Source organism: Patella vulgata, chromosome 3, assembly GCF_932274485.2.
Source record: "Patella vulgata chromosome 3, xgPatVulg1.2, whole genome shotgun sequence".
NCBI classification, from domain to species: domain Eukaryota; kingdom Metazoa; phylum Mollusca; class Gastropoda; family Patellidae; genus Patella; species Patella vulgata.
The window spans coordinates 81,431,613-81,503,701 of record NC_065881.2 but is presented as its reverse complement, the minus strand read 5'-3'; the positions used below and the strand labels follow the sequence as shown (position 1 = coordinate 81,503,701).

The following is a 72,089-nucleotide window of genomic DNA, read 5'->3' as shown; positions in this document are numbered from 1 at the left end:
TGTTGTATCAACGTCTTCTAATTCTATCGTAACACCTCACTGTTATGCCCCTAAACGCTGTCACATGTGTAAAAATGAAATAGATATTGTCGAATGAGTATGACAACAATCATATATAATATATAAAAGACAGTGTATGAAATTGTATATGTATGTATAACATCAAAGATAAATATATGGTTGGTGTAATTCATTATTTATACATTAAGAAGGTTGTTTCATCGGCGTCCTATTACCAAGATATATCTAGAGATATCACATAAATTTATACACGAAATGATCCCCTGATGCATAGATAGGCGTATGGGCTCGATGAAGGTTGGAGGTTGGGTGACAGAATCTGAAATGAGTTGCATTAAAAATTTCGGTTACAGGGCCCCCCCCCCCCGCCACAAAAAAAAATGAAAAATCGAGATATTGAACGGCCGCAATCGCGTTTTCCTGCTATTTCAGCCCGTGATTACAGCAACCTCAAAGTGGTTTAATAAATAGCCTTACTGCCCGACAAATTGGCCACTACCCTTAAAAGCATGTAATATCCAGGTTGTGGGCCAGAGGTTCGAATTTTCATTCAATTTTGATAAATCCTAAAGGCCACAAAAAAAAAAAAATGAAAAATCGAGATATTGAACGGCCGCAATCGCGTTTTCCTGCTATTTGAGCCCGTGATTACAGCAACCTCAAAGTGGTTTAATAATTATCTTTACGGCCCGACAAAATGGCCACTACCCTTAAATGCATGTAATATCCAGGTTGTGGGCCAGAGGTTCGAATTTTCATTCAATTTTGATAAATCCTAAAGGCCTGGGTTCCGTTCGATATTGGCACGTATCGGACCATAGCCTTCTGGATTATGGCCCCTAATTTACGAAATATCACTTGTGGACTCTCTAGTTTAGTTTAAACAATATTTTATTCAATAAACTGAATTGGATTGGACAACAGGCAAAGGCCTATATAAGTTCTCTCCAAACATATAAAATAGTTATATCTTATGTTTACAATACAATGGTGACATATGTATAGATAGTGAGTTACACACATATATACATTTTTGGAGTGTAATTTTAAGTTTTAAATGTTAAAATCTCTTGATGTCTCTTATGTATTTTTGGACTATTTCAAATATGTCGGAATTGGTATTATCTGAATGAGAGGGGTTGCCATATAGGCTCAGGTCAATTGTAACATTTTGATTAAGGTGGTGTAGATTATTTTTTAGAATTGTTCTTTGGGCAGAGTAGACTGGACATATGAAAAAATAATGGTAATTATCTTCGTCTGCAAAATTACACCTAGGGCACACTTTTGTTTCACTAATAAAATGGTAGAATAAGTGATTATTTAGGTTACTAGCTTTATTTCTTAACCGGCAATGGATAATATTCTCTTTCCTATTTCCAGTATTATAATATAGTAGTGGTCTAATTAAAGGATACACACGTGAAAGGCCCAATTTGAAGGTACTTAACGTTTGTGAGGTTTTTAAATTTTTTAAGTAAGTTGTTCCAAAGTTTAATTGTGCAGGAAAAGAAACTATTAGAATACGATTTGGTTTTACAAAATGGTAGATTGAGGTTCAGATTTTCATTTTGAAGGTTATAATTTGATACTGACGGTACAATTTTTTTTAAGGCTTCGGATAGATAAGTGGGACTTAGTTTATTCTTCATAAATAAATTAATTTGTATTTTATTCTGCGATTAGACAATGATTCCCAACCAAGCTCTTTGTATAAATTGTTTTTAGATGAATTTTTTCTAAGGCCAGTTATTATTCTACCTGCTTCAGTTTGAACACTTTCTAGAAGATCAGAATCCTTCTTTGAACAGTTATCCCATACAATATCGGCATTGTCTAAAATCGGGCGAATAAAAGCAAGATATATTTTGTTACGTGAAATTCTGTTAATTTTGTATTTCAGTATACGCAAAATATTTTGTCGACCACAAGCTTTCTGGTATATATACTCAGCCAAATTAAAAACTTGACACTCGGGATTTTTGGGACTAGAATTTTGGTTTAAGGCAACTATTTTAGTGTTATGTTGTGCACAGACGACCTTGACACCAACATCAACATAAAGCAAGAATACGTCTCGCCGAAAGTCCTTGACATTGATAACGTTCGTGATGTCACAGACTTGGAGAACAATCGGAATAAAGTGTTTAGTAACGGTTGTGGCCTCCTCTAGCGTCTCGTACTGCCACACAACGTCTTCTCATGGATCTCAGAACATTAGTAAACACTACCCGAGGAAGACGTCGCCAATGCTCAGCAAGAGCATGTTGAAGGTCCTGCAACGTCAGTGGTGGATTCACTTGCTGACGAACACGTCGACCCAGTTCGTCCCAGATGTGTTCAATAGGATTAAGGTCGGGGCTAAGCGACGGCCAATCCAGGACTTGGACACTGGCATTTCTTAAAAAATTCTGCTGTATGGGGTCGAGCATTGTCTTGTTGAAACATTAGTCCAGGCCCATGTCTCTGCATAAACGGAAGAACAGGTTGCAAAATCTGATCCCTGTACTGGACAGCATTTAAGTTCCCTTGGACAAGAAGAGGAGAACGTCCATGTGCACAAAAAAAACCCCAAACCATACTTGAGCGTAACGTTCACCTCGTCTGCGGTACACTCGGGCCCTGCCATCGGAAAATCTCAAAGTGAATCGAGATTCGTCACTAAAGACAACCGAATTACACTGTCTTTGAGTAAATCTTATGTGTCTTGTGGCCCACACAAGTCGGTTACGGCGATGAAGATGTGTCAATATTGGTCCATTATAGGGCCTCCGAGCTCGAAGACCAGCAGCCTGCAAGCGATTTCGAACAGTTTGTGCAGTTACCCTTCCACGCAACATCTCTCTACTTGTGGAGGTTACAGTGACAAATCTGTTTCTAAGATGACGTAATCGTATTGTTTGATCTTCCTGGAGTGACGTCACACGTGGCGCTCCCGCCCTTGGGCGGTCGGCAATAGTTCCAGTTTGAAGCACTCTCATTCTAAGATTAATTATTGTCTGACGTGAAAAATTAAAGGCTCTTGCAACAGTGACCACAGACTGACCAGCATAGAGCCTACCTATAGCACGTAGACGTTCTACATTTGAAAGGCGCGGCATTTTCTAACAAAGATGAAAATAACAATTTTAATTTGTTTTTCCAGTTCAAGTTACGTGTGCGTGTTCTGTTTAAGCAAACATGCATCGATTGACCTCACGAGTTTGTGTTTGCACGTGATTTTCAGGTTTTTCATCTTTATATGCTCAAAAGTCACGTGACTTTACAATTTTATGAAATTAAAGGCTTCTTACTACTTACTATCGTTAGAAACACTTTAAAATTTATTTGACTTACCAGAAAAAAAACTTGTTGAAATTCATCAGTGTCAAGTTTTTAATTTAGCTGAGTATATTTGAAATGTGTTTTAACCATAATGCATTAGACTGAAATGTTATTCCCAAATCACAATGAGTAGTTACGTTTTCAACTTTTGTATTTTCAAAAATAACGTCTGGATGGATTGTGTTTTTCCTAGTAAAAATAATATTTTTAGTTTAATTGGGGTTAAAAGTTACACACCATTGTTTAGCCAATTATGATTAATGGTAAAAAGTGAAGTATCATCGGCGAATAGTCATAATGTTGTTAGATCGGAGATATCATTAAAATAAATTAAAAATAGGAAAGGACCCACCACACTTCCTTGGGGGACTCTAGAATCAGTATGCAAATAGTTTGATTTGAAACCTTCTAAAACTACGCATTGTTGTCTATTACTTAAATAGCGTTCAATCCATTTACATAATATTTTATTAACGCCATATTGTTTTAATTTAGACAATAAGCCCATATGCCAAAGTTTGTCAAACGCTTTTGATACATCACAAAATATAAATCGAATTTGCTTTCCTTTATCAAGATTACTTATTATAACATCATAAATTTCTAAAATTTGATTTATTGTAGAATCGTTAAGTTGAAAACCAGACTGATACTTATATATAACAGGTTATTTTCTGCTATAAAATTATAAAGATTTTTGAATAAGATTTTCTCTAGTATCTTACAAAATGAGAATGTTAATGAAATTGGTCTATAGTTGTCAGGGAACTGCGGACCACCCCTTCCTTTATACGCTGCAATGATATGTGAAGTCTTCCAGATATCAGGTAATAATTGGAGTTCTAATGAAAGATTAAAAAGTTTATTGAGAGGGCTTGTTATTGGTGCAGTTATCTTTTCCAATACATCTGGACTGATATTATCGGGACCAGAAGGCTTTGAACAGTTAAGAATTAGTAACTGGTCTTTCACTTCTTGCTCACTTACAATAAAATTCTGTAGTTCGTTGTTACTGCGAGAAGCAAAGTATGGAAGGTCAGGTACATCATTTAATTTTGAAATCGAAGCAAAATATGAGTTTAGGGTATTTGCCTTATCAAGTGGGTGTGTGTAAACGCAGTTTTCAAATAATAATGGGGGGGGGGGGGGGTAATATCTTTACATTATCATAATTCGTAATAGATTTAGCTATTTTCCACCATTTATTTGGAGGCAAGGTTTTATTGTTTATTTGTTGTTCTAATTTCTCTTTAAAACTATTTTTAGATTCCCTAATTAATGTTATTACTTCATTTCTTATTTTTCTAAATAATAGCCAATGATTAGGACTATTTGTTTTTTTGGCGGGTTTGTGTGGTCTATTTCGTTTTCGAATTTTTATACGTATGGCGTTATACATAAACGGCTTATCATTTGGTCTTATAGTTACTACTTTTGTTGGGATATACTGTACTAATGCTTTATTTAAAACATCTAAAATAAACTTTGATAAATTTTATTAATATCATCGTTTTTAAAAACATTTTTTGACCAATCGACATTTAATAATTCATTATTTAAACCTTCATAATCAGCAAGTTTATAATTTCTAATAGTTCTTTTGTATGTTAATTGTTTGTATGTTTTTATATTTAAAGATAAGAGTATTGATGAATGTGTACTGCATATAGGGGCATTATCATTAGTATCTGATATTAGTGATTTCCTATTAGTAATAAAAAGATCAATGCATGAACCTGGTAGCGTTGTGAAATTCGTCGGTTCTTTTATCAGATTTTCAAAATTTAATCTTTGTAATAGTTTTTTAAATTTAGCACAATTACTTGAATTACTTAAAATGTTGATATTAAAAACCCCTGTTAGGATAAAAGAGGAACCACTATCTAATGCATTAGATAACGTATCGTAAAAAATGTCCCAAAAGGCAACCTTTGTATTTGGGGGTCTATATATTACCCCGAGAAGGAATTTGGAGTAATCAGTAAATATGTCTATAACAATTTATGCAATATCAGAGTTTATGAGATCATGCCTAATCTGAAAGTGTAGATTATCTTTTATATATAACCCTACCCCCATGCCTGTTTCTATCTAATCTAACAGGACTTCTATAACCGGGCAGTAAAATCAATGAATCTTTAATAGTGTTGACTAAATGAGATTCAGTAATACATATTATATCATAGTTGGAGAATTCAGCTTCAATTATGGCAATAAACTACATACATTATTGTGGACAATGGAAATGTTCCCTGTATTTAATGCATTAAACGGACCAGGGTTTTGTTCTATGCAACCGACAATTAACAAAGTTTTAATTACCAGCAATAGATGCATATTTATACCATAAAACGAGATATGATGTAAGATCACATATAAGGGATGTTGGTCGTTCCGTTTGAGAGGCCAAATAGTATTAGTTATATTTTACGTTCACATGTAAAACCGGAACAATCAGACATATATTTATATATATTTAGGTACCTGTGTATAATGAGATATGGCTTCATATTAGAGATTTCTTTAAATATTTATTAAATGCATTTTACACTCCTAGAAGTTAGATACATGGAATAACGGAAATGAGACAAACAAATATACAATATATTACATGACAGTAAAGAAAACATCAGAACAGTATTTACAATCACAATTACAAACCAATTCATACTTATATCGAGGTAAGAGTTTACATCTCCAACAGTTAAATTACTTACTTTTTTTTAAATTTTTATTTCAAGTTTTGGAGTCGAGTAATATTAAGTGTGTGTGTGTGTGTGGGGGGGGGGGGCTAATCATATATGCAAAGTTCGTTGATAGTAATCTAAATGATCTTTAATATTACATCTACAGTAACAAGGACTCTTGGATGAAAGTTTGCTATTCGATCAATATCTGAAATATTTTCAATGTCAGAGTACTTTTCTATGTAGAATACGGTTGAGTACAATATTTCTGTAAAATGTTAACTTGTGGACTCTAGATGTCACCATTTCGAAGATGAGCAATTCTGTATCGGGTAAGCAGAGATAAACAATTTGATTAGTGACAGTGATGAAACTTGGAGTATAGTTGCATTACATCAATACCTTGACTAAGTTTGATAATAAGTATTATCTGCTAAATGTAAGCAGAGCGATAAGCAAGTTGATTGGTCGAGACTTTTGAACACAATACCTCTCTTTCTAATTGAGGTAGAATGTTCAAACTTGGTGTAGTCGTTCATTTGGTGAGTCCCTTGATGGCGTTCGAAGATGAGGATTTTTTGCTTAGGGTAAGCAGAGATAAGCAATTTGATTGGCTGATACTTTCGGACCGATAAATTTGGTTCTAATTAAGTGAGAGCGAAGAGTCTAAGTGTATAGTTTTGTCACATCAATACCATGACTAAGTGCGATAATGAGCATTTTCGGCTCAGGGTAAGCAGAGTGATAAGCAATTTGATTGGTCGAGACTTTGGAGCTTGACAACTTTGATTCTAATTCTAATTTAATTAAACATTTATATAATTACACTGGTTAGAAAGGTACGAACAATTAAGGTATTTAAAGAAATGATTACGAAAGAACGTAACACTATAGACTTCTATGCTAAGACATAGAATACATGTTTAATGTATATATAAATGACAATGTCCTCCGCTAACAAATAATGAAATCTGATAGTATTAGTAAATATGTAAAAAAAACAAGTAGTCGAGAACATCCTGGCTTTTGGCTGCTTCTTTAAACACGGAGCTAGCTGAATACACGTCTTGCTTATACACCAACTGAACACCTGACTTTTACTGTTAACTGTTGGCCGTAGTAAATTAGGTAAAATAAGTCAAGCTTTAATTGTATGGAAGACAATTTGAGGCAAGGCCTTAACCACGGTGCACTACGGTGGTTGCTGAGCTTCAAGAACGAGGGGGGGGGGCAACTCGCCAGATGGCTCGGGATGCTATCTGCTTACAATTTTAATATTGTTCATAGAGCCGAAGAGTCCTTGAAAACGCCGACGCACTATCTGGTTGTATTGATTTTGTTATTAATTTTTGTGAACCTTAGGGGCAGTGGCTGAAGGGGAGAAAACTTGGGTCAATATCCTGGCTTTTGTGATCATTGCTGGGAGCAAATTCTTGTGAACGAGAAATTGGACAAGAACGAGAAATTCGATCAGAAATTGGACACCTGTTTTGTGAGAGTTGACAGAACATGTGTACATTCTGTCGCCCCACTCGCTAGTGGTACTACTAACTAGGGAATTCTCTATAACCGTAAATAAAGTATAAGATTGCAGAGGAGTGGAAGAATGAAGCAATTATGGGATCGAACGCTACAGGCGTTAAAATAAAATCAGAGATAGTACAAGACCATAGAGGAGTGGAGGAAGGATGACATTGTGGAATCCAGCGCCGCAGGCGTTAAAAAAATCTCAGATAACTATATGATTGTATACTACCATAGAGGGATGGAAGAATGGAATCGAGTGCCCTTGGCGCGAAAAACTTTCGGATAGCGACGTATAATAACTGAGATTTTAATATTTTTGGACTTGGCCTGAGGGGACTTTGTCTCACGGTGGGGCTTACTTGGTCTCATGGGACATCCGCGCCCCCTCCAGCCCTTAAAGATACATTAGTTAAGAGTTTTATAAAGAGTTGGCCATTTTTGCTATAATAATTCAAAAATAAATGATATAAAAAAAAAATGTTGAAAATTTCAGTCAAATTACTTTGTTCTGAACGCAATTGTCACTGTTGGAAGTTTGGACTAGAAATAGACATCAGTTGTGTTTGACAGACGATAACTCTACCCACATATTCACGAGTATCAATGGCTATGGTAGCCTCGCTTGACAGGCCTTTCATCACCAGTTTCCGGTAGTGACATCAGCGAACAAAGGTTAAAGGTTAGCTTGGTCCGCCATTTATTGATTTAATTTTAAATGGACGACTGTTTAAATCCAAACTGTATCCAAGCCAATCGTGGGTCTACAGAGTTGATTTTGAGCTTGTGTAAATAAAGATCTAATTAATAATTTCTATAACATCTGAAGCCTAAATAAAGACTTGCAATAGCAACTTTTAGCTCTTGCATAATGTATGTTAAAATCTGTGCTGGGTAAGGCCAAAGTTCAATAACTGATGCTGCACAGGCAATTTGAAATAAGGATGTGGCCTCTTCATTTCTATTCTAAAGTTCAATAATTGATGCTGCACAGGCAATTTTCATTTCTATTCTACTGTATGGGACCCTCAATGTGTAATAATTCTTGGAAGTTTACATGCCTAATCGCATTCCATTTATGACTTAATTTGTATGGCACATAGTAAAGCCAGCAGTTTACAATTTGAGATAGTATTGTTCTATAATGTTAATGGGTTTTTTTATGTATCATATTGTACAACTTTAGCAATTATGAATCTTAAGTTTACCATCACTATTGCGGGTGATTTGAGGTACCAAAATAAAAATAATTGTCCTCTTGCATGGTGATATCAATACCATTGTTGATACATTATGAAATATTGACCCAAAATACCTTACTTCAGATACCAAAATACGGAGAGAATAATAAAGAGTCAATAGTAGGGAACCCTCAACAGAACTATCGGATAGAGCCGGACCCACTCTACTAACATGGTGATTAGATACTAATGTGGTATATAGTACTAACGGTGGGTGTGGTCTAACATGGTGATTAGATACTAATGTGGTATATAGTAATGCTGGTGGGTTTTGTCTAACATGGTTAGATACTAATGGGGTATATTGTACTAACGGTGGGTGTGGTCTAACATGGTGATTAGATACTAATGAGGTATATAGTAATACTGGTGGGTGTGGTCTACATGGTGCTCGAGTGGGAGCTTTAAATCATGAGATATGTCGTTGAGTAAAATGTTGCGCTTCCAATCCTAGGCTTGTACTACACAAGAATTATATTCCCATGATTAACCTAAAATGTTTTCGCTGTGTTCGTTCAGTATGGAAACGACATAACTTCGTGTAAGGTGTTCATTCGTCCACTGATGGATGGTCGTAAAAATCTCCATTTATTTACAGTTTCAATAAATTTCGTTCTCTTTAAAAGCATTTGGCTCTTACGTGAACATATTTTATTACTGCGTGTCTCAGTTTCCTGGGCGACCTTCGGACGTAGACTATGGTTCGGACTAGGGGCAAAATAAACATTTTACCATTGGTACACGAATCGTGTACCATAATGCGCTTCAGCCCTATTTGTATCTAAGAGACTCGAGGGACGAGGCTAGACACATTGCACCAAATCAAACGGCGTATGTAAACTGGAATAACCAGACGCTAGAAATTTGCACTCGCTTGAGACTGCTGGCTTATTTCGCCGAACATAACGGATTTGAAATTGGAGTAAAAACGGAAACCATTGAATGTAAATCAGTTTATATACATTCATATTACAGTATTATATGCATTGCGACCCACTTTTGTCAATTTCTAGGTCCCAAATGTTAGCGATTTAGCTCCTTTAATGTTAACTTTATAGTCCACAAGAATGTTAGATCACCTCTGGCTCTAAGCAATTTTAGGCCCTCTGGGTGCCAGCAGTGTCACTGTAATCTGTAGGTAACTTGGACTACACGTGAAACACACGCCCCCCTCGTCATGTTAGCAGAGACAATTTTTTTTCTGATCGGTGTCCGTGGTGGCAGCCATCTTACCAAATCGTAATCATCAAATTTCACATTTGTGGACCATAGCTAATCAAATCGAAATCATACCAAATCGTACTAGCAAATCAAAACCTAATCTAATCGACTCACAAAAACGCCTCTAATATCTGTTGAAATTCAGGCATATGTTAATTCTACTCACCGCATCAGTCATCGTGATGTTGTTAAAACACACAACTTTCTTCCACGCTGATCAAAAAAAATGGCGAGACAAGCGGGAAGGAAATATTTAACAAAATATCCAACAGGTAAATCCCCGTCTATTTCCGGCTATCATATAAGCGTTATAGGTTAGATTATAGGGGTCTTGTGTTTAATAGTTGCAAGATAATAACCTGATAGTCTAGTCTACTGTTACGTTAGCATATTATTAAATAATGGGAATATCCGTAATGTAATTAGGTTCGACCAGTCAATAACAAAGTATCTTTTCAATGCAAAAACATTACACAAGTAAAGAGAGAACAGATCTTGAAGGTTAACTGGGCCGGGATTTTGGACTGCAATGAAAACCAAAGTTAATCATTTAAAATACGAATTGGAAACTACCAATATAAGCTGTTTTTGTTTTTAGAACGGGGGTAATATGATCACCAATATTTGTGTAAGTCATAAGTATGGTGGCTGATAGTGGCCATGTTAAATCTCGCCCTTTTCATAATGCGACAACACAACATCGAGACAGTATTGACGCAATCACACGACACTTTACTCTGTCATATCATCGTGTTATTTTTGTCGTAACGTCGAGATGTCGACTTGCCGGCTTAGTCTCTTTCTACAAGTCACAAAAATACAGCTGTACCCATTACATCATTTAAGTAGCAGATTAGATAAATATAAATATAGAAAAACGTTGATTAATTATTTGTTTTCTCAAAATAATGAAACATTCTGCGCCCAAAAGTGAATTATATTTGGTATTATATTAAAAAAATCTAGAATTACAATAGCAGGACCAAAGTGAGTTAGCTATGTTAATTCCTTGAATTAGAAGTGGTGTCAGAGGTTTTGAACAAGTAAGCATACATTACCGCGTGTACGACACCCACCAATACGTATAGATGACTGGAGCGATAGTTTAGAAGGGATTTCAGAAGATTTCACATTTGTTTTATTACAGGGAGAATAGAAAACAAGAGAGGTAATTGTGTTATTATTTCCGGCGTAAACGAGTTTTAAGTGTGAGAATGACACCTATGATTGTATAATTGTGAGTTGATAACCTATTGGGCTTATTGAATAGTTGATATCAATTCGACAGCCTCTACTATCACTGGGGGGGGGGGGGGGTATATTAACTGTTTTTCTTCTGCAACTGAAATTCTAAAATTAATTTTAAAAAAAGCAAACAAAGGTTGGAAGAATATCTGGATTAAAATATTTCCTATTTATTGTAAATGGGTACATAATTAAAATAATACGCGAAGGCGTAAAATGAGTGAAAGGCGCCAATTCTGTCCGAACCAATTTGTGTTACTCTGTCCGATGTACAGAGTTAAAAAAAGGCTTTCGCATTACATCTATGATTGCGTTTTGTCTTCTCGCACATGAAATAGTTACAAAGTCTCCAGCTACAGCTGGTTTTATTTAAGCCGAGATTCAAACCTGGGCATTCTACCACAAGTGGAAATGTCCGAGATTTGTCTAGGCTCGTGCCGGAATTCATTGAAGTGGACAGTTTCTATCATATCCCCGGGGATTGGGGGGGGGGGCATTCGGCTATCATGGGCTATTCCTCTATATCCTCTACCATTCAGGCCAATACAAAATGATTTGTGGGTGCCTTGGCGGCCCATTGAGTTAGACGCGAGCTCATTAACCATTAGATAACGGGTCATTGGCCGAGAAAGTTCCTTGGGGTTCTCCGGAGCTGTTCCCAGTTGTCATTGAGGCAAGGCGGGGGGGGGGCAAGGATACAAGGACGACGTCTCGTTGTGTAGATGGGACGAAACCCATATGTACACACATTGACAGTTGGAATTCGAAATAAGACTGTATAGATATAGGTAGTAGTGCCGCTGCCGGCCAAAATTTCGCTCATGACACACAGTATTGCGCAACAACGGGGCGTTAAACTCCCATGTCATTTCTAAGAAAGTGCTAGGTGACCGAGGGTAATTCCGCATTCGTTCGTGAATGAAATCAGCAGACCATGACCGTAGCTTGATAAAGTTCACAGGAAACCATCACCGTAACATAGGAATGTTAAATACTTAACAATAATGCCAACATCAGACGTTATCGCCATCATGTTTGTCTTAATATGATAATAGTAGATGTTTGTTGTTATTGATGGAGATGAACTGAGTGTTACACTATATCTACTACCAATATACATACCATGCTTCATCAAGCCTCATCCACTGTCATTTTTATTAAAACCGGAATATGGACGTATGACCTGCCGCTAGGGTGGCTATTGTTTAAATACAGTCAAGACCCGATCAAGTGGGAGATACGGGGGGGGGGGGGGGGTACCTGGCAGCAGCCAGAAGACCAATAATTAAGGGCAAGGTAAAGTGACACCATTTTGTCACAACACCTGAAATTATTTCAAAAACCAGAACAATGGGCCTTGGATACAAAAGTCTAAAATAAAATACATTACTCACAGACAATTTTTTTACAACCACTCGCCCTTTAAACTCATCTTGTGATCACTGAGGCGTAAATTTATGATGAAAATATCACAAAATGTCCAACAAACGCGGTTACACCTACAAGAATTATTTGAACTTTCTGACGTTACTTATCACACTTAACTACTGTCCCATGGTGTGTACAACAACCGTCAAGACTCGCTTTTTCAATTAACCCCTCTCCAGTAATGTAATGCCAATTGCATTACGTCTGGTATACACTCGCATTTAGCCATTTTGTTTTTTCATGACAGCCTTCGTCTCTAGTGACCCTCTGTTGACATATCACACAAGCACGCAAAATCAACAGGATGATTGAACCTCCCGAGGGATAAGAAATCGAGGGAAATCAATTATTTACATACCTATATAATTTTTAAAGCCCAAACCATTGCATTTCATTCCCGATCACCTATCAAATACATTCCATACATTCGAAGATAGTGTAAATGACCTTCACCTACTATGAGAATTACTCCGCGTTAAAGTATTTTTTAGCTCAGTTTTATAATTTACCTTAATATGTGTCATATTATGTGTCATACTCTTTGACACATATCAGTAAGAGTATCTTGCATATATAATAAATTGTTGCTGAAGTGTAACTTATTGAATTTAAATTGGTCGATCTGTACTATTGCGATTCGCTGTAGAACTCCCGGAAAATGTGATTCGGCCACCAAATGTCAACAATTGACAAAATTGACAAAAACTTTATTTTGTGAATATTTCTTGGGGAATACTTTGTTACGATAAAATTTGAAATGTATTACAGCATCAGATAGCATCGATGTCATTCGTGATCGGGATATCGATCTCTGGAGATGTGGATTTTTGTAGAAAGATGAGACGAACTGTCAAAAAAGTTGGTACATGAGGTTTCGTCGTCAAGTGGTTTAAAATATTTTGAAGAATTTTGTTTTATATATTGATAAGTACAGACTGCATTATTGTATTGAAACTTATATTGTGGTGGTATCCATCGCGAAAAAATAATTGTTAAATGGGTTATTTCGTATTTTATTTGCGACTACGGAACGCCGAAGGTAGCACGTGCTGAACACGCCAGTAAGCTTATTCATTTATTTGCTTAATCTCTTCCTGAATGGTTTGAAATTAAAGCTATCAATTGATTATACCAATTTTGTTCAGTGCTATATTTTATTGGAATTTTCTAAGCTAAATTTATTAAGCTTAGTCTTGCTATATTATATTATTTAATAAATTATTTTGTGTCTTATTTTATTTAATTTAAGGCCTGGTTTGTTGTGATTCTTATTGTATTTGAAAACATTATTATTATTATAATAATTATATCATTTTTCTTATTATAATATCAAATTTCGCCTGCCATTTATTTCAGGAAAACTTTTCATTGATATATATAGTCTACCAATTACATTTTCTTTTTAAATTATAATTGTAACCAATGAGTTTAAATTCCTTGAAAAAATATATAAAAAAGGATACATCACCTCCAGATGGACAGAGGAAATTAACTCCTGTCATTCTTTCGGACAGCAAAGGTCGGTATTTGCAGGACCAAATTTTCCACCCCCTTTCAACACGAAATTATTTGGAGACACCGAGGGGGGAGAACAACTAAGCAGGGTGTTGATTGGCTTAGGCAAAATATAAGTTGTGAGGTAAGAGACCTGGGAGACATTTGGCTGTACGTCTGGCTCGGTACCTGTGACCTAACATCAAAAACAAAGTCTGGTTGTATCAGTTTAACGTCCACGGACGACAGTATTCTTGAGGATATTTTTCAACTACACAAACAACTTACAGATATCCTCAACGAATATCCTGGATGTAAACTGACCTTTTTGGAGACACCAGCATATTCCATCAAATCCTGGAATTCGAAGAAAAAACACAAAGAACCATCACAGTTCGATGCCCAAGACCTACAATTACAAACTCAGGTCTTGGCATTAAATTAACATATTCGAGCTCTGAACGATTCTAACACACATCGTTCACCTCAATTTTCTTTGAATCTCTACAGGACTTCTAAATACAAATCGAAACGTGGGGTAGTGGCCAAAACAAGAGCCTACTACAACTTTTCACTGTACAAAGATGGCACTCATCCTTGTCCTCTACTTGCTGAGGCTTGGTTGAAAGCAATCAGTGAGCAAATAAAGAAGGATTGCTGGTAGTACATTGTACCAACCACAAACGGTACCACCGAGAAGAAACAGCTTTTCTTGCTAGGGCTTGATTTATGCATCTCCGGGCCGACCGAGTCTTAGAAATAATCGTTTGTTAAAGTCAGTTGAGGAATGACCTCGCTATACTACTAAACATTGTTTCTTGGATTTTGTCTTGCTCGTCATTGATCAAGTCTCTGGTACCTGCCATTTCAAGATGGGTGTCTCCAGAAAGAGAGCCAGACGCACTTTCGACAAAGGTTTTGGCAAGTATGCCTTCAAAAATCGTAAACTTCCAATTAAGATAAAAGTCAAATTATCACCTCTGCTCAACCAAACACAAAGGGAAACATCATACACTGTCTTCACAAAAGGAGATGCCTTGCGGTTAAAGTTCAAAAAAAATATGTCAACCTACCCTAGATGGTTACAGAATTATAAATCTTGACCAACTGCAAAATCATGTCTCTGAGATAACAACACACTCTGCATTATGCTACCAGGCACAATATGTGCCCTCAACGGCAGACCTGTTGTTAAACTTGCCACAGAGAGCAAACGCCAAGGTTTAGCACCAGTAATAGAAGTTCAGTGCCAGACCCCTACGCGCAAGCGAATTATTGAAATAAAATTGAACCATGTGTTAGTCCCGAAATGACCTAGTTTGTGTCGACTGAACTTTAAACCCCATCTCTCTCTCTCTCTCTCTCTCTCTCTCTCTCGCTAACTCGCTTGCGCGTAGGGGTCAGCAGTGGGAGGAAACCGGAGGACCCGGAGAAAACCTAGTGATACAAAAGGCATGCGCTAACCTTTCGGTCATTCAACCCCCTTACTGATTTATAGACTGGTCTAACCGGGTTATATTGTGGGTATTCCCATTATTTAATAATATGCTGACGTAACGGTAGCCTTGACTATCATGTTATTAATTTGTAAACACAAGACCAGTATAATCTTGTCTACAACGCATAGATCATAGACGGGGATTTCCCTCTTGGACATTTAATATTTCCTTCCCGTTTGTCTCGCCATTTCTGTTGATCCGAGTAGAAGAAAGTTGTGTGTATTAAATCTGTTACTATAACAACGGTGAGTATAATTAACATTGAGTAGAATTAACATATGTCCGTGAAATTCAACAGATTGAAAGAATACAGTAAACTTAGCTTCAATATTGCACAGGTACATGGGGACAGGCACGCCCTAATATGGTGCACCTATCTGATATTTTCAAAATATTTTGATGAATTTCTGTGTTTTCTTTTTAATATTTTTCAAATTTTTTAATCTGCTTTATTTTTCTTCCTATTTGGTGCTAAATAATATAATATTTACTATCAAACATGTTCGTATTAAAATCATACCTTCTGCCTATATAATAAAAGAGAAATGAAATGAAATGGGGTTTAACGTCCTACTGTTCTGCTCCTATACTGGGCTAATGAAGACGGGCATACGCCATACCGTGCGTTATGAGGGAAATTTTGCCAGGGCAGCGGCACTATCGAATATCGAATTCCAACTGCCAAGGGATCTTTTACGTGCATTCCAATGTATACACGGGACCTCGGTTTTTGGTCTCATCCGAAGGACTAGACAGCTGTCCTTGTCAGGCCCTCCGTTCTGCACCACTGACAAGGGGAAACCAAGTCGGAAAATCGGGATGAACTTTCTCGGCCAATGCAGGATATCGTGTTAGGATATCCTATATATATCAATTACAAAAAAACACTTATTACAACATTTTATCTGTATATAATTAAGAAACAAGAAATGAAAATCACAAATATACAATTAAAACTTTCTATAAAAATTTGCCCCTTTTAAAAAGTCTAGTACTTTACCATACAGAGTAATAGAAAAGGCGTCAATTTGAAATAATCGATAAACTTTAATCATGGTTAATGTAATTATTCAGTTTCGGATGATGAATATTTTATATGCTGTGTATAACACAAACAACTAAACACAGTCTTTACAAACTGTATTTTCAATTCTTATTACTCAAACTATTTCAATGGTCACAAGAGATTGGTATATATTTAAAATAAACAAAAGTCAAACGACAAAGAGGCATTCAAAATGTCTGGTTGCCATGGTAACAGTAACAGTCACAAAGTCCTTAAAAATTACAAGTGTCAACTTCACCCGTTCGGGTAATAAAACAAATTCACACGTGCGGTTGTTGCTTCAAAATATAACAACGTATAACATTGTAAGCGGTGAACAGGTGCGCGGACAGGTGAAATAGTTAATGCATTACAGTGATTAATAATGGCGTACATATTTGTGTATCGTAAGACGTAATGCACTACATTAGTCATCTTCAATAGAAGGCTTGATCTCTCTTTAATACCGAACATGTTGTAAAACTCACAGTGGTTGCTTCAGGAACATATACAGTAGCTGGATATCCACTTGACTATCAATGTGCGCCTAATAAAATAATTTAGTTGTCTATTAAGCCCCAAATAACACCCAAGACAGTCTATGTACATAGATATAAAGTTGGTCTAATTTGGTCGGTAGGTTTTTAGAGGAACAAACTGTAAAGTAGAATGTCAATTCGTTTATGAATTATCTATTTACTTCTACACACCTCTTCCTCACCTCCAAATTTTCCAGAATTGTTTTTTTCTAGTATGTGAAATATATATAGATCTTAGTTACGCAAATTTCACAATGTCCGATCAGTGCATCTGCAGCCATACAAGTAACGGATAACATTCTATATGTTGAACCTTTTATATTTACATCAGTTGCCATGTACTCCAACCAGTAGCCGTTACAATGGTACTATCTTCACTTTCATCAACAACTAAACATTCTTTAGTTAACTTGTTATAACTATATTCCACACAACCACATGGTAAATCTTCAGTTGGGGTCATACATTTAGCACCACACTCTAGTTGGCTTCTAGCATGATAACTCTTAACGGTTTGTCCATCAAGCTTTTTGTTTCCTGTTAGCTTCTTCCAACCGGAAGTCAATACAGTGCCTAAAGGCGTATCTAAAACATAAGAATAAATACTGTTCTATTTACTGCGACAAATACTATATCAATAAAAATTAACATATATTCAACAAAAGTAACACGGGACTGGAATCAATGAACACTATATCTGCTTTCGGTAGATAATGGAGTTGATTAAGTTTTTATGTTACTTGTGTTGTGCAACCTTCCCGAATTGTCTATGACAAACATTTTCTGTGCAATAATTCTGTCATTCAATTGAATGAGGCAGTTGTAGAGGGAGATGTAACTAATCAAAGGATATTCCTGTCAACGTTCAAAAATATCTACATTTATTTCTCTGTTTTTGACAGGGATATTCAACTCCCAAATTGAAAGCTTTATTCCAAAGATTTGCTGGTAGGCAACAAAAATATATTTTTGTAAGAATCGTCACCAGCACTTTATATATTTTTGTGGGAATCGGAGAATTCAGATTCATTCTCGATCCAAGTAATTTCAAGATGATTTTAATAATCCTGTCAATATATAAGCTGTAAATATCCTACTGCTATCGTCTATAATCATGTCAATATACTAGCTGTGAATATCCTACTGGTATCGTCTATAATCACGGAAATGCATATGTTTTAACAACATTTTAATCATTTTCCGTGTCGGCGAAAGAAACATCCATGACGATATATTTCACTAAAACAGATATATCGGGTGTAGTATAGGAGGAAGAGTATGCTTCCGGTCACGTACTATATTGCACAATTTTTTATAGTCTTTTGCATTAGGATTTTTTAAATTTGTTTGCCCCTCCAGGTCGATGATATAATATTTTACGTATATCTTACCTATATCCCAGCAGGCAGTACTTCCCCATCCACTCCGTAGGTTAGCATAGTGGAATTCCACAGGACTGATTTTATGAAAAGATATCCTATCAATACCAAATTCACTCCCTTTTCCCAGCTCTAACAATCCTCCTTTCCAACGGATCCAAAAAGGCCGAAACTCGTTACAGTCTAAGAGAGATTCCAGATGCTCGCTATATCTAGCAATTTCTGATGACACAATCTCACATTTTTGGTTCCCGGAGGATCCGATTATAAAACCCCAGCCCACATCACTACGTACTTTCGGCATTTCGTCTTCCCAGAGGAATATATTACCATCGTTACAGGCTTTTAGTTTAAATCTTAATTGTGTGATATTTGTAAAGGTAAGTCCCTTTCTTGCTAGTGGAACAGCGTAGTCAATGTTATCTGGAGTGAACGCTCGTAAACTACAGCAAACTGAAAATAATAATTCAACAATGTTAAGTTCGTATAATGCCATGTCTCATATAGTGCTCTCTTTCAATGACACCATTCGCTAGACAAGGGATCTCAAAGGGATATTTACCTAAAACCCTCAAAAGATTTCATGGTGTTTGTTTATTGGCGACAAGTTCAGAAGATATTTTAATTCATTTTCAATCTTAAACATACATTATGCAAGAGCTAAATCTGTAAATTGCAAGTCTTTATTTAGGCTTTTATGTTATAGAAATTATTAAGTATACCTTTATTTACACGACACGCTCAAAATCAACTCAATAGACCCACGGATGGCGTGGATACAGTTTGGATTTATACTGTCGTCCATTTAAAATTAAATCAATAAATGGCGAACCAAGCTAACGTTTGCCGTTAGTCGCTGGAGTCACTACCGGAAACTGGTGCCATACCCATTGAGCGTGTTACTTGATAATCGAGAATATGTGGGTGAAGTTATCGTCTATCAATCAAACAATCGCCAATTCTCATAGACGGTGCAGTCACAATTGATGCATATTTCTAGTTCAAACTTCCAACAGTGACAATTCCGTTCAGAACAAAGTAATTTGACTGGAATTTTCAACATTTATCATCTATTTTTTTAATATTATCATCTATTTTTGAATTATTTGAGCAAGAATGGCCAACTCTTTATAAACTCTTAACTAATGTATCTTTAATAATTTAACTGACATTCTGAAATATATTAGAATTTAATGTTTTTGTTTTAATAGTTATATGTAGTCAAGAATCCAACTGAGATTATGAAATATACGGATTCAATACTATCTTCTTCTATTTGTCTTTAACGTCTGCTTCCACCGAGGGTGGGTTTGTGGGTTGGGTGAACGAATGGTTAACGCGTGCGCGTTCGATCAGAAGGTCTCTCATTGAGGCAAGTGGCGTGGTTTAGATTCCCAGATTATACGTGACAAAGTGGGGTCGCCTGTCCAACCTCGTGGGTTTCCTCCTGCATAAGGATTATTGAACTAAAACTAAACCATATGACCTAATTTGTGTCGAGTGGACGTTAAACTCCGTTTCTCTTTCCACCGAGAGTGATATCGCAGCCAATACTACTATTCAAAATGTATATTTTATATTGTTGACTGGGACAGCTAATCGAGAATGACATTGATTCTTTGGACTGGTTAGGTAAAGGAATCTCAAAGAATAAAGCTAAATCAGTGGTACTCAACCCTTTTTTCCCAACGGCACACCTTGGAACTGATGAAAAATAGCGGCACACCTGGCTAAATATATATGAAAAATATTTGAATTTTGCAAAATAAAAACACGGCAAATCAGACGGCATACAATCGTAGACACAGACTAGTCATAGAAGTATAGAATGACTCAAACTAAATAAAGAAAAAATCAACTATGAACTTATCAGTAGACACCAGTGAATGTCGTTCAAAATTCCGCTGAGCTAGATCAACCAGAAACACTCCTGGTACCGATTTGAAGACAGTTAATATAAAGAGAAATGAAATGGGCTTTAACGTCCTACTGTGCAGCTCCGACTGGGCTAATGAAGACAGACATATGCCATACAGTGTGCTATGAGGGAAATTTTTGCCCGGACAACGGCGCTACGGCCTACTCTTATATCGAATATCAAATTCCATGGGATCTTTTACGTACACGCCAATTATGTACACAGGGATTCGAATTTTCGTAACATCCGAAAGATTAGACAGTAGTCCGCGGCGCCCAAAGCAAAACAGAAATTAACGCCCACCCGACACAGACCAATATATAGTATATATTTATATGAATAATTCGACAAAATAAAATATTTTTTATTCTTTCGATTGTAATTTTACTGTTTAAATCGAGTGACTAGTCAAAATGAAAATTTGATTAAAGCGGGCCGCCATTTTATAAGATATCGTTATATTTTTGCTTGCGCTTATGAGTCAGACAAAATTATTACTTTCCGAGAAATTGCTTGCTACAGACCTCCCAGTCATTGTTGTAAAATATAGAGGCATTAATAATTGCTTACAAGTTGCCAAAAGCTAGTGTCGCCAAATATCAATCTTGTCGGTGACGATATCAATCTTGTCGGTGACGATATCAATCTTGTCGGTGACGATAACGTCGATACGTAAACGCGAGTGATTTTTGAAGCAGTATGGAGGCAATTAAAAGTCGCCGCTTACAAGTTGCCTAAAGATATATAGTAACTGGGGCTCGACAGCTTGTAACTAGGTGGAGACACAAAATTGCGAGAAAATATGTGAATTAGTGCCAATTTTTAGTTGGTGGCACAGATTTCGCACGAATATTGCGCCTGGAGTTCGAATACACGTCGCGCGGCAAAAGTGAGAATTTGATTTTTGAACATGCTCAAAATTCCAGCGATACGAGATCGATGCCTTGCTACTCACGTGGGAAAATTGAGAACCCCCTCGAACATTTCGAGACATTTTGGAAACTTTATCGCGAATGCCGTGCGCAATTTGTCGCCAACAGTCGCTGTCCAGTGAGTTACCAACTTTAGAAATTTGTAAAATCAGTGAGGCAAGCATAAGTTATAGTATAAAATGGCAGCTTTGAAAACTGTATGAATTACGCATATTCAATCAGATAAAATGGACTGTGTTATTTATAATAGTGATTAAACTATACCCGGATGTTTAATATTTACCTTGGAACAAAAGCGCGCCAATTTCCCATCATGATTTTTCTAAAGTTAAAGTATAATATATTGCTAGAAAGCAATCTACGTTTTTAAACATTTACCTTTGAACAAAAGAAGAGCGATAATAATTATTAATGAGTTGAAGACTATATATGGTTTGAAAAAAGTCTATAATTTTAAATATTTACCTTTGAACATTAGAGAAGCGACAATTCCCATCAAGAATTTCTCCATTTTCCTACTTATTCTTAGAGTCTCTGACTAATGAATACTAGACATAGCTAGGCGCATGCTAAAGCAACAAGTGTTCGAATAATATGCTTAACTGTGTTTATAAGATGCTAGACTGTTGATGCGAGTACGAATATGATAAATCCATAAAGAAACGCCTGAATAACATTTTGTAATAGGATAATAACCCACTGGGAACAGTAAAACAATATTTGTAGAGAGGTTCATTAAATATGCAGTTCGATGAAATACAAGATGTATGAAAATATCTCAGCTTAGTGAAACTGTTGTCTTGAACTGAAATCAACCACATTAAAATCCCAAATTCGCTAAAATATCAAATTTTGCACGGTATAAACCACGTTAATATATATTCAGATCAGGGCTGGGGCCATTGCATTGCCAATGTAATTAATTACATTACCATTACTTTTAAATGTAATCATTCCACACTTTTTCATTTTTAGAATGTAATTCATTACTATTACCCATAACATTGAAAGTAATTAATTACCATTACCCACTACTTTATGAGTATATAAATAAAAAACATTTTTTATAGAAATTGAAAAGATAACCTTATTTTTCTGTATTTCTGTTAAAGTAATTTAATAAAATTCTTAATCAATCCAAATAGTTTGTCTATAATTACTGATGAATTTTTCAGCATGACTCTAAAACAAAATATATATTTGTTTTATATTAAATAACCATAAAATGATGAGATACTTGATGGCCATTGTTTGGTTTGTCACTTGTTACCTTGAGATGAAGATTAAAGCGTAGCAAGACTATTGTCTTTTAATCTAATTGATTGATTGATTGACTGACTAAGTGATTGCCTGCAAATTAGCACTAATCTTTTATTACAATATTCATCTTTTCAGGGATAACCTCACTTTCCCCACATTTGATTGTTTCGACAAAGGATAAGGAGGTTACTAGACTGTGGGTGTAGGACTATAGTCTGTTTTAATTAATTAGTATCACTGATGTAAACTTCTCACTCTAGTTATTGTTACTGGTGAACACTTCCCACTATCAGTAGATTGGGCAAATTAGTGAAATCGGTTTACTAATAAATTTACATTGTGAGCTGTTTTGATGTAATCATTAATTTGAAATAAAAACAAAAAAACTACTGATATTTAATCACAGCTTATCAGTTGATATATATAGCTCCTCTGAATCGCAAATGGTCATTCCAAAAACGCGAACGCTCCGGTTAACTTTAAATACATTGCTAATACTTGAACAGGAAGATGTAGAACTAACGATCAGACAAATAGAATCTGGGCGCAGACTTGCTCCCAAAAGAAGAAAGTACCGCCGCCTTGATGAGAGAATCGTAGAAGAGAAGAATTTATTAATAACTGGTGCCAAGACCCCCATTGAATACCTCAAGACTGTTACGAATTTTGTTTGACTGTGAATTGTCATGTTTATCAAACTGTTTATAAATATTTATACTATAAAAATGTATTTATTTATTTATTTATTTAGTTAATAATATGTGACGTCATAATATTAGCAGTGCAGGTTACACGTGGCGTATTCATATGCTTGTCACAGACTTTAACAGAATACAAAACACTACAACATAATGTGATAGTCACGGACTTTTTAATTATATACACAACACATACAATAGAATTAATCTGTTACTTAACCCATCACTAGGCCAGTAACACCGCCATAATATGTTAATGGTAAATGTTTATTATAATTATATACACAACACATACAATATAATTAATTTGTTACTTAACCCATCACTAGGCCTGTAACACCATCATGTTCAAGTTGAATGTTTTATTGTTTTATAGTAAGTATGCTTGATTTTAATACCATTATAACACAGTACAATCAAGCAGATAACACCCACCAGTTAACTATATCACCATTATTCGCACCGTAATCTAATAATGGTAGATCTTTGTTGTCAATGTCGTACTCGTAGATGTCTTTCTTCTGTTTTAAACTGTAGATAGTAGTAATTTTAACATCATCTACACCATACATCCGTATATACTCCTCCAGTAGTATCTCTTCTACTTCACTAACGGATTTATATCTGCTTATACCTATAGTGATATCACCATACTCACTGTAAATATAGATAAATATATAGTATACGATAATCAGGGGCGCCAGAACGGCGCGAGGGCCAGAGTACCAAAAGATAGGGGGGGGGGCGGCCTCTAGAAAATTTTGAAATTTGTCAATTCCGAGAACGCTGTTTAGAGCGCCTCTAGCATTCCAAATTCCAACATAAAACCCTTTAAAATACATAATGAAAGAGACAAAGAACTGATTATTCACAAGTAAAAAGGTTGAAAACATTCATCATTAGGGCATGGGTATACATATATACCACAGAAAAGGGCAGGGTACCATTTGTATACCCTGGTACCCAGGTTCCGGCGCCCCTGACGATAATAGTAGCTCTATATGTTGAAGACTTTCATCATTAGGGCATGGGTATACATATATACCCCAGAAAAGGGCAAGGTACCATTTGTATACCCTGGTACCGGCGCCCCTGGCGATAATAATAGCTCTATATCTACTATAATACCTACATGTACCTCTGTAGATACAGGTAAATATATTATAATTATATTTCTTTTTAACCGTATGAAAGATGGAATTATGGAAGATTGGATAAAGACCTGACAGTTCTTACTATAATAGTTATAAACTACATAATGTAAAGGGAATATGCTGAAAGTTTCAGTCAAATTGATCCACTCTGAACCGAGATTTTAGCGATTGAATTTTAGGCCTAGTCGCGATCATCATTACTCAAGCCTGTAAGATATATACAATAGTCTCAATTATCCATTTTTTGATCTAATCATCAGCAGCAAATCGGATCCTAATCCAATAAATATCGCTGGCTAGCGTTGACATCGAGAGTTGACTATGGTCTGGATAGGTTAATTAATTTCTAATTAATAATTTAGATAACATTTCAGGCCTAAGAAAGACCTGTAATTGGCAGATTTAGCTCTTGCATAATGTATGTTGAAGTAGTTAAAAATAATATAGAGTATAAAGTAAGTTTAACAACATCAATGTGATTTACAATCTTCAACACACATCATGAAATATAAAAGACAAGACTAGAAATATTTTCATTTTCAGTTTGATTAAGGATACATTATGGTAGATTCGATAACGAATTGGCAATTCTCACTATAATAGTTAAAAACTAGATACTGTTAAGGCAATTTGCTGAAAATTTCATTCAAATTGATCCACTATGAACCGAGAACTAAGCGATTGAAATTTTTGCCTAGCCTCGATCATCATTACTAAAGTCAGTATGCTAAACAGCATAGTCTCGATTATCCATTTAATCGTGAAGGAAAGTTATGCAGTAAATCGGCTCATAATCCATTAAAGATAGCAGGCTAGCGATGCCATCTAGGGTTGATTATGGTCGGGATAAGTTAATTAATGTTAATTAATAATTTAGACAACATTTCAGGCCCAAAGAAAGACCTGCAATAGACAGATTTAGCTGTTGCATAATGTATGTTTAATGTATTAGAAAGATTTAGCTCTTTCATAATTTATGTTTAAATGATAGGACAAAATGGTCAGGTATCTACTTACAGACCAGGGACAAAAAGAGTTATCATTTCATCCTCTGCTTTATTTATATTTTTATCTGTTGTCTTGGCTGCCATTTTACTCTCCACAACTCCAACCCTTGACTTGAGTAGCTTTATGTCTTCAGCTTGCCTCTGTATCTTGTCAGCTTGATGCTGTTTATCTGATTGGAGCTGTTGTATCTCGTCAGCTTGACGTTGTTTATCTGATTGTAGTTGCTGTATCACGTCAGCATGGCTCTGTATCTTGTCAGCTTGACCCTGTTTGTCTGATTGTAGTTGAAGATTGTCCAACCTGAGTTGTTGCATTTCATTCTTAATTTTGTCGACATCTTCTTTTAGTTGGTTGGTCAGTTGATTTTGTATGTTGTGTTCACCTATTTGTACATTACAAGGGTTGTTGAAATTAAGACTCTGATGATTGACAATCTGTTGAAGTGACTGTAAATATAAAATAGATTTTATTTAGTCAGTGGAAGTCAACACATAAATCATACCAATTTAAATGTATAGGAATTATATTAATATCGCAAACTGCTAACTATAGCTCAATCAATCAGTTCAATTATTAGCGTAAGACTTGTGGGTGAGGTTCAACATTGAGCAGATACTACTAGTAGGCCAATAATGGTGGGCGTGGTCTAATATGGTAATTAGATACTACTACTAGTGTATATATATAAAGACTTTTCTTTTTTTGTCTGCGATTGTCTGCGATATCACCTCGGTGGAAGCGGACATAAAATACAACTAACAAACAACAACAACTATCGCTTGTCTGCGATATCACCTCGGTGGAAGCGGACGTAAAATACAACTAACTAACAACATTTTTTATCGTAACAATGGTGCACAGGCACTTGAATGGGTTAAAGCTCCTTACAGTATCTTGTCTAGCATACTAGAACGGAGACAAAGTATATCACGCGCCATTTTGTTTTGACTCGGTGAAGACATTTTGTCCTCGACCATTTCACAATAGTCGATCACTACCAGCGACACCTTCTGCTCCTTTTATTGTCAAAGAATCTTTATCTAATCCTTGTGCAGCCTCCAATATAACTAAATCAGTCGCTTTACAGCGTTATTAATTACAGATCAAACTTGAAGCGCTGTCGCTTTGTAAGTATCAATTTTGTTGGACCGGATGTGACCCGAATGCTGGGTCAAGGGAATTCCCTTTTGTCCGATTACTCGGTCCCTGGCTATATATGGTACAACTGATAGTTGATATTAAATCCAAACTGTGCTAATGTATTATATAAAGAGAGACTTTTAAAGTTGTTGTATATTGTATTGTATATATCGGTTATTGTTTTAGAATATTAATAAGTCTAGCCGAGACATAAAATCGTTAGATGTTGTCACACATTTTTGGCAGATAAAATATTCCAGTTGGCGGAAAAAAAATATGAACATTTTTTTTATATAAAAATTATCATAAATTTTGGCGGATAAAAATTGAAAGCCAGTGTGAGCCCTGTTTACTGTAGAAATGGTTTCACTACCGCTGTCCCCCGTTTTGCCTCCAGACACAGTAAAGAGTATCCTATACACAGGTATTGTGATCATTTGATTACCAAAAAAAGGTACCGGTCTGTGACTCCCTTTTAATTCAAAATCAAATTTCCTACCAGTAATTGTAGCGTCGGACAAGACAGGGGTCGCTATAATATATCAGCTAGGTTTACTATATTCCTTCTCCAACCTCGTGGGTTTTCTCCGGTTTCCTCCCACTGATAAAGACCCCTACGCGCAAGCGAATTATTGAAATAAAATTGAACCATGTGTTAGTCCCGAAATGACCTAGTTTGTGTCGAGTGGACGTTAACTCTCTCTCTCTCTCTCTCTCTCACATCTGAAGAATTTCACATACATATGTTTAATTCTACTCACCGTATCAGACTTAATGATGTTGTTATAGCAACAGATTTAATACACACTTCTACTCACCGTATCAGCTATCATGATGTTGTTATAGTAAGATACACACAACTTTTCTTCTTCGACTCTGATCAACAGAGGGCAATCTCCGTCTATTTGCGACTTGTAGACAATATTACACTGTCCTTGTGTTTTGTGGTTACTAGACAATAACATAACAGTCTAGTCTACTATATTCAGTCAACATATTATTTAGTAAATCGAATACCCACAATATAAACCGGTTCGGCCAGTCAATAGCACTTTATTACGCCTTCATATGAATATAACTTATAAATGTATTGGACGTCAAAATTGTAATGAACAACGTCAATTGCAAAGTATCTGCCAATCAATTTATTTCTACAACTAAAGTTAGCGAGAGAGAGAGAGATGGGGTTTAAAGTCCAGTCGACACAAACTAGGTCATCTCGGGACTAACACATGATTCAATTTTATTTCAATAACTCGCTTGCGCGTAGGGGTCAGCAGTGGGAGGAAACCGGAGGACCCGGAGAAAACCTTGTGATACAACAAGCATGCGCTAACCTTTCGGTCATTCAACCCCCTTACTAATTTATAGACTGGTCTAACCGGGTTATATTGTGGGTATTCCCATTATTTAATAATATGCTGACGTAACGGTAGCCTTGACTATCATGTTATTAATTTGTAAACACAAGACCAGTATAATCTTGTCTACAACGCATAGATCATAGACGGGGATTTCCCTCTTGGACATTTAATATTTCCTTCCCGTTTGTCTCGCCATTTCTGTTGATCCGAGTAGAAGAAAGTTGTGTGTATTAAATCTGTTACTATAACAACGGTGAGTATAATTAACATTGAGTAGAATTAACATATGTCCGTGAAATTCAACAGATTGAAAGAATACAGTAAACTTAGCTTCAATATTGCACAGGTACATGGGGACAGGCACGCCCTAATATGGTGCACCTATCTGATATTTTCAAAATATTTTGATGATTTTCTGTGTTTTCTTTTTAATATTTTTCAAATTTTTTAATCTGCTTTATTTTTCTTCCTATTTGGTGCTAAATAATATAATATTTACTATCAAACATGTTCGTATTAAAATCATACCTTCTGCCTATATAATAAAAGAGAAATGAAATGAAATGGGGTTTAACGTCCTACTGTTCTGCTCCTATACTGGGCTAATGAAGACGGGCATACGCCATACCGTGCGTTATGAGGGAAATTTTGCCAGGGCAGCGGCACTATCGAATATCGAATTCCAACTGCCAAGGGATCTTTTACGTGCATTCCAATGTATACACGGGACCTCGGTTTTTCGTATCATCCGAAGGACTAGACAGCTGTCCTTGTCAGGCCCTCCGTTCTGCACCACTGACAAGGGGAAACCACGTCGGAAAATCGGGATGAACTTTCTCGGCCAATGCAGGGATCGAACACCCGACCTCCAGGCTAGCGAGCCAGCGTCTTAGCCACCGTGGCTCCCAATAAAAGAGAAAGATAAGATACTTTTCTATTGACATTTCTTTCTCCGTGAGGTACCCCGGTCGCTATTTAATTCCAAATCGTGAATAAAATTGCCTTGCCTTACAAATCAGCCACTCGATTCCCTTCCATATATATTCCTTTCGATAAAAACACATATTTCAATTTTTTTCAAAAATGCTTAGTCAGTTTATTTGCCATAAATCACTCGATTTTTTTTTACAATTGATCGGAAGTGGTAATAAGCGAGATAACTCTGTCAACTGGCCCACCATACCCAATATGATTAGACTTGGGCAAATAGGAACCACTTTCCATAACCCGCTATAAAACGACTGTTTTCTATGGCCATTTTGGCCACTGAAAACGAATCCGGCAAGTTCTTTGACCTAAGTCTGAGTTTTGACCTGGTTCAGTGACCTTTTTCAAAATGGCGGCCAAAAATGATATTTTTGTTCGATAAAACCGGAACTAAACACCTAACTATAGCTTGTAATATATCATTGTATATGTTATGGGGGTCGCTGAACACGAAAACGTATACGTAAAAACATTATGATGGACTGTTTTTGTACAACTATGACATTTCACAAGATTTCAGATAAAACTAGTAACTCTGTACAAGTAAAACAAGCATAATACGATATTATGTGAGCTCCATACGTGTTTCATATAATCAATGTTAATAACATAATTATTGTATACTGAGCGCCATGGAAAACGCATCACATTTTTTCCCAAATATTTTATTACTAGGTGGTTTTGTATGTATAATATTATGCAATACTATGAACTATTGTTTCACACAATGCTCCCAAACGCAAAAAAATATCGGCCCGTGTGCACAAAAAAAAATTGCACGAGATGCACATGAAAAACCCAATATTCACGTGCAGCAATGTGTGTGAGCCCTTTAAAAGCATGTTTTCAACTTAATGTGCAGTACATAATCTGTGAAACGTCAATCTGTCGTAATTTGTTGTTGGACGTGTGAAGGAATCGAGCTAGAGATGCCGAGACTTACTGAAAATCAACGGAATGAAGCCATGGGAATGTCCAGGGCTGGCATGTCTACACGTGCTATTGCCAGACACTTCAATTGTCATCAGTCCACTATTGTAAGGACCAGTAAGTGCCAACACCGTAAGACGTCGTCTAAGAGAAGAAGGACTCCGTGCACGACGACCTTATGTTGGAGCTATCCTCAGGGATCATCACCGTCGGCGGCGTTTGATATGGGCTCAAGGACACCAGACATGGAGAAGAGTAGACTGGCAAAGTGTGCTCTTCAGTGATGAGAGTCGCTTTCATCTTTATCACGCTGATGGCTGTCAACGTGTGTGGAGACGTCTTGGGGAACGTCTTGCAGACTGCTGCGTCTTCGAAACGAATCGATGGGGTGGGGGAAGTGTAATGGTGTGGGGAGGCTTCACATTTCATCACCGGACCGCCCTACAGATTTGCAGGGGTCGCGTTAATGCTGTAGCCTACCGTGATGATGTCTTGCAAACAATTGTTGTTCCGATGTTTCGAGCGCACCCACAACTTCAGCACTTCCAACAGGATAATGCACGTCCGCATACCGCCCGTTTTAGTATGGACTACCTGGCTGCTAACAACAGCAATGTCTTGGACTGGCCAGCCATGTCTCCGGACATGGCACCGATAGAACATGTCTGGGATTAGATTGGACGCCGTCTTTAGAAGCTGCTCTTGTCCAAGAATGGAACAATTTGCCCCAGGCCTTCTTCCAAACATTGGTAAATTCCATGCGACGTCGCTGCACAGCGTGCGTAAGAGCCCGTGGAGGACACACGCGCTACTGACATCTGTGTCGTACTTTTGGTTTTGACCCCTCTGACTTTGTACCGTTGATTACAGATTAAACATCTGTTGAGCAAACCTGTTTGAGACGAAACCTCTGAAACCATCACATTTCAGTCCGTTATTCACTTTCCACGATTTGAAATCGTTGTATAGGGAGACAGAATGCTGTGCATGACTCCGAGAGATAAGCTTAGCAATCGCAATCAATCTTTGTTTAAAAAACACATTTTTTTCACTAAAATTTTCTCAATTTGGTACAGACAGCTCTGGGAACGCCGCCAATCACTTTCATTTGTGCATTTTTGGAATCAGCGACTCTCAAAACATATCAAATGCCATATTAGAAACCCTATTTTGACGTTTTCCGAGTTTTTTGGAAAAAAATATCAGTTTTTGGCCGCCATTTTGAAAAATACCACTGAACCAGGTCGAGAATCCATCCTGGGCCACAGAACTTGCCGGATTCGTTTTCAGCGACCAAAATGGCAATAGAAAACACTCGTTTGGAGAAAAAAGTTCCCATTTGCCCAGGTCTAATATGATTATAACATAGTTTGGGTTAACAGAAATAAAAGATGATCTGGATTCAACATTTTATTCTAACATATACAATGGTATATTGAATATATGAGAAACCCTTCTCTGTGAGCTACCAAAGCTCGTCTGATTTATATCCCGTGTGTGAAATAGCTTTCTTTAACGTCCGCTTCCACCGAGGTGATATCGTAGACAAAATTTATATCCCAAAACCTAACTTAATTTATACTAAATATTGTACATTCATTGATGATACTGATACGATAATCACATAGCAGGTTACAGAACAATTGTTGTGTGACAATTGAACACATTGTAGTAAACGCTGCGTGTTATCTAACTTGATCACTATAGATATGCCAGCCACTGGATAAATTATACAATAGTATGGTCAATTGAAGGACATCGGAAATTTTATAACACAAGCTATCATATGATGATTCTAATCTTTTACCTATCACTGTCGCTCTTATTATGTAACACCAACTTTATTAAGGGGCAGGGGCCCCCACTCTTGGCAAAATTACTGCAAATTAATGGTGCTTGCTAGAGTATATCCTGATGTCTCCAGCTGATGCATAATTTTAGCTTGTGGCAATCTTTCCAATTCATCAAAAACTTCCGCTGACTAAATACAATATATCTTTTATGATTACAGACACTTCAACAAGTTGTCAACCATCAGAATCTTAATTTCCACCTGCCTTGTAATGTACAAATAGGTGAACACAACAACATACAAAATAATCTGACTAACCAACTAAAAGAAAATGTCGAAAAAATGAAGAATGAAATACAACAACTCCAATCAGATAGAGTCAAGCTGACAAGCTACAGTGTCAAGCTGACAAGATACAGAGGCAGGCTGACGAGATACATAGACTCAAGTCAAGGGATAAAATTGTGGAAGATAAAACAGGAATCAAGAAAACGGATAAAAATATAAATAAAGAAAAGGGTGATATAATAACCCTGACTGCAAAATGGCTGTAAGTAGATACCTGGGCCCTGTTTCCCGAAATCTTAACTAAAGATAACATCCAAATTTTAGTAGATACTTCAATTCTGATTGGCTAAGCACTACAATCAATCAATTATTATCCAATTAAATTACTAAAATTAGGATTTTATCTTAGTTAAAATTTCGTGAAACAGGCCCCGGTCGTAATTGACGTTTTAATTAAATTAAGAATTAAAACATTTCTAGTCTTGTCTTTTATATTTCATGATGTCTGTTGAAGATTGTAAATCACATTGATACTGTCCAATATCAAACTGGTCTAGTCTTGGATCCCTCATGATATGTATTGAAGATTGTAAATGACATTGATGTTGTCCAACTTCTTTTATATTCTTTATTCTCTTTAACTACTTCATACGGTTGACACGAAATATAATATATAATCAGCCAAATTAAAAACTTGACACTCGGGATTTTTGGGACTAGATTTTTAATATTTGGTTTAAGGCAACTATTTTAGTGTTATGTTGTGCACAGACGACCTTGACATCAACAGAAAGCAAGAATACGTCTCGCTGAAAGTCCTTGACATTGATAACGTTCGTGATGTCACAGTACCCCCCAAAATGAAATTCACAGACTTGGAGAACAATCGGAATAAAGTGTTTAGTAACGGTTGTGGCCCCCTCTAGCGTCTCGTACTGCCACACAACGTCTTCTCATGGATTTCAGAATATTAGTAAACACTACCCGAGGAAGACGTCGCCACTGCTCAGCAAGAGCATGTTGAAGGTCCTGCAACGTCAGTGGTGGATTCACTTGCTGACGAACACGTCGACCCAGTTCGTCCCAGATGTGTTCAATAGGATTAAGGTCGGGGCTAAGCGACGGCCAATCCAAGACTTGGACACCGGCATTTCTTAAAAAAATTCTGGGTAGCAATTGTTGTATGGGGTCGAGCATTGTCTTGTTGAAACGTTAGTCCAGGCCCATGTCTCTGCATAAACGGAAGAAGAACAGGTTGCAAAATCTGATCCCTGTATTGGACAGCATTTAAGTTCCCTTGGACAACAACAAGAGGAGAACGTCCATGTGCACAAAAAGAACCCCAAACCATGACGCTGCCGCCACCAAATCGGTCAACTTCTCTGACGCATACTTGAGCGTAACGTTCACCTCGTCTGCGGTACACTCGGACCCTGCCATCGGCAAATCTCAAAGTGAATCGAGATTCGTCACTAAAGACAACCGAATTCCACTGTCTTTGAGTAAAGTCGGTTACGGCGATGAAGAGGTGTCAATATTGGTCCATTATAGGGCCTCCGAGCTCGAAGACCAGCAGCCTTCAAGCGATTTCGAACAGTTTGTGCAGTTACCCTTCCACCAAACATCTCTCTACTTGTGGAGGTTGCAGTGACAAATATGTTTCTAAGATGATGTAATCGTATTGCTTGATCTTCCTGGAGTGACGTCACACGTGCCCCCCCCCCCCGCCCTTGGGCGGTCGGCAACAGTTCCAGTTTGAAGCACTCTCATTCTAAGATTAATTATTGTCTGGCGTGAACAATTAAAGGCTCTTGCAACAGTGAACAAAGACTGACCAGCAGAGAGCCTACCTATAGCACGTAGACGTTCTACATTTGAAAGGCGCGGCATTTTCTAACAAAGATGAAAATAACAATTTTAATTTGTTTTTCCAGTTCATGTTACGTGTGCGTGTTCAGTTTAAGCAAACTTGCATCGATTGACCTCACGAGTTTGTGTTTACACGTGCTTTTCAGGTTTTTCATCTTTATATGCTCAAAAGTCACGTGATCCACGTGACTTTACAATTTTATGAAATTAAAGGCTTCTTACTACTGACTATCGTTAGAAACACTTTAAAATTTATTTGACTTACCAGAAAAAATTTTTTGTTGAAATTAATCAGTGTCAAGTTTTTAATTTGGCTGAGTATATTTACCTGTATCTATAGAGGTAGATATTATAATCTAATATATATTTACCTGTATTTACAGTGGTAATATGACTATAAGTGTAAGTAGAGATAAAACTGTAAGAGAACTAGAACCTATAATAAAGGAGGAGTGCAGAAGGAAGTATGATATAGATTGTGTTTGTTGTATTACTAGTATCTATAATGTAAAACAGAAGAAGGGCATCTACCAGATCTATAACAACAACAATACAGATCTATCATTATCACTGTATGGTGTACAGGATGGTGATATATTCTACTGGGAGTGGTAGTCTGTTTGATTTAATGGTTTTAAAATCAAACACTTACTATAAAACAATATTAAACATTTAACTTTAAGATATAATGGTGGTGTGAGAAGTAGTCTGTTTGATTGTATTGAGTTGATGGTATTAAAATCAAACATACTTACTAGAAAACAATATTAAACATTTACTATTACCATCTTCTGGTTATGATACTCAGGCCTAGTGATGGGTTAAATGACAAATTGATTATATGGATGTGTTGTGTATATAATTATAATACATATTTATTATTATTATTATTATTATTATTATTGTTCGATTTATATAGCGCTTCATTACACATAAGTGTTTCTAAGCGCATTCACAACAAAACAGTTCAAAAACATTTTTGAAATAAGTATGTTTTTAAGTTAGTCTTAAAGCTCTGGATGGAAGAGGACTCTCAAAGAGATTTTGGAAGATCATTCCACATTTTAGCTGCTCTGACGGAGAAAGCATATTCACCAGAACGCTTATTATATTTGGGGATCCTCAATATGCTACGATCACTTGAAGAACGAAGGTTGGATCGCCGGGGAGTATAGAAATCAAATATAGAAATCATTATCTTATTATGATCCAGTGTTTTGTATTCTGTTAAAGTCCGGGCCCTGGTTTTACAAAGCATTCTCAGACTGTAATTAAGAAATTTACTCAACTTTCAATCACTGTTTATGATAAATATCTTTGATCCGGAAACATAGAACTTTGCACATTCTTAACTTAAGTCTGAGGATGTTTTGTAAACTCGGGGCCTGATAAAAGCTATAGCAAGCATACGTACTGCTAGATTTATGGCGTCACTCTGTAATTGATAACATAAAACAAAAGGTGGGAAAAACTATTTGACTTTCAAAGCGAACAATTTTGAGTAAATTCTTAAGTCAGGGAATGCCTTGTGAACTCGCGGTATATAAATACACCACGTGTATATGTACTGCTGGTGTACTTTGGAAGCAGGCCAGTTAAACTCTTTCAGAATTGGTCTCAAGATCTACAGTACACAACCGCTTTCACCCCCCCCCACCCGTACATAGCTTTATATTTTGGAGGGGGGTTGGATGGCTGAATGGTTAGCGTGCGCGCGCTGTATCATAAAGTCTATCATTGAGTCGACTGGCGTGGTTTCGAATCCCCGGTGGTACGTGGCAAGGAGTAGGGTCGCCTGTCCAACCTCGTGGGTTTTCTCCGGGTCCTCCGGTTTCCTCCCACTGCTAAAGACCCCTACGCGCAAGCGAATTATTGAAATAAAATTAAACCATATGTTAGTCCCGAGATGACCTAGTTTGTGTCGAGTGGACGTTAAACCCCATTTCTCTCTCTGGAAGCAGGCCAGTTAAACTCTTTCAGAATTGGTCTCAAGATCTACAGTACACAACCGCCTTCACCCCCCCCCCCCACCCGTACATAGCTTTATATTTTGGTGGACACGCATAAATATTACATTTTAAATACACCGAACATTGCTTAAATATATCAAGGGTTGCAGATGCCAGGAAATAATCAACAATGATAATGGCGTCATAATAACTGTTGTAGAAATTGTCCAGCTGAGCAAATAATCTGTCTATTTTCTTGTAAAAGATTTTATTTTGGTATCAAGATTAGATTTAATTAAGGTCTAAGATGAAAAGCAATGCACAGGCAACCACGCGAAAAACAAGATTTTGATAGGAACAAATTTTGCCCCTTCCACTCAAAGTTGTCAATCTTCTCAATTACGAAGCAGAATAGTTTTCTTCTAAAGAATACCTCGCATGCCTCCTTCACTCCACCCCATCATTGCCCACCTTATGTGTTGCATGTGTATCACGCGCTCCATCCGCACACTCATTATGCATGCATCAAGCTTAGGTAGTTAAGGTCCATGGAATAGTTTGTCCGGTTCAATTTCATAGCCATTCTTCATCCACTCAGGGGTTCCCTTATATTTTATTCCAGGTATACTATAGACACCATTGCCGGGTCGCGATGGACATCGATTCTAGAGAATTTTGCAGAATCTATCGATCAAGAACCATTTTATTTAAACTGATATTGCCCATGATTGATTTCTTTGACATGTTCAAACTTTAACATTGCTGTCGTAGCTCTCATGCCATGAAACTGTGATTTTTTGGAAATAATGTTAAACTAGAAATTTAACACTAATTCGCTGGTTACAAATAGAAACCCCAGCGAACACTGTTCTCGGCGCATGGACGTTTTCCTTTCAAACATTGGTCCAAACAGGACAGCAACACTATCGCCTACGGTTTAAAACTTTATCGAGTTAAAAATTACTAATAAAATCCAATCATTTTTTGTACTTAATATCATTATTCGTGATAAATATCCTTGAATGTTTTGTACCAAACCCACAAAATCTGAATTTCCCTTGAAATAAGATATAAAATTATTGAAGCGGGTTGAATACTTATGCCACGTGAATCCAATCCTTGTCATAACCATGTCGTTTACATTGATTGAGTATTGTTTAAAATTGGATTTGCATTTTAAATGTATTATTAACGATTCAAGCTGAAACGTTTTGTTTGTGTGAAAGAAATCAATGTCTATGGCTTTTACTTTGTTTCTATACCATAACAACATTATGGATATTTTTTAGGCTACCATTCAAGTTTATTGCTATAACTTTGATCAATTAAGACTACAATTCTATAATTAAAGACATCTAAAGACCCAGTCTATTAATTAAAAGCATTGTTCTCGGCATCATCATCTTAAATTTATACATAACCATCGATTGGATAACATATAGTTATTACCCCCAAAATAATCACCGACTTGATAACATATCTATATCTGCCGTGATACGCCATGTGAAGTGTTCTTGAAATCTCCAAATTTTGGTTGCTTTATTTCACAGATGATTTGTGTCCAATTCTCAAGTTCCCAGACAACAGATGACTTGGGATGTGCTACCGCCCTTCTGGATCTCGTTTATAAAATCAATGTCTGTTAAATCGTCAAGTGACCAAGCAACAACAGATGAGACGATCAATATTGTGTAGATTCTTCAGGCTGTTGATTTAATATACAGCCAGAATCAGGAAAGCTGGTCTCTGATATTCCTGAATAGATTTTATATATTTGACTTTAATATTGGTATGTTCTAGAACGGACAGTCTACATACCTCCTTTAGACAATTGGTTAACACCTTGACAACATTAGCCATATACAAATTTACAACATGTTTGTACAGTTTCGGACTGTTTTCCTCTTTCTCTACCTGATGAACAAATTAAGTTGCGGTTGTCGCGATTGTTGGCTGGGATTTACGCTTGTCTTTGAAAACGTGTTACCAAACTCAGCACTAAAAATGGTGTCGAGAGGTTCCAAACCTGCGTGCATGTTTGCCTGTAAATTTGAACCCCAGTGTTTGGCATTTGCCTTTCATCAACAAAGAAGAGAATGTCATCTTTATAAAAGGAATGTGAAAGAACTTAAAACAGATCCCGATCCTGGTATGGTGGTTTTCTTGTTGATTATTGGTAAGATTTGATATTTTATCTCTGTACTCTCTTTCTATTATGGGATTTTTCTTATGTGGCCATTGGCCTCGAGGCTGACTGGCTGAGTGGTGGAATTTTTCGCCACAAACCTAGTCCCGAGTTCACAAAACATTCTCAGACTTAAGTTAAGAATTTACTCAACTTTCAACCGCTGTTTATGATAAATATCTTTAATCCAGAAACACAAAACTTTGCACATAGATTCTTGTTTTTGTATTTGATACATTAAAACAATTAAAGTTTTATAAATAGAGGATATTTGGCGTTTTAGAGTGAATAACATATTTTATTTCATCGAGAAGCAAGAAAACTTATATTTTCACGAATGCGTAGCATGAGTGAAAATATAAACGTTTTCTTGCTTAGAGATGAAATAAAAATGTTATTCACGACAAAACGACAAATGTTCTATTTATTTTATGATTTTACAATCATTTTAGGTAAAAACAACATGGACTACTTTGTCCAGTGGAATAACACTTATATTTCACTGATAAAACGCGGTATTCCATTACTGATCATAAAAGAAACTGCTATATTTTAGTTAAAATAAGGCGAACAATTTTGAGTAAATTCTTATTTAAAGATACATTATGGGAGATATTTATAGAGAGTTGGTCATTCTTGCTATAATAGTTCAAAAGTAGATGATGAAAGAAGAATATATTGAACAATTCAGTCAAATTACTTAATTGTGAACATAGTTATCATCGTTGTAATATTTGCCTAGAAATGGTAGCGAAATGTGTCTTCACCGTCGCTGAACGTTTGATTGACAGGCGTTAACTCCACCTACATATCTCGATTATCATGTAATGTTTTCAATGGCATACGGAAACGCTTTACAGCGGCCTCGCTAAGTACACTCTATCATTTAGCCTCGATCTAACTGACGTATTTTCATCAGGTTACCTCTTTTCTGATTTAATCAATTAGTGAAATCCTATTTAAATCCGAGCTGTAGCCGAGCCATCCGTGGGTCTACAGAGTTGATTTTGGTCTTGTTGTTTAAATAAAGATCTAATTTATAATTTCTATAACATCTGAAGCCTAAATTAAGACTTGCAATAATCAGATTTAGCTCTTGCATAATGCATGTTTAAGTCTGAGAATGCTTTGTGAACTCGGCGCCTGATCTTGGAATATAACCAGAATTAAATTAGCAGAAGCTAAATGGAAAACGACCCGGGTGAAGAATCGCTTCAAGTTCTGCTGCAGTTTGTGCTGTTTTAAAATTTTCTTCGAATAAAAGTATTCTAAGAAATGTTTCGTTTTTCTAAAATTTAACTTCCATTATTAATTACCCCCTAATTTCTTCCCTGGTTAACTTTAAAATTTCTGGCCTGGAGACACTACTGTAAGGTAACTGTAAAACAAACAAAGGTAGCCGATTCTATTTTGGTTTAAAATCACGATTATCTTATAACCGAAAGCTAACATAAATATCAAAACTTCGACCGACCATTATATAGAAATAATTCATTATTATTATCTTAAAACCTATTCGTTGTGCTTGTATTCCTTATATAGATGGTAGTAACATAGCCAGTCTAAAATCATCACCAACAAGTTCTATTGGTACGTTACAGCCACCCACAGCTGCTTTAGATAACAATCCAAGTACCTGTTTTCAAACAGACAAAGACGACTATCAACCCTGGTTCCTTGTTGATTTGATTGACACATTTCTGATTCGTTTTATAGTGGTTTACAACGAGGCTGATTATCGTAAGTAATAAAAGACAACAAGAGTTTCTGGGTTGTTTTTATTTTCGGATGGTCGCTTTTTAAGTTGTGTATTTCGAATTGAACCCGACTTTATGTTTTCCAGATGAACTTGAAATCTTTCGTTCCAGATGAACGCCCCCATGACGCTAATTATATTTCCGACTGAACGCGACTTTGTTTTCCAGATAAACTTGACATTCTTTATTTCCAGCTGAACGCCTGCACGACGTTAATTATGAAGTCTACGATTCTGATCCAACAATAAACAACTCATCAGAAGCTAACTGTTGTGCTTCGGTGGATGGTTACAGTACAGGTCAAAACATCATCAATTGTAACGAAGGCGTCCATGGACGATTTGTCAAGATTTCTATTGAAAAGTCAAATTTTTTAACTCTTTGTGAAGTGGAAATATATGGCACACCTAGTAAGTATTCCAGATTCTTCTCTGCGATCATTATAAATTATATACTTTATTTCTGTTTATGATTACGTTTTCAGATTTATATTTTTGTTGGTTATGTCGTTGTATTTAATTTAAAAAAATGCATTTTATTTCTATTGACCATATTTGAACTTTGTTTCAGTGAATGAAGCGAGTGATAACATTTCACAAAGATATGAATGTAAAAAGCTCCCAGGTGAGACCAGATTACATACACATTCTAATTCCACTTTTATTAAATATATTGTCGTCACCCCTGTCCTTTCGCCCGTCTACACGTATTGTAGTCTCTTTACGCATCTTAGTTGTTCATCGCACAATAGTCTATAAATATCTCGCCAGATTGGTCTATTGGATGTGGATCACAATATCCCTGAAAATAATTTCACAGTTTAATATTTAAATCAGAACATTTCTGGCTTATATTAGTATATATTTTTCCACGGCAAATAGGAAGCTGAAATATGACAAAAATAAGTTTTGTTGTTCAAAACTCTATAGTTTAGAATGCACCAAGACTAGAAAAGGATCAAATATAGAACATGTAATCAACAATAGGAACTGGTGAAGTCATCAAGGAATATGTAGCAGTATTTTAATTTCATAATACCTTTATTTTGCCAAACCTTTAATGTTCATGTGTACTCCTTAGTTAACTTGTATTGTTACTGTCCACTACCGCTAAGGACACAGGTTATAACCCCTCGGACACTAGTCATTGTTCAGCCCAACACGTCAACACTGATTGGCTGAACAACTCCAGCAATGGCGATAACTAAACCCCCTCACCCACACACTGTGTTCTGACTGGTAGTCTTCAGTCGGGGATGGATTATGTTCCGACTGGGTAGAAAGCGTTAGCCAGTCAGTTGCAGACAGTTGTTCCATCGTGAGCGGCAACATCAAAGAATGTCAATATGATTACACAGCTGGGTTACTGCATAATGCCAGAAAAGCTTTCTGTACAAATTGCTTTACAAGTGAACGGACATTAAATCACTCAGCCCAACCTACTGGTCATGATGATAAACAGTGGTTTGTTTGGGGTTTTTTATTTATATTTTAGAGGGTAACAACATTGCTTTGGGAAAACCCACCACTCAAAGCTCAGATCATGATGTGAACAGTACGTCAGTTCTTGCCGTTGACGGAAACAAAAATGGCCATCACTATGAGGATGCAACTTGTCAACACACTGCTACCAACAATGTCAGTCCATGGTGGCAAGTTGATCTAGGATGGATGTATGACATCACAAGTCTAACTATATCAAACAGATATGATCACAAACGAAGTAAGTCATAATAATAACCCATAAATCTCTTCGATCTACAATTGTATGACGTTTAATTTCCCCGAACTACAGTTGTATAACGTTTAGTCTCCCCGACCTACAGTTGTATGACGTTTAGTCTCTCCAACCTACTAGGCCGTGGACTGGGCACTATTATATATGGCTTAGATCTTTACTCTCGCTAAAAGGTCGGAGGCCGCCTGTCCGATTTTTTAAAATGATGCTAGCCGGAACTCTTCGCATGTGGCAATCAGTGTGTAGAATATTTATAAAATTATCTGAATAAGAATTATATTTTTTCTCGTCATAATACGAAGCTGCTACGCGGTCAAGTAATTGGATCATGGTACATGATTAGTCACGTGATCATTTTTGATAAACAAAACCACGATCTCGTCAACTGAACTAATCTTGTTTTACGTGCGTTTATGGATAGTTTGGGCTTTGTGGAAACGCCCTGGAGGTCGGGTGTTCGATCCCTGCATTGGCCGAGAAAGTTCATCCAGATTTTCCGGCGTGGTTCCCCCTTGTCAGTGATGCCGGACGGAGGGCCTGACAAGGACAGCTGTCTAGTCCTTCGGATGAGACGAAAAACCGAGGTCCCGTGTATACATTGGAATGCACGTAAAAGATCCCTTGGCAGTTGGAATTCGATATAAGAGTAGGCGATAGTGCCGCTGCCCGGGCAAAATTTCCCTCATAGCACACTGTATGGCGTATGCCCGCCTTCATTAGCCCAGTATAGGAGCAGAACAGTAGGACGTTAAACCCCATTTCATTTCATTTCATTTTGTGGAAACGCTATTTCAACAAGGATTGGCGCGAAATTGATGCAGGGTAATCGGACACACTTATATCTTTAGAAATGTTGAATTTGAGCTTCAAACTCAGTGCAAATTGCGTCATATGTATCGTCATGTTAGTCATGTACACTCATGCTGTTTTCAATAATTATGAGGGAAGGTCTGGTGACAACTGGCCCAGAGCTACAAATCATTATTTATTTTCCATTTTTTTTTTACTCAGCTGAGAATTCACTCATATTTCGACAGCCTTTTACTAACTTGAATCTGAATATTGGGGGGAAATTTCTGATGGATAATTTCTTGACAGTCTTTCTAGTAGATCTAATGAATGATGGTTATATTCTGCTAAGGTACACTAAATCTGACTAAATTCTTAACTGAGTAAAACACATTTTTGTGGCCCCAACCTTCGAGTCCCCAAACTATCATTTCCATCCGGCCATAATTGTATGTACATTAGACCTCTATGCTAAAATTTAATTTCTCATCATTTTGCAAAATAAGTGTTGGCATGGCAAACCAACATAGAACGAAGAAGTAACCGCGGGCTATTTGTACACGTCTATGTTTGATATGCAAAACAATGCTACATACAGCAATTGACATCCTCTAAAGGCAATGCACAATAATAAGTCAAAAATATTATTAATTTTGTATTATTAACAAGTCCAACTGGGAGATAAATTTAGAAAAAAACAGCCATAACAATAGCAATGCATAATAGTATGTTTGAAAGATCTCAGATTATTTGCGACAGCAAAATCCAATTAAGAACTCATTTGTTCAAAAATCTTTTGTAGAATAAAATTGAATAGACTTGTATAAAGTTTATTGCTCTTAAAAGCACTTTGAGCATGCTTATGGATGATTTGGCGCCAAAGAACTGGACAGTTGTTATTATTGTATGTTCATATTGTTCAGTCAGGAAGCTTATCAATATTCATCAATATCATCATCTGATAAATTATCAGCAGTAATTTCTGTTGTTGTAACCATAGTATTATTGCAGTCCCTACATCCACAAAGATTGGTGCATGAGAGATTTTCAAGTCTACATGAGCATCTTTCAGAGGCACAGTTAGTTTTTGCAATTACAATGTACATATTTTAAAATATTCCCTGGCGCTGGATCAAGTGTCATTCATTTTATTGAAATGTCATGATGAGTTATATTCCACCCATGCTCGGATGGGATTGAAGGGGAAATAACATTTTTCATAGAATGCCTATGATTGAAGCCCGATAGTTACATCTTTTAATATATAACACCAAGGCATCTTTAGTTGGGTGTGGGGGGGGGGGGTAGACTTTATATCTGGCACTGTCCACACAATTACTTTTCTCAACTTTTTAAATGTATGAAGTCCATCCAAGGCTAATGAAATTTCACACCCAAGTGACTCAAACACTTTTAGTAAGGATATTATTCGACTTTTATTTTTTTGTCCAGGTGTAAGAAACAATGTTCACAATAACGGAAAGTAAAATGATTGCTACATATGTATCATGGCTTTTGATAACTGTATCTGTAAACATCGGAGTAGAAGCATGGTTAGCATGACGAATAAGTCTGGTATCTGCCTCGTCATGATCGGAGTGATAATTCAGAAACATTCTCTATATTTAGGACATCATTAGGCCATAACTATTATCAGCACTTAATTTGGTACATAAATTTCCATGGGTAACATACCTATTAATTATACCTGGTGTAGAAGGCTCTATAGTTTGCCAAGGGCCTCATTGTTTGCTCCATTACTAAGAAAACTTGACCACTGCTGTGGAATGTTTTGGTCCTTACTGTAAATTTTGACACCTTTATTAGCTCGCCTACTGCGCACGACATTCTTGATGCTTATAACTGGGTACTGATCCGGAACAAAATCAACTCGAGTTACATTGTGGTAGAAGATGTGACGAGTTGAGGGGCTATTTTGGGTGTTGCTGGTGCGGCCTCTTTCAAGACTCTCTTTTCCAAACGTTAGTCCCATTGCTTATTTCAAGAGCCAGAATATCTCAGAGTGGTAAGATCTCCAATGCTTCTTCTATTGAGCCTACAAAAAGATAAAAAATAACAGCCCACCTGTGAATAACGTTTCTATTTTGAAAAAATAAATGCATGACCTAATTTTCCAACATTTTACAGTATCTGGTCAATATGACATAAGTATATTGCGTCAAACATTTATCTATTACCATTTGGAGACTGATAGTTTGTTTCCAAATCCATATAATTTACGAATTATTTTCTATTTCGTGCAATTATATATTAAATATAGGGGATCACGTGACTAAGTGGGTAAGACGCTGGCTCGCTAGCCTGGAGGTTGGGTGTTCGATCCCTGCATTGGCCGAGAAAGTCCATCCAGATTTTCCGGCGTGGTTCCCCCTTGTCAGTGATGCAGGACGGAGGGCCTGACACTGACAAAGACAGCTGTCTAGTCCTTCGGATGAGACGAAAAACCGAGGTCCCGTGTATACATTGGAATGCACGTAAAAGATCCCTTGGCAGTTGGAATTCGATATAAGAGTAGGCGATAGTGGCGCTGCCCGAGCAAAATTTCCCTCATAGCACACTGTATGGCGTATGCCCGTCTTCATTATCAAGCATAGAAGCAGAACAGTAGGACGTTAAACTCCATTCATTTCATTTCATTTATATATTCAATACTGTTTAAACCAAATATGTATCTGTGTGAATTAGGCATATACATAAAGCATATAATCAGTTGCCATTTCAGTGTAAGATACTTAGATAGTGAGAAAAGTAAATTAATGTAGGCCTACTTTACCTTCAAACACATCACGATAAGAAATGACAGTTGTTTGCTCCTCTCCGTCGAGACTTTTGCCACTGAGAAGCGTAGTTCGCAACAGAATTTCAACTGGTATCATTAAACTGAACTCATTTGCAAGGATTCTTGATTGCTTGGTGGATAAAACACTTCATAATTCGTCTAAACGTTGACAAAATAACCGAACATGCGTCTTTGTTGATATTTATATCGGTGCCCGTTATGACGATTTTTCTGTTTGCTGATTGACTGAAATCCCGGGCCGAGAACATTTAGTTACAAATTCTCCCAACCTTTTCACCGGCGCATTAATATGGCGGTGAAAAGGACCAAGTCCGCAAAAACAAAATAATTAAAACTTATAAAAATATTTTGAAGCAATTACTCATGGAAAGCTACGTGTGAAGAACTGTCATTATTCATTTTATGTATTTTTAAATTATTCTGTGTTAAAGAATTACAGGCCCTTAGCCTTTCCACGAACGTAAACAATAACTCGCTCCAGTCCACGGCCTATACAGTTGTATGACGTTGTCTCCCCGACCTACAGTTGTATGATGTTTTGTCTCTCCGGCCTACAGTTGTATAACGTTTAGTCTCCCCGACCTACAGTTGTATGGTGTTAATCTCTCCGGCCTACAGTTGTATAACGTTTAGTCCCCCCGACCTATAGTTGTATGACGTTAGGTCTCCCCGACCTACAGGGCAGACGAGCCTATTTTTTCGCCCGATCGCGTCGATTTTTAAAGAACTGACCCAAACTGTTTACTAGGTGAAATAAGGACACGGTTCTGGTCTATAAAGGGTGACGCCTGGAAGTTTAAAGATACGGAAAACAGATCCCGTGTAAAAATTGGTAGGCTTTTGGATTTTCCAGAAAACCATACAACATGATTCTGCGATTGTGAAGCCTGTAATAACCATAATGTTGAGGTGATTTATATCCGTAGACGTTCCTTATTCGTTTCATGTTGACCACAACGTACCTGGTTGTGTGAACTAACCTCAGGTAGTTAGGGTTCAGGAAATCGTAATGCCTGGTTCAATTTAATAGTGATCCAGGTACGTTGCCAGGCCCCCGTCCACCAACATTGACAACAGCCACCCTCTGGCCCTTCAAAATGTACCTTTTTTGTTGGTAATATAAATAAACTGGGGTATATACGCATAAACGCAGGTGTATAGATATAAGACTTGTAAATAAACTGGGATATATAGGTAGTAATAAACTGGGGTATATAGGTATAAGTCTAGTGATAATCTGGGGTATATAGGCTAGTAAATAAAGTAGGGTATATAGGAATAAGACTAGTAAATAAACTGGGCTATAAGTCTAGTGATAATCCGGGGTATATAGGTAGTAATAAACTAGGGTATATAGGTAGTAATAAACTGGGATATATGGGTCATTACCAAAATTGGTATAAATTGCAAATCACAAATGACCAAATTTTAAATATGGCTAATTTTTTATTTTTTTATATTTATTTGATAAAGTATAGTTCAAAGTGTCAGTTCTGAATAAATTTAGAACGTTTAAGATCTCTTGGCAGAAAATAAAGTCCGGTATTAATGCGTTTTATGATTAAAGGGACAATAACACTCTTGCTTGCTTGACAACTCCAGAAAATAAAAAAATAGCCTTATTCAAGGTTCTAGATGTGTTAGTGTTCTACCTGTTGTGTAAATTATCCATTAAATCCTATTTTACTTGTCCAAAGGGTTCCAAAATATTTTTAAATCCAAGTCACATTTGAAAAGCTTTACATCAGGCTTTTCAAATCATTTAGTTGAATTTTTCCAATTTTTTGAATTAGGTGTGTTAAGATGAAATTTGTATCATCAATTAATTGGAATATTGTAAAAAAAGTACAATTTGTTGACCAGAATAAAGATTGGGACATATTATTCAGTTACAACAAGAGTGGTATTGAGCCTTTAACAATATTATTATTATTGTGATTATTATCATAAAGATAAGTCAGGTTCCCTTCCTTTAAATCACGTTAATATAATATACATTTTGGTATTCCTTCCAGCTATTGGTAACAGATTCTCTGATGTCAGTGTAATGGTGTATGATGCAGATCCATCTGTCGGTAATCCAACTCCCAAAGTGTGTATATTTCTACCTGGAGTTTTTGGATGTACCGTGAGAACTTTCGAGTGTGATCAGAAAACAGTTGGCAGGTTCATCAAAATATCCAAACCAACAAAGATTCTCAATATGTGTGAAGTCGAGGTGACGGGTATAAAACAGTAAAAAACTATTGTTAAGGGTAGAGTGCTAGTGGAAGCTAACAATGTTCACCAAACATCCACATCGGAAAAGAATCAAGGTTGTTAAATACTGTTTATTTTAAGTGTTATTTAGTCATATTATCACCAACAATAAGTAGGTTGGGACAAAGATCAATCCATTGTGTTCATTTTGAAGTGTTTTAGGAATATATTTTAATATTTGTTTTTAATTCATTCTGGCGAATACGTACCACATACTGTTCATCTCAAGGAAGACACATTTCAATGGGTGCTTTGATTTTCGGCTGCCATATCAGAGACTGTTCTGCTTCGTTGAGTTCGAAATTCATTTTTTCGGTTGCTGGGTGCAATGATTTTTGTGGAGTAATGGTTTACGAGGCCGTCCTCAACCCTCGTTACATTATCGCCCCCTGGCGCCGAAGTATAGCGAGACGTGAAATGAGACTTTTGGATTTTCCAGAAACCATGCAACATGATTCTGACTGTAACATCCATATGACTTGCCTATCTGTTGGAGTAGCGCTTTAAGGATAAATGGCGTACTTCGCATAAACTGGTTATTTATATCCGTAGACGCACGCACCTTATTTGTTTCTTGTGTATCACGTGGTTCACCCGCGCACGCCATTGTGTACTAACCTCAGGTAGTTAGGGTTCGGAAAATCGTAATGCCTGGTTCAGTTTAATAGTGATCCAGGTACGCCACATCCCCGGTTTCCCCAGTGGTCTTATTCCGTTCTACTCCACTATAGCCTGGTTTAATCCATAGGGTTTCCAGAATTCAAATTATCTCCTCTGACCTTAATTGTAGCTTGAGTCTAGGAACCAATCAAGCTTACAAACAAGTTTCGCTTTTGTTTTTATAAGAGTAGATAAGTCTATTCCTGTCCATTTACTGAATGATTTATGTAAACAATGTATATATTTCTAATTCATTTATATTTTATTGTATTATTAAAATCTGTAGTATGTTTCGCTGATTTCAGATATGATAACGTGTATATATGTTTCACTTTTGTTATAATTATTACTGTTCGTTCTTTGTATGAAATGTTTCCTAAACTATTACCATTCTGTTATATTTATTATTATTGAATTTATACTTGGTAATTTATTTCATCCTGTGACTGTCTGCGATATCACCTTGGTGGAAGCGGACATTAAATAAAGCTACTCACACACATTTCGTACTGGGTGTGATTGTCTGCGATATCACATCGGTGGAAGCGGACATTACATAGAGCTATGTCACACACGTTCATACCGTGTGTGATTGTCTGCGATATCACATCGGTGGAAGCGGATGTTCAATAAAGCTATTTCACACACATTCATACTGTGTGATTGCGTTTTGCCTACGTAAGGTACTACTGAGAGTAAAAGTTTTGATATCACGAAACCGCCTAATCAAGACATCATTCATATATGTCTGGCCTTCATTAATATAATATATAAATATTGTATTTTGATGTTAATAAATACGCATTTAGCATAATTTGGCCTTCTCTTATTTTTTGCTTGAGGAGAATTGGTTACCTCCTGACTAATACCTAACCCTGTGTCTTGAAGGGGGGCCTCTGCGTTTTGCTTACTTTACCCGATACAATTAACGATATATGGGATGAGTAGATAAAAATAGCACAATCATCAAGGGCAGAGAACTTGGATACGTGTAAATGGATTATCCTTGGGGTAAGTGGTGTGGATCGAAATGAGACCACTGGGGATACCGAGGAAGGAGACGCCCCCCCCCCCCCCAGCAACTCTGAGTAATAGAATAAATAATACATTTACTATGGTGGCTGTTAGCGGCCATTAAAATGAATCTAAATCGTCGCCTTGTGAATTCTATAGTTCTATGAGTGGGTTTATAGTATAGACGTTATACTGTATTAGCCATGTGTAACACTTTTGTAGAAGTTTTTCTCTTGAAATTAATGATGGCATTATATTGTATTAATTAATATCTTTGGCAAGTTATTAGATTTACATGGGGATCACGGTGGCTAAGTGGGTTAGACGCTAGAGGTTCTCCCTTGTCAGTGATGCACGACGGAGGGCCTGACAAGGACAGCTGTCTAGTCGTTCGGATGGGACGAAAAACCGAGGCCCCATGTACACATTGGCGTGCACGTAAAAGATCCCTTGACAGTTGGAATTCGATATAAGAGTAGGCCGTAGTGCCGATGTCCGGGCAAAATTTCCCTCATAGTACACTGTATGGCATATGCCCGTCTTCATTAGCCCAGTTCGGAGCAGAACAGTAGGACGTTAAATCCCATAACATTTCATTTAGATTCACATATATGTAATATGTACTTAAATCAACTTAGTGAATGAATGGCATATTGTTATATAAAAAAGAGTCATAATGTTCTAAACATTCAATTCTAGGTTGATAACATATTTGTGGGAAGTTTCTCCGGTAAATTTCCACTTTCCATATAAGGGTGGGTTTCGACGTCATTTGGCTCAATTAACCAATCTCCCTAATTATTTACATCATATTTGACCAATTAGATAATTGAAAGTCCAAAACCCAAAGCTACAAAACCATCTTACTTGTGAGAATTCGCCAGACAGCAGACAGATTCTGGAAAAAAAAGGTTGTAGCAATTTCTATCAGCAGTCTGGCCCAGCGAGTCTGGCTGGCTAGTGTTTGAGCCTGTCTTCATTAGCCCAGTGTAGGAGCAGAACAGTAGGACGTTAAACCCCATGTCATTTCATTTCATACATAGATTTAGAACAATACGGTCTTCAAGAGATTTATTTATTTATTGATAAATATTGATAATATGACAAAGACTGTTGAATTCTGAAACGAAATAAAATGAAATAAATACAATGTGGTTTAAAGGTAAAAATGAGATGAAATGGAGTTTAAAATCCTACTGTTCTGCACCGATTGTGCTAATGAAGACAGACATACGCCAAGGGGTGTGCTATAAGGGAGATTTTGCCACAACTATAATAGCGAGCACTGACAGCTCTTTATCTATTCTTACTAAATGCCTCTTTATCTAATCTTATCTAGCTGGTTTAACTATTATAGCGAGAACTGTCAGCTCTTTATCTAATCTTACCAAATGCCCCTTTAAAAATACAGGTAATTTTGTTTTTATGATAATACTAGCAGAATGCCCGGCTTCGCTCGGGGGTCATAACCCCGAAACCGGAAGTGGTAGACTAACGCCACCTGGCCTATGTTACTCCCCGGTCCGAGCAACCCCTATACCCCAAATTTCAGACTCGGGGCAGACCTAGTGTAGCCGCCAACCCCGAACAGCCCGGGGGTCATAACCTCGAAACCGGAAGTGGTAGACTAACGCCACCTAGCCTATGTTACTCACCGGTCCGAGCTACCCCTATACCCCAAATTTCAGACTCGGGGCAGACCTGTAGCCGCCAACCCCGAACAGACAGACAAACAGACAGACAGACAAACGATAGTCACAAATATTAGTATAATAATAGATAGATAGATGACATGAGGCCCTTTCTTTCCTTTTCGGACAAAATAAACTTTTTACGATTGGTACACGAATCGTGTACCATAATGCGTAACAAGCGACCCGAGGAACGAGGTTAGACATACATATATTCCACAAGTCATGTCAAACGGTGACCTCCATATTCTTATCTGGAGAGCATGCGCAATAAATACTATCGTTGTAGACTGGAATAACCAGTCGCTAGATATTGCCATTCGATTGAGACTTCGAACATAACTGCTTTGAAATTAGAGTAAAAACGGAAACGATTGAATGTAAATCAGTTTATTTACATTCATATTACAGTATTATATACGTTGCGACACATTTGTGTCAATTAGTATGGAAGGGTATCCCTGCCAATATTAAATGCTCTGCTACAATGTCTTTTCTATTGATTATATGTAAAAAGAACAATGTACAAAGTCATAATACCGGTAATGATAAAGTCAAAATATTAGCGATTTAGCTCCTTTAAGATATTCATGCGTCACTCGATTTTTTGTGCCACTCTAATTTTTTGCGCCTCTACTTACTATGATACATTTTTTTTTATTATTTCGCATAGAATTTTGCCAAAGAAAAAGAAATGTTGAAGAAATTTAGAAAGGAAAATATAGTGGGCCAAATCTGAAGAGTTTTAAGAATGTCAAGACCTGTAAGGTCAGCGAAATTATAGTTTTTCGAAGTGTTTCTGGTGCTTTCTGTTTTAAATATCTTTCTGTTTAGATATATCTTTATTCGTAAACTCCCTGTAAATATCGTTGAATTTTGGTTTGATGATCGTCTTATATTTTTATCACATAGTCATCCGATCGGCCTACAAAGTCAGCGAAATCGTTGAATTATGGTTCGTTCATCTTATATATTCTATCATTGTCATTGGCTTGTGTAAGTCATAAGTCAGTGTTACTGATGCTTTATGTATCTTTCGTAAACTTCACTGAAGTAAATATAATTAATAGTTAAATTTTCTTCAAATTTAGGTGGCACTCGGGACAGTCAGTACTCACGGGCCTTCAGTCCTCACCAAGCCCTTGAGACACAAAAGATTGGAGAGAGAGGGGGGGGGGGGTTACCACTCACTCGACACAAACTACAAACTAGGTCATTTCGGGACTAACATATGGTTCAATTTTATCTCAATAATTTGCTCTCCGTAGGGGTCTTTAGCAGTGGGAGGAAACCGGAGGACCCGGAGAAAACCCACGAGGTTGGACAGGCGACCCTACTCCTTGTCACGTCGTACAACCGGGGAATCGAAACCATGCCAGTTGACTCAATGACAGACCTTATGATACAGCGCGCACGCGCTATCAAAACATTGGAATACTATTCGCACTTTTCTTATGTTTACACGTAAATTAGTCATATTATATTGTGCATAACTTTCTCTCCCGACACCGGGATCCAACCTAGGACCACTCGGTGATGAGAGAGTCGTTGCCTTACTAACCGAGTCACAGCGGGTCCTACTAGAATATGAATTAACCATTACCTTGATAAATATGATAAAAATAATATCTAGTAACAATAGATCATTTGACGTCACCAACAACTATTTATATTTACTGATATCAATAGCATATAGGACAGTGGTGAGCTATATTTACTAAAAATAAATCTTACAAACAACGGATAGAAAATTAATTACTTTTTGTTACAAATCAAAGTCACAACCCATTGAAACTTTCAAAGAATCTTCAATCTGGTTATGTATAAGTGATTTTATTCAGCTAGAAAATATAACTGATTGTATAGTTTATACAATACCAAGTGATATCAATAAATTATTAAGCCATTCGTTAGTCACATGCTTGTATTATGTTTTATTTTTTGAACACATTGATGTTTTGTCTGAAATGAATGACGTATATAAATGTTTATCTCAGTCTTCGTCACCGAATATCATTTATTTTATTATATGAATTGAACAACAATGAAGTTTAATTTTTTAGGCGACTATCCACGTAAGCAATAATTTAAAGCGTATTTAAATGTTAAATCGTGATATACTTTCTAATGACAGGTGAAACTTGTGTTCGGCTGTACTATATACTGAAAAATTCAGAAAAATACCCCCCAAAACACAGCAAAATACCGTAAATTGTTTTCTGATACTAAATACCGAAAAAACAACACTAATTACCGAAAAAGTCCAAGGCCACGCATACAAATTGTTGGAGACTTTAGGTGGGTCATGGGCAGGCTAGGACACACATAAAAACTGTGGGGAACTCATGGGTCAGGCTAGGCCACGCATAAAAATTGTTGGGCACTCGGGGTCACGCATAAAAACGGTGGACATTCTAGTGTAGCGCCATGGGTCGTCTGTCAGACGTGGAGAGCGGACACCGGGCAAATCGGTCGCAACATCCGGCGTGTAACCCATGCATCGTTTCTTACTCCATATTTTGGAACAGCCCATGATCGTCTAGTATTGTCTCTGGCCGCATTTGTTTCTTATTGAAATCTTAGGACTCCACTTTAAATACTGTGTATTTATTCTGCCACTTATTCAGTTTATGGTTACACACAAGAACAACAATACCACATTTCGATTCTACATTTCTATATTAAGCACTGCTACATATAGGTTACATGGTTACACGCATTATAATAAAGTCATTAACTACATGGATACTTGCGAACTAAACTTATTAAAACCTTTAAAAAGTTTTATGGCCGTCATATTGACTTGACTGGTAAATATAACATGTCTCTCTCGGCTATTATTCTATATATATTTAATTGACGCGTATACTATTTCCCTGATAATATCTGTCTACTACATCGTTAACACTGTTCATCACGTGCATTTTGCATACCGATAGTCCATTGGCCAATCACGCTATTTTACCGAGATTTCGCCTAATAGTTTGGATGCAGCTATGGCGGGTGTGGCGTCAGCCAGGGTAAGCTTACTCTTCCGGACACCTGTTACCACTGTTTGTCGTGTATTTTGTACACGGTGAACAGTCCATATACTGATTACACTATTTTGCCTTTTCCGTTTTTTTAGGACTTCGAATTTTGTCTAATGGTTTAGATTGTTCGTACTTGGTTTTATTTTATTATCTCAAACCCCATCCAGTCAGACTCGGCGAGTCTGCTGATAGAGAATTGTTACATCTTCTCCCTGCAAGAACTACATGGCTGTCTAACCTTGACCGCACATTTTATAAATTGTATACTCTCAGATTCACAGTCATTAATTATTCTATTGGCTAATTATGATGTAATTAATCATGTGATTGGTCACTCATGCCAAATATGAAATGGTGTTTTCCGATCACGTGCTTCATGCCTTGTATACCAACAAGGACTCATTATCAAATTTGGTCAACAGACACATTCCATTTCTGACCACGACCTTAAACCAGAGTTGACCGGCCAGCTAAACATTCATATGTTCTAGCGCCGTTTATATAGAAAATTTAGAGGATCGACGTGACACAAGATGAACGTCTACGTCGCGCGACAGAAATGTGTTCGAAACTAGGGGTCTTGCATTGGCTAATCCGTCACACCAACCAGAAGGCGGGTTATATAACAACTCTTCCAGGTCATAGTGTAGTAAAGGCAATAAAACGAAATTTCGAACTATTAAAACGGAACGAAATAGGATCTGTGTTTTAATCAGATTGGGTTTTATGCATATAATGATTTAAATGGTTTCTTTACGCGTTAAAACGGCAACAAGTCGACTGACGGTAATCATGCTATACGTATCGACATATTCGTCACAGACTAATAATGTAACAAACAATGCAAAAGATAATGATAATATAACAAGCAATGAATGCAAAAGATATTATAATAATCCCAAAAGAATAAATTCTATATATTAAAATATTAGTAATGTCAACAACATCAACATCTATTATACCATACTGCCTTCTCTACTCCTCCTATTTGTATCTCTACTAAAACCTATACACATAGGACCATCTCCACAGCCTGTAAATACAGGTAAATATATATTATATTATAATAGTTATATATCTTCTATAATACCTACCTCTATAGACACAGGTAAATATGATAAAAGGGTCATTATGGAAGCTTATATAGAGATCTAGCAGTTCTCGCTATAATGTTTAAAATTGGATAATGTAAATAGAATATTTATGCTGAAACGTACGGTCAAATTACTTTACTCCAATCCGAGAAAACCGAATTTTAAAAACACTGTAGCCTCGGTTGCCATTGTAACCGTTGTTAAGATAATAAACAAAGTCTCGATTATCCATTTTTACGGTTAATCATGAACAGCCGTTGATTCGCAGATCGGATTCAAATCTGTTTAAAATCGTACCCATGAGAGTTGACTGTGATCTTGGCATGTTAATAAATGTCAAATTAATAGTCTGTACAACATTTAATGTCTAGAGAAAGACTTGCAAAGGGTAGAGTTAGCTCTTGCATAATGTATGTTTAAGAAATAAATAAAGACATGGTATCTACTTACAACAAATCTACAGTCATAATTATCACATGATTCTTTTCTTTCATTTTATTTTCATCTGCTTTCTTGACTCCTGTTTTATCTTCCACAACTTTAACCCTTGACTCAAGTTGCTGTATCTTGTCAGCTTGCTTCTGTATTTTGTCAGCGTGGCTCTGTTTATCTGATTGGAGTTGTTGTATTTCATTCTTCATTTTTTCGACATCTTCTTTTGGTGGGCTACTCAGATGATTGTGAATGTTGTAGTTGTTGACTATATGTACATTATTTGAAGCGTTGAAATAGAAATTCGCTGGGCGAACAATCGGCTGAAGGGACTGTAAACATAAAAAAAAATTATTTAGCTTGTACAAGCGCCCAGTCAAGACAGTGGGCATACTCCTCGCAGTGTTTCGTTAGATTAGACCTAATTCCACCCAATGTTCTCAAAAACGCAACCTGACTTCTGAGATGGTAATGTGTTCTCCGTGGTTTTCATGCTGCACGTGCTGTTCACCGGGACCAGCCCTATAAAATCCATCCCATACCTGGTTGAATCATTCACACTACAACGTCATCAGCATGCCACAACTCACGAAAGCTCAGAGGAACCGGGCGCTTGGAAGACTCGACGCTGGCTACACTGCCCCAGCCGTTGTCAATCACTTCCAGGTCAATGTTCGGACCATCTACAGGCTTCAGCAACGTTTTCGGGCCACCAACAACACGGATGATCGCCCCGAACTGGTAGACCAAGGATTACAACAAGGCGACAAGACCGCCATGTTGTGCGACAGAACGTGCAGAATCCATTCACACAGGCATCTGAAACAGCACGTCAGCAGTGGCAGCGCCAAGGGGGGCCCCCATTGGCCCCCCCCCCCACATAAATCTGGTTTGCCCTCTGTTTGCCCCCCCCCCCCCCCTGCACAATAATTTTAGAAAATAAAAAAAGTATTTGTGATACGTTTCGGTAATCAATACCTTCTTCAGTGATTAAATCCCACATCCCCACTCAGTCATAGACTTGCATGTTGTAGAGCCTGAGGGATTTCTTACCAAGCCCATCCTGCTGTAAACAATAACACGTGAATCACATGGAAAGTGCTTTTTACGATCTTCAAAGTTTTTGGGTATAGGTCAACGCTGCGAGAATATGCATTCACTTGATACACTAACTCCGTTCTTTTGAAACCACCCTCTCTATTCGGATAAGCTGGTGATTTGGCGACGAAAAGTATCTGGTCAGCTCTATTTATCTCGACGACTGTCTAAAATGCTGCATTTCCGGCAGTCTATGTCACAAAATATCGTGGCGAAAATATTCATTCACTTTGAGTCACTCACTCCGTCCGTTTGACACTTTCCTGTCTGGTCGGATAAACTAGTAATTTGGCGACAGGCGGTATATGGTAAGCTCTTTTTATCTCGACGATCAATGCCTGAAATACTGCCAGACTGCATTTCCAACAGTCAATTTTTCAAAATTTTCGGGGGCTTCGTTGAGGTTCGCAAGTCCGTTCATTTGACACTTTCCTCTCTGAGGTAGGATAGACTAGTGGTCAGGCGACAGACTGCATCTGATCAGCTCTATTTATCTCTACAATCGGTGCCTGAAAACTGTCAGACAGCATTTCCGACAGTCTATTTTTAATATTTTCTTGGGGAGGTCCCCAATACCCCCACAAGGCCTTGCTACTTTGGCACTCACAAGGGGACTTCGTTGAGGTTCGCAAGTCCGTTCGTTTGACATTTTGTTCTCTGGTCGGATAAACTAGTGATCAGGCGACGGACGGTATCTGGTCAGATCTATTTATCACGACGATCGGTACCTGACTGAATACTGTCAGACAGCATTTCCCGCAGTCTATTTTTCAAACTTTTCTGTGAAAGGTCTCCCATTTGGCGCTCGTGATTGGGCTTTGTCGCGGTTCGCAAGTCCGTTATTTTGACACTTTACCTCAACTATCAGTGCATGGAAAACTGCTAGGCTGCATTTCCGGCAGCCTGTTTTTCAAAATTGTCTGGAGGAGACCTCCCTTCCCCTAGTTGAAGCCCTTGCCTTTGCCCCCTTAACCTTGGACTTTGCCCCAGCTTTGCCCCTCCAACCACCGACGGCTGGCGCCGCCACTGCACGTCAGACAGTGGGGATACACAGAAGATCCCTCAGTACCGATACAGTGCGTCGAGGTCTCACCAGAGAGAACATCCATTGCCGTGGACCGATCCTCACCCCTCGCCATCGACGTGAACGGCGATCTACAGTTTGCCCAATAACACCAAAACTGGTGACATAGGCAATGGACACCTGCTGCTCTGTTCACCGATGAGAGTCGGTATTGCGTATCAACTGCAGATGGCAAGACCAGAATATTGCGTCGACGTTATTCTGACCAGAATATTGCGTCGACGTTATTCTGACCAATGTGTCATGGAACGAGACTCATGGAGAGGTCCAAGCGTAATGTTTTGGGGTGGAATCTGCCTGAACCAGAGAGTGGGTCCTGTGGTGTTCCAAAATCTTGGTCCAGGGAGAGGAGGTGGCATCATAGCAGTGCGCTACATCGATCAAGCTCTCAGACCCCACGTCATACCACCTTTTGCACGTCATTGAAACAACGTTTTCCAGCATGACACCGTTAGAGTTACTCGGGACTTTCTACAGCAGAACGGTGTCAACGTTATGCACTGGCCAGCCCTTAGTCCCGACTTAAACCCGATTGAACATCTTTAGGATGAAATTCAGAGGAGACTTAATAATGTCGTACCGATGAATTGCGCCAGGTTTTTCTGAGAGTGTGGTTCCAGGTGCCAATGGCGTTCATCAATCGTCTGGTCCACTCCATGTACAGAGACTGCGCTGCTATTATTGACCAGATACTGTTGTATAGACTGTGTACAGACTAAACCTTCTGGTAATGTCTTGGAATTGTGATGAATTAATCACTAATGTGTCAACATACTGTTCACAAAAAATTGCTTTGATCCATTTAGTAAGTCGTTTTTTAGAATGATTTGATTAAAGTGCCTCTCTGATTTTGAAATCGTACTGACATTTTTTGTTTTTACTGTTTAGTATATTGTTAGTATATGAACTATTTTATAAAATACTAGCAGGATACCCGGCTTCTCTCGGGGGTCATAACTCCGAAACAGGAAGTGGTAGACTAACGCCACCTAGCCTATGTTACTCCCGGGTCCGAGCTACCCCTATACCCCAAATTTCAGACTCGGGGCAGACCTAGTGTAGTCGCCAACCCCGAACAGACCGGCTTCGCTCGGGGGCCATAACTCCGAAACCGGAAGTGGTAGACTAACGCCACCTGGCCTATGTTACTCCCCGGTCCGAGCTACCCCTATACCCCAAATTTCAGACTCGGGGCAGACCTAGTGTAGCCGCCAACCCCGAACAGACAGACAGATACCAGGCTTCGCTCGGGGTCATAACTCCGAAACCGGAAGTGGTAGACTAACGCCACCTGGCCTATGTTACTCCCCGGTCCGAGTTACCCCTATACCCCAAATTACAGACTCGGGGCAGACCTAGTGTAGCCGCCAACCCCGAACAGACAGACGGACAGACAGACAGACAAACGACAGTCACAAATATATATATAATAATATACTAGCAGGATACCCGGCTTCGCTCGGGGGTCATAACTCCGAAACAGGAAGTGGTAGACTGTGTACAGACTAAACCTTCTGGTAATGTCTTGGAATTGTGATGAATTAATCACTAATGTGTCAACATACTGTTCACAAAAAATTGCTTTGATCCATTTAGTAAGTCGTTTTTTAGAATGATTTGATTAAAGTGCCTCTCTGATTTTGAAATCGTACTGACATTTTTTGTTTTTACTGTTTAGTATATTGTTAGTATATGAACTATTTTATAAAATACTAGCAGGATACCCGGCTTCTCTCGGGGGTCATAACTCCGAAACAGGAAGTGGTAGACTAACGCCACCTAGCCTATGTTACTCCCGGGTCCGAGCTACCCCTATACCCCAAATTTCAGACTCGGGGCAGACCTAGTGTAGTCGCCAACCCCGAACAGACCGGCTTCGCTCGGGGGCCATAACTCCGAAACCGGAAGTGGTAGACTAACGCCACCTGGCCTATGTTACTCCCCGGTCCGAGCTACCCCTATACCCCAAATTTCAGACTCTGGGCAGACCTAGTGTAGCCGCCAACCCCGAACAGACAGACAGATACCAGGCTTCGCTCGGGGTCATAACTCCGAAACCGGAAGTGGTAGACTAACGCCACCTGGCCTATGATACTCCCCGGTCCGAGTTACCCCTATACCCCAAATTACAGACTCGGGGCAGACCTAGTGTAGCCGCCAACCCCGAACAGACCGGCTTCGCTAGGGGATCATAACTCCGAAACCGGAAGTGGTAGACTAACGCCACCTGGCCTATGTTACTCCCCTGTCCGAGCTACCCCTATACCCCAAATTTCAGACCCGGGGCAGACCTAGTGTAGCCGCCAACCCGGAACAGACAGACGGACAGACAGACAGACAAACGACAGTCACAAATATATATATAATAATATACTAGCAGGATACCCGGCTTCGCTCGGGGGTCATAACTCCGAAACAGGAAGTGGTAGACTAACGCCACCTGGCCTATGTTACTCCCCGGTCCGAGCTACCCCTATACCCCAAATTTCAGACTCGGGGCAGACCTAGTGTAGCCGCCAACCCCGAACAGACCGGTTTCGCTCGAGGGTCATAACTCCGAAACCGGAAGTGGTAGACTAACGCCTCCTGGCCTATGTTACTCCCCGGTCCGAGCTACCCCTATACCCCAAATTTCAGACTCGGGGTAGACCTAGTGTAGCCGCCAACCTCGAACAGACCGGCTTCGCTAGGGGGTCATAACTCCGAAACCGGAAGTGGTAGACTAACGCCACCTGGCATATGTTACTCCCCGGTCCGAGCTACCCCTATACCCCAAATTTCAGACTCGGAGCAGACCTAGTGTAGCCGCCAACCCCGAACAGACTGACTTCGCTCGGGGGTCATAACTCCGAAACCGGAAGTGGTAGACTAACGCCACCTGGCCTATGTTACTCCCCGGTCCGAGCTACCCCTATACCCCGAATTTCAGACTCGGGGCAGACCTAGTGTAGCCGCCAACCCCGAACAGACCGGCTTCGCTCGGGGGTCATAACTCCGAAACCGGAAGTGATAGACTAACGCCACCTGGCCTATGTTACTCACCGGTCCGAGCTACCCCTATACCCCAAAATTCAGACTCGGGGCAGACCTAGTGTAGCCGCCAACCCCGAACAGACAGACAACAGACAGACAGACAGACAGACAGACAGACAAACGACAGTCACAAATATATAGATAGAAGATAGATAGATATAGAAGATGAACTATTTTATAAAATATGAACTATTATTTAGATGCAGTAAACTTATTGACCTATACACTTTGTTCTAAACACATACGCACGGTATGGTAATTAAAGACTATCAATTGCACATGTATGGATAATATAGATATGACCTGTATACACTTATACCAGTCAGCGAAATTAAGATAACTTGTAATCTCCAATCTAGTTATGATCTTGTGTGTGTAGAACCAGTTGAACGGTATATAACCATCAGTTTTCTGACAGTCGGACGAAACTTACAAATTTTGATGAAACTTAAAATAAACGTTTATATCCCAAAGATCACGGTTGGTGTCGATCTGGATTATGACCCCTGATTTTTCGAAAAATCACGATTTTAGCTTGTGGACCAATTTAAAAAACTTTCAAATATATCACCGTTACACGCTAATGATGACCCAGTCTGAATTTCGTGGACATCGTACCGACACATCCGACAAAATGACCGCTCCTTGTATACAAATATTGTAAAAATATGTAATACCAAGGTTGTGGAGCCTTTAGAGTTCACAATTTTGATCCGATTTTCATGAAACGTTATATGTTTTTATCGGAACGTAACTTCCTGGATTACGACGCCTGATTGTACGAAAAATCGTGTTTTTAGCTTGTGGACCTTCTAGAAATCACATTTTTTTTATCCGATTTTGATCAAACTTATTTTTATATTAACGATCTTGGTTTATCTTGTCGGACCGTAACAACCTGGATTATGGCCCCTAATTTTAAAAATAATATCGCCTTTTTGGCTTGTTCTCTCTCCATATCTTGCAAGATGGGGGCGTATCTTGCATGGCAACCGCTTTTTTTTTACTTTGGGTACCTTTTTTAGTCTTGGATTGTTTAGTTTTTGATGCACTGGAAAGATTGCCACGCGCTAAATTTATGCACGAGCTAGAAACATCAAGATAATACTCTAGCAAGCACCGTTCACAGTCATTTTGTTCTGTGTAGGGAGCCCCTTAATAAAGTTGGGAGGGGTGGAGGTTTTGCAGGGTTTGCCTAGTGGCCTAACGCCTTAAGACCATAAAGTCTTTCATTGAGTAAAGTTTTGCAGTTTCAATCCCGGACTTGTATTTGACAAGAAGTGGAGTGGCCTGTTTAACCTCGTGAGGTTTCTCCGGGTTTCATCCTGGTTGATCCCGTTGTTAAAGATCTCCACGGCCAAACAAACTGTATAAAGATTTCCATATATTTGTCTGTTTTAACCAGCGAGGGTGATATATCACAGACATATTATGTTAATTCTACTCACCATATCAGACATCTTGATGTTGTTATAGTAACAGATTTAATACACACAACTTTCTTCTACTCTGATCACCAGAAAGGGCGAGACAAACAGAAAGGTATTATTCAACAAAATCCCCGTCTATTTCCGTGTGTCAGTGATCTAAGCGTTGTGGACAGGATTATACTGGTCTTGTGTTTTGTGGTTACAAATTAATAACATGATAGTCTAGTCTACTGTATTACGTCAGCATAATATTAAATAATTGGAATACCCACAATATAAACCGGTTAGACCAGTTTATAACAAAGTATATTTACACCTTACAACTAAACTGAAACCTAACCCATGTTCACTCAATCGGCAAAACCTCGGCAGATTTCGTTACTCTACATCTAGCCCCGGTTGTATGACGGTAAGTGATATGTACCTACGCCTATACAAATTACAATTGCGATGCGGCACCGGTTTACTTATTAGGAAAACTTGCCGCTTTAAAAGAAAGCTATCGAAATTGCGTCGTTAGAAGCGTGTGTAGAAATTTTAGTAAAGGCAATTTGCTGAAAATTTCATTTCAAATTGATCCACCATGAACCGAGAACTAAGCTGTATAACGGTAAGTGATATGTTCCTACGCCTATACAATTGCGATGCGGCACCGATTTACTTATTAGGAAAACTTGCCGCTTTAAAAGGAAGCTATCGAAATTGCGTCGTTCAAAGCGTGTGAAGAATTTTTAGAGCAAAGTTGTCCTTGTTTAATGAAAATTGTATAAACTTGAAAGAAAAACAGCTAGACTTTGAAATATTTGTATGATTAAAGCTACAATTTCATATTTTTAAGTTATATTTTTAAAATTTATTAAAATAAAGCCTTAAAATAGATGGTATCCATAAACCGTCCTACCCTGTTAAGGAATAATACTATTAATCCTATAATTCACTATTGCCAGCTGAGAAATTGGCAAAAATATCATTTTCAACTTCAAATTCCAACGTTTGAAGGTAGCTAATACATGGAGGCAATAGGAAAACAAGGGAGGTAATTGTGTTATTATTTCCTGTGTCAATGAATTTTAAGGGTGGGAAATAATGCCCATGGTCGTATAATAGTGAGTTGATAACCTATTGAGCAAAAGACATAGAAATAATTATGTTTTGACTTTCTTAGAAAATATGAAATTCTCGCTTTAAACATTCTTCAAAGGCGTCGTCATGGGCAACGCCGTTGGTAATCCGGGAACTTGAAAGTAGTTCCAATGGCGGACTTCGTCATACAGCCCAGGCTAGATATAGGGTACTGGAATCTGCTGAGGTTTGCCGAGTGCTGTTCACTGTGTACTGTTAAACAGATATAATGTTTTTGTAAGGACATATTCTGATATTAAAGTAGCTAAGTCTCTAACTCAATATCATCCAAAGTCTTACACGTTGAAAATACAAATAAATTATTTGTCAATTCAAATCAACATTGATGTTGTGATCTTACCAGGAAAAAGTAGATTTCTGATAACCAATATTTAAAACAAAATAAACATCTTACCATTGGTACACGAATGGTACACGGTGCGTTTCAACGTCATTTGTAACAAGTGACCAGAAAGAACGAGGATAGACATATTCCACAACTCCTGTCAAACGGTGACGCAATATCTTATCTGGAGAGCAAGCACAATAGACTGGAATAACCAGACGCTAGAAATTGCTATTCGGATGAGACTTGTAACGTATTTTGCTGGACATAACTGATTTGAAATTAGAGTCAAAACGGAAACAACTGAATATAAATCAGTTTATATACAATCAGATTACATTATTATATGCGTTGCGACCCATTTGGGTCAATTTCTAGGTCTCAAATATTAGCGATTTAACTCCTCTAAATATATTTTCCCACAAAAGTATTTATCGGGTGATTATTTCCAATAAAAGTATTGCAATTTGGTATATATGGAAAGTAAAAACATCCAATCTTACTGGGGATCACGTGGCTAAGTGGGTAAGACGCTAGCTCGCTAGCCTGGAGGTCGGGTGTTCGATCCCTGCATTGGCCGAGAAAGTTCATCCAGATTTTCCGGCGTGGTTCTCCCTTGTCAGTGATGCAGGACGGAGGGGCTAACAAGGAAAGCTGTCTAGTCGTTCGGATGGGACGAAAAACCGAGGTCCCGTGTACACATTGGCGTGCACGTAAAAGATCCCTTGGCAGTTGGAATTCGATATAAGAGTAGGCCGTAGTGCCGCTGTCCGGGCAAAATTTCCCTCATAGCACACTGTATGGCGTATGCCCGTCTTCATTAGCCCAGGTTAGGAGCAGAACAGTAGGACGTTAAACCCCATTTCATTTCATTTCTTTTCCAATCTTACTAGAAAATTCCTGGATTCTCTGGAAAAACACCCATGGGGCGCATACAAGACATAATTTTAATGGTTTCCTTAACCGGCAACCCGACGGTTAGGGATGTCTGCACGCGAAAATTGTCCGATCTCTTTCAGCATGTATAGCGCTTGATGTATATCACAGAGTAAAAATATACCGAGTGGCGACTGCTTCATTTGCATAAAAAGTAGGTCGCGCACTGCATCTTGGGATTTGTCTGTAATGTCACTAAACATCACTCTGTGTGTATATGTTGATAAACGGAAACCTTGACACTGAACGAACCTTGAACTTTGCAACTTGATTATCAAAGGTAGCTGGAAAGTGCGAGACTTCATATTCGCGATGATCGAGGAATCTGATAAGCTCTCAGACTGGGTGAATACCCAATCGAAATTAGTGCCGAAATATGCAGGGTATTTCGTGAAGGTCTTGATAAGATGTACGGAGTTAAAGCGAGACCTAGTTACTTTAGTAACGAAAATATGAGAGCCCTACCTGCTCTCTTCAAGGTAGGGCTCTCATATTTTCGTTACTAAAGTAACTAAGCGAGACCAAGCCTTCTATTGAAGATGGATGTCAATGGGACGTGTGTGCCATAAAACTACACACTTTGGTTCTTGATTTGGTTTGCTCATAGTCAGTTGTAGTTGATGGGTTGATATTTATATGCTTCAAATGTTATATAAATTATTAAATAGACATTTACTCTTTTCTTAATAGATGTAAGGGTCCTGGTGTTCTTTCAGCCGGGGGGGGGGGCAGGTTTATTTCCGACCTTGAATATATCAGTTAGGTTTCCACGTTAAGGTCCCCTTAACATTATTCAAGGGCTATATCAGCCCCCTATTGCAGATTTCTATTTTTGTTTCACTTTCAAATGTTATATAAATTATTATTTAGACATGTATTCACACGACAAGCCTATAATCAACTCTCTAGATTGTCGGGTGGCGGAGATATAAATCGATTGAAATGCGATCTCCATTTAACGATTTAATTCAAACATCGAGAAGCTAGACGGAGTTTCGATTGACAAGTAACGTTGCCACGGTAATAAACAATATATGCCACATCTTGTCAAAGAATAAAGTAATTTGAATAAAGTTTTCAATAAAAGCCTATTAGTTTTCATTCATCCGGAATTATTATAGCAAGGGCCGACAGCTCTTTATCTAAATCGTACATGGGCCTAATGCATCTTTAACCGCTGATGTTAATAACTTACATCAATCTGATTAAAATACAGATCTATATTTCCTTTCGTTTTTTATACTTTCTGTAGCCTCCACTTCATGAAGATCGGGTGTTGACCCTATGATGTCAGACATTCATTAACCAATCAGCATTGTTGATGTTTCTAGTATGTTACCCAGAATTCCCTGTACCGCACGCCAAGAACTCGCCGTAACGGACCGTTTTATTGGCTAATCCCTCATATCGACCAGAACGCGGGTTATATATCAACCCCTCCAGATACTAGTATAGTACAGACAAGTAAAACGAAATTTTGAACCATAAAAAACGAAACGAAATAGGATCTGTGTTTTAATCAGATTGTAACTTACTGCTAATAGTTTAGATCTCGATTATTCAATCAAAAGTAAAATCATCGATTTCTTGGAATTCCAAGTCATCAATATGTTTGTTTATATCATCTGTGACAGTGTAAAATCATCGATTTCTTGGAATTCTATGTCATCAATGTGTTTGTTTATATCATCTGTGAAAGTTGTCCCGAAAGACCTAGTTTGTGTCGAGTGGACGGTAAACCCCCATCTCTCTCTCTCTTTCTCTCTTTCGAGCGGGTATGAATGACAGGGGATATTATATGATATAAGCTCGTTGAGCCGATGCGATGCCCTGAAAACTAAAATAAAAAATAATACTTTTAAACTACTTAAATTATTAGACTGTTTGGGGTTTTAATATATTTTTAGTGTTTTAAAATGGTAATTATTATTTCATATCATACACGACTGATAATCATTGAACTTGATCACATACTGTAAGCCGAATACGTTGTTCACAAACTTCATTAAGAGAGAGAGAAACAGAGAGAGAGAGAGAGGGGGGGGGGGGGGGTTAACGTCCACTCGACGCAGGCTAGGTCATTTCGGGACTAACATATGGTACAATTTTATTTCAATAATTCGCTTGCGCGTAGAGGTCTTTTGCAGTGGGAGGAAACCGGAGGACCCGGAGAAAAACCACGAGGTTGGACAGGCGACCATACTCCTTGTTACGTACAACCGGGGAATCGAAACCCCGCCAGTTGACTCAATGACAGGCCGTATGATACAGCGCGCACTTGCTAACCATTCGGCCATCCAACCCCGCAAACTTCATTAAAGTCCCATTGGGTCATTTTATCTATATGGAGTCACGTGTAAACTTCAATATTGTGAAATATGAATCTATAATTGGAATATCAGTCCAAAAATGATTCAATCCTGTGACATATCGTCAAAGATATGTCATTGTTCTATGCTGTTCGCTAACTAATTAGCCAACCGCGAAAATATATTGACAAATGCTTTTAAAAAAAGAAAATCCGATTTTATCCACGCCGATGGGTTATCTAGCGTTAGTGGAAATAATGGTTGGTTTCAACGCAAGACAACAGTTTCACTCAGCTGCGACATTTTAATAAATTAGAATTCTATGATTAACAATAGACAGCATATTTAATGAAGCTTGTTATACCCGTAATTGAATTAACAATCAAGCGGGTTTTAAGTCCAACCATGTATAATATTCGATGGTTTGTTTCTTTAGTAAATTCTTCAATGCAGTCTTTTGTTAGAGACTCTAAGAATAAGTAGGAAAATGGAGAAATTGTTGATAGGAACTGTCGCTTCTCTTTTATTCAATGGTAAGTGTTTAAAATTATAGATTGTTTTCAAGCCATATATTGGGCCAGCCCACTATGCCAGCAGACTATTAATCCTTTAATTGATCATAAAACTATACTCTGTTTAAAAGTAGACGTTCAAGAACTGTTCACTGGTGTTCAGCGTTAATGAGCTCTTAATCCCTGTTAATAAAATTTATTAACCAACTAATTAATGACATTTTGAACACAGTTCATGCCGGCGTTATGCCTTCAAACATGAATTCAATTCACTATATTAATATAAATAGATGGCCGATCTGTGTCGAAATTATATTTATTTTAAAATGGCAAACGTTCAGGTTAATATTTCGCTTTATCTCCAATAATCGAGGTGGCCGAAATTTAATACACAATGGTTACAAGTACCGAATTAAATCAAGCAGACCAAATGTGTAAATTGTAATGCATTTTTGTATGTGTAAATTATTTAATGTTATTTAATAAAAGTTAAATTTGTTAAAATCAATACAGTTTTATTCTTAAAAAAGATATGGACTATAGATTATAACCATTGTTCTAGGATTAACTCTGGATTAGCGACAAAATTTGACATCAAAGCCTTCCGGCAAAGTGGGTACACCCCATTTTTATGTCATGTGGACCAGTGCTTGTAAAGTGACCCCCTACCCCCAACAGAATATTATGAAAAACATATTTGTTATAGTACATACAAATTTATGTAAACCTGCAAAGTTATATATGACCATAGCATTAATACTGACTGAGACATGGACATTTGAATAGGGATACCGTTTAGCAAGTTTAGAAATTACTATTTATTGGTGTACTGATTTTATAGCTTCTAGGTAATCAATATTCTTAAAATTATTGGGTTTGTTAGAGAATGTTATATAGATTAGGAATTTAACATCGCATTTTACATCAAAGTTTACAGAAAAGGTACCGCCAACTGTGTATAGAGTGCCGTGGATACCAAAAATTGATACTTGTGCAAAAAAGAAGTTGTTACGTATCACATGTATAATGTATCAGTGGGTATTGTTTGAACAAACATTATTAAAAGTCATATTTTTGTCGTTATTTTTGTAAAATAAGCTTGAAAATCGACCCACACAGGAAAATAGCTAAAATCACATTTTTTCCAAACGCTAACCATGTATAAGAACCTTCAATGAAAATTTATATAAAACTTTGGGGAAATGTTGCGCTTACACGTGTCTATCAATGATGAAAGGTCCATCTTTGATAATTTACTTCGTCATTTGTTATTTTCATTAAATTTGAACAGTTAATTGGGAATTTTTCATTGGATTGATTATAATCCGCGTGTTCAAAGCACCGTTAACTTTTAACGACGCGTTAACATGGAGTTAAAGGATCGTTATCTTTAACGGAGATAAAGTCTGTTGCTGAAAGCCACCTGAACTTTAACACGCCGTTAACTTGCCCTTATATTTAACGGAGGTGTTGGACTTTGTTATCTGTTTAACGACGGAGTTAACGAATCGTTATCTTTAACGGAGATAAAGTCTGTTCCTGGAACCCCACTTAACTTTAACATGTCGTTAACTTGCCCTTATATTTAAAGATACATTAAGGGAGATTCGATAACGAGTTGGCAGTTCTCACTATAATAGTTAAAAACTAGATAATGTAAAGGCAATTTGCTGAAAATTTCATTCAAATTGATCCACTTTGAACCGAAAACTAAGCGAATGAAATTTCTGCCTAGCCTCGGTCATCATTACTAAAGTCAGTACGATAAACAACATAGTCTCGATTATCCATTTAAACGTTTAATCGAGAAGGAAAGTTATTCAGTTAACGGATCGTTATCTTTAACGGAGAGAAAGTCTGTTGCTGGAAGCCCCCTGAACTTGCACTTATATTTAACGGAGGTGTTGGGCTCCGTTATATGTTTAACGATGGCATTAATCGACTGTCAGTCATAGATTAACAGTGTAATCTTCTATACAACATTCTAGAGGGTTGGGGGGGGGGGGGAGTATTCCATTTTCTATATGATGAGATTCTATAGGATTCTACAGAATTGGGGGGGCCTGTAGGAAATAATGTCCCCAAATATTCTACATTAATTCATGATTCAATATCAAAAGCATGGAAATTTCAAGATTTTCGAAGAAAGCAGGAGACTATTAAAAAATGAGTTCGTCCGTCTGCCTGTCTGTCCGCCCGTCTGTAGATCTGTCTGTCCGTTCGTCTATCACAGTTTCTGGGACACAATAACTCTCTTTCTAATTGAGCTAGAATGTACAAAATTGGTGTAGGTGTTTATTTGGTCAATGCATTGATGGAGTTGGAAGATAAGCATTTTCTGCTTAGGGTAAGCAGAGAAAAGCAATTTGATTGGTTGATGCTTTGCGACACGATAACTTTAGTTCTAATTAAGTGAGAGTGATGAAATTTGGGGTATAGTTTTATTACATCAGTACCTTGACTAAGTTCGATAATGAGCATTTTCTGCTCAGGGTAAGCAGAACGATAAACAATTTGATTGGTCGAGACTTTGGAACACAATAACTCTCATTTTAATTTAGCTCGAATGTTCACACATGGCGTAGATGTTTATTAGGTGAATGCCATGATGGAGTTCTAAGATGGGAATTTTCTACTTGGGGTAAGCAGAAATAAGCAATTGGATTGGTTGATGCTTTTGGACGCGATAACTTTAGTTCAAATTATGTGAGAGTGAGGAAACTTGGTGTATAGTTGATAATCAGTTTGATTGTTTGATACTTTTGAAAAAAAATAATATGTATCATCTATATATTTTGGGATTTCGGCGGGGGGGGGGGGGCATCAACCTCACTGTTGGCTTGTTATCATAAAATCACACATGGAGAGAGAGAGAGAGAGAGAGGGGGGCGGTAACGTCCACTCTACATAACCTAGGTCATTTCGGGACTAACACATGGTTCAATTTTATTTCTATAATTCGCTTGCGCGTATGGGTCTTTAGCAGTGGGAGGAAACCGGAGGACTCGGAGAAAACCCACGAGGTTGGACAGGCGACTCTACTCCTTGTCACGTACAACCAGGGATTCGAAACCACGCCAGTTGACTCAATGACAGACGTGCTAACCATTCGTCCACCCCCCCCCCCCTCCACACTTGGAAGAGCAAGCCGATAACTTCGCATAGCTTTTATAACTGTATTTAATTGTTTTCCAGTAATCCCCTAGTTATGTTTACACCAACCTCATTCATTCAAGGGAGATAACATAGGAAAACAATGGGTTTTTTAAATATACAATTAAATATAAATTGTTATACAATAGAATAATATGTAATTATATATTTAAAAAAATAATCTTTCTTTTCTGAAAAAAATAATTCCTTTAAACTCTTTCAACGTTACTGCTTTCGAGAAGATCATTTGATAATTTGGGTGATCAGCTCCCGTTGAATGAGTAGGTCCCTTTACAACTTTCCGAGAATTTGGTCCACTTGACATGGAATGACCTGACCCTAGGTTAATTATAGAAGCCTATAACTACCATTCGTAAATTCTACTTTTCGCCCCTTCAAAACACGAAAGTCGAAAAGTAGACGGTTACGACAAAATGTGAGTCGACAACACGCTATACAAGCCACAATCGACTGGAAAATAGGAAATTAAGAAATATTACACTTCGATAATAGCGCCCCACGTTTTTTCCTAATTTCTTATTTTCGACTTTCATTCTGGCTTGTGTACCGTCTTGTCGAATTTCGACTTAGTCATATTTTTGTATTTATTGATGTCAGTAAGAAGGCGCCAACACGCATACCAAGCCGAAATGCAACTCGAAAAGTAGAAATTAGGAAATAAACACACGCGCTATTAGCGACCTATCATTCTGGCTTGCTGTCGTACTGGCGACTTTTCGAGTTTCGCAAGAAATTCCTCGAAAAGTAATATTTTTGTCTGAAACATCAGCGCCAGCAAAAATATAGCCCGCCTTAATCAAATTTTCATTTTGACTGGTCACCCGATTTAGACAATTCAATAACAATCGATTTATTGATATAAAGATATACTACATGTATATGTAGACGTTAAATTCTCTGTTGGAGTCGAACAGTTGGATGTTAAACCCTATTTCATTTCTCTTTTGCTTTATGCTGTCTCTAAAGTCATGTCATTCTCGAATTAGCTGTCCCAGCCAACAATATACATTTTGGATAGTAGTATTGACAACTCGTCTGCGATATCATCTTCGGTGGAAGCAGACGTTAAATACTAATAGAGGAAGATAGTATTGATAGTTAGATTCTTGACTACATATAACTTAAACAAAAGCATTAAATCCGTAAATTGCATATGGCCAGTTACATATTTAAGATTAAAAATGAATTAAAATGAATCAAAATATCTTCGGAACTTATCGTCACTAACAAATACTATGAAATCTTTTGAGGGATTTAGGTAAATATCCATTTGAGATTCCTTGTCTAGCGAATGGAAAAAAGCAGCACTATATGAGACATGGCATTTTACGAACTTAACTTTTTTTTAATTATTATTTTCAGTTTGCTTTGGTTTACGAGCGTTTAGTCCAAACAACTATTATTACGTTTTTTCACTGGCAAGAAAGGGGCTTACCGTTACCAACATCACACAATTAAGATTTGAAGTAAAAGCCTGTAGCAACGCTCATATATTCCTCCAGGAAGACGAGATGGCGGACATACGGGGTGATGCGAGCTGGGCTTTTATGATCGGGTCATTCATAAACACGCAAAGTGAAATTCGCCAATCACTTTTACATATAACTAGATATGGCGAGCATAAGGAAGTTCCCCTGC

The 72,089-nt window shown here is 37.6% G+C and overlaps 3 long non-coding RNA genes across 3 annotated transcripts; 1 reads left to right on the top strand and 2 right to left on the bottom strand.

Moving 5' to 3' along the window:
* Positions 1–23,623: 23,623 nt before the first annotated feature.
* Positions 23,624–27,733, bottom strand: LOC126816987 (uncharacterized). Its single transcript, XR_007678705.1, has 3 exons — positions 27,576–27,733; positions 25,627–26,063; positions 23,624–24,112 (listed from the first exon to the last, which is right to left on the bottom strand). It is a non-coding gene; the product is annotated as an uncharacterized LOC126816987 (long non-coding RNA).
* Positions 27,734–28,284: 551 nt separating this feature from the next.
* Positions 28,285–34,790, top strand: LOC126816993 (uncharacterized). The gene is made up of 3 exons (XR_007678712.1): positions 28,285–28,374; positions 32,050–32,380; positions 34,371–34,790. It is a non-coding gene; the product is annotated as an uncharacterized LOC126816993 (long non-coding RNA).
* Positions 34,791–53,509: 18,719 nt separating this feature from the next.
* Positions 53,510–62,248, bottom strand: LOC126816977 (uncharacterized). The gene is made up of 3 exons (XR_007678693.2): positions 62,071–62,248; positions 55,426–55,739; positions 53,510–54,914 (listed from the first exon to the last, which is right to left on the bottom strand). It is a non-coding gene; the product is annotated as an uncharacterized LOC126816977 (long non-coding RNA).
* Between the last annotated feature and the right edge of the window lie 9,841 nt (positions 62,249–72,089).